Below are 72,089 nucleotides of genomic sequence, written 5' to 3'. Positions count from 1 at the left end.
GCCCCCACATGATATGCCAGATGAGCGGGCACCGCGACCCGAGTCGGATGTGCACCAAGGACATGCCTCACGAGGAGGTGGCCTTCATGGTGAACTACCTCTCGGACAGCAAGCTCCTAGAGGATTGGCGGTTCGGCAAGGAGCCGTACTCCCGTGCCAACCCCCCGCCCGTGGTGAGTTGCCCTTCCTTTCTTTCTTTGGATTGTCTTTTCTCTCGCCGAGTTTGTTTTGACCAGTCGGCTTTGGTCAGAATCCCCTCCTCCACCCGCCAGCCGGCACCTTGGCGCCGGCCCGCGAGTTCCTCGCTGACCGGGCGGAGAGCGACGTCGATGACCCCGATCTGGGAGCGGCGGCTCTTGAGGACGACGCCGAGGGAGAAGGAGGAACAGCAGGCGACTTCAGGCCTTCGGCCAGTTTCGCTGACTGGCCTGACGACGATGCCGAGGGGGAAGTCACCCCCACCATCGGCCAGGAGCCAGCCAGCCTGGTGCGGGCTCTTCTGCCGCGCCGGGTGCTCCAGGAGGCGGGAAGAAGCGCAGGGCCGTGCCGACCTTGTTCGGCAGTCGGCCGAAGAAACCCAAGGGTTCGGCTGCGGCGACCCAGCGGGACGAGGCGGCCGCGAAGGCCATCCGCTTCCGTAAGGAAGTGAAGAAGCCGCCATTGGTCTCCGCGTGAGTATCCTGTCTCAATGCTTTATTCTTTCTTTGTGACTTTGTCTGAGTTTTTGCTTGTCCCCCTTGCTTCAGGGCTCCCCTCACTCTTGAGAGGGTCACCGCCGCCTCCGTCATGGGGTCAGCGGAGACGTCCGCCACCACTCGGCGGATTGACCCCGCTGCTGACCTCCGGGAGGCGACGGAGCGGAATGCGCAGGAGAAGTGCAACGAAGAAGAGGTCGTCCGACTGGAGAAGGCGGAGGCCGACAGGGCGGAGGCCTCCGCCAAGAAAAAACTGGCGGAGGCCGAAGCCGCCGCCGCGACGAAGGGGCAGGCTGAGGAAGCCGCACGCCGCCAATCGGCGGTGTTCGTCACCCCGTTGAACTCTGCGTCGCCGCTTCTGGAGTTCTCGGGGCAGACTGGAGAAGCCGGCGGGGAGAACCCCGTCGTGGAGAGGGAAGGCGGCGACCCCTCTACGCCGGACGTGAACGTTCCGCCGCCGCCTCCGCCACCATATGAAGGCGTGCAAGGCAGCCAGCCAGCGGACCCTCAGGTGCCGCTGACCGAAGATGAGGCCGTGGCGAGGCTACTCCTCCAAGTCCGCTCGCCAACGCGCCGCCGTTTGGACAAGGCGACTTCAGCACCCCGCCCCCTGGAAGCCGGCACCACCAGCTCGGCGATCCCAGACGCCGAAGCGACGAGCGCCGCGCCCATTGGGTGGGTGCGAGGAGGCGGCATAGGGCCGCTAAACCAGGCGCTCTTGGATGTCCAGGCGAAGCTTCGTGTTGAGGGTGACGCTCTCCAGAGTTGCACCAAGGCGTTCCTGGCATCGCGGGCAGCCGTTCGGGTATGTTTTTTCCTTTGGTTTTTTGTTTTCTTGTTCTCTCTGTGGGGGCGTGCCAGCGCACCCACTGGGTGTAGTCCCCGAGTTTCGGGCTGGCTTCTGAGCAGGCAGTCCAGAACTCCAATTAATAAACTCTGGGTATTAACTTTTTGTCTAAAACGTTCGTCGCAGGATTACCACAACCTCCGCGTCACTGTCTTCAACCGTAATGTTGAAGAGCTGGGCAAGCGGACCGCCGATCTGTCGGAGAGCCGGAGTAAGTCCTTTTCCTTCTTCGCGGGGGCGCGCTGACGCACCCGCGGGCTGTAGTCCCCGAGATTCGGGCCGACTGCCGAGCAGTCGGGCCGGATCTCCCTGGCGACCTTCTTTTCCTGATGACTTAATGCCTTCTTTCTTTCTTCTTCTCAGGGGCCAACGCTGCTCTTCAATAGCAGCTGAGCGACGCCAACTCCACTTTGCGCGCCAAAGAGGAGGAGTGCAGCAAGCTCGCCACGGAGCGCGATCTGCTGGCCACTCAATTGGCAGAGGAGAAGGAGCTGCTTGTGAAGACACAGAGGGAGGCAGAGGAGACGGAAACCGCCCTCCTGGCCGAGTTCGCGAGCGAGCGCTCCTCCTGGTCTGACAAGGAGGCGATGCTGGCCTCCGGCTTCCACGAGATTGAAGACATCGTAGATGGTGAGTTTCTTTACTTTCTTTCTTCGAGCTGCCGATTTAAGTCGTGCCGACTCCTGGATTTTGACTTGCTTCTTTGTTTCTTCCTGTCTTTGCAGACTTCTTTCCTGGGCACTCGCAGGCCGCCATCCAAGCCATCGAGGCTGACCGAGAAGGTCGGAGGGCGGAGGGTGCAAAGATTGCTGCCGACGCCCCCCGAACTCTTGACGAGCACATCCTGAGCATCGAGGCTCGCCTTCGGCCGGCTCACCGGATGCTGCGCCGGCTTCAGCGTGTTGGTGCCCAGGCGATTGCCGCCCTGTGGCCGGACATGCAGGCTCCGCGCACCCCAGCCTGACGGCCGACTGGCTAGACGTCGCGGCTGGTCGTCTTGAGGCCTGGAAGGGCTCTTCGGCCTGAGCTGGAGCGCGCCGGGCCTTGGAGTTCGTCAAGGCATGGTATCCGAGGCTGGATCTAGACCGGCTGGCCACGCTTTGGTCGGAGGCCCAACCGGAGTTGGCGGCTGCGGAAGACGCCCTCGTCAAGCATGCTGCGGCGATCGCCGAGTACACTGATACCAGCATCTTCGTCCCCGAGCGGTATGAAGACGGCGAGGAGGTACTGCCAGAGTGGTTTGGGATGAACCCAGACTACGGCGAGGACTCGGCGGAGATGATTGGCTCCAGCGTCGAGGAGGAAGGCGAGGCGGAGGATGGAGGCGAGACGGAGGCACCAGAAGACGGAGCAGACGGCCAGCCTTAGCTCAACCGCGCCTCCAGCAACGAGCCGCGTGTGACCGGCCCGACTGCCGCCGGATGCGATCAAGCCGAGACTAGCCAGCCGGCCGCCCCGACGTCTAACGCTGTTGCCTCCTCCGACCCTCCGAATCCGTCTGCTGCTTCCTAAGCTGCCGCTTTATCTTTATTTTATCTGCTTCAGTAGTCTTTGAAGAACTTGTTAATTCGCACAATTCCACTCGCGGGGTGTATTTTGAACCTCTGCTCGAAAATTCGGCCAAGGGCCTATGTTATGAAAATATATTTATCCGGGTTCTATCTTTTCTTCCTCATTGCTCTTTTGGCTTTTTTCCTTTCCCGATTTCTCTTAGTTGCCTGCCTTGCCAATCGGATAGCCGCTCTGCGGACTGTCGCTAGATCAAGTGCTTGGCTACTTTGGGAAAGCAAGTACTTAGCCGTTTTTAAGAGTTTTTGAGCAAGTTGAATAGAAGGCGGCAATCCTACTATTCGAGAGTCGGTTTGTGAAAGAAGGCTGGAAGCCGTCTTGAGCTATGTTTTATGCTTTGAGTCCTTAACCATTTTTCATGCGAATGCCCCTTCTACTTTACCTCTTCCCACCATACAGTCGCTCTGCGAGTTGCGGCTTCTGACAGAAGACGGTTTAGGTGTTACACACTACTTGTCCGGCTGGAGGAAGCATTTCATAGTGCAAGGCGGCAAGTCCCCGGGCCGACTTGTCGAGCCCGGTGCCAAGTGGCATGACAAAGAGTAACATACTTGTAGGCATAATTTTTATCATACAGACAAAAGAGGGCACTCCCCGAGCTCGTCTCGGGGGGCCCGAAGTCTTGGTACTTTAATACAAAAGGTAGCGTGGTACATACTACATCAACTGTAAAATCTTCGAAGGAGATTTGCATTCCATGGCCGCTCTGTCTCCTTGCCGGAGTCATCCCTCTTGCGTGCTCGGGGCTTCTGAGCGTCAATCAGGTAGTAGGAGTCGTTGCCCAGTACTTTGCTGATGATGAAAGGGCCTTCCCAAGGCGCCGCCAGCTTGTGCTGGCCAGCTGTTCGCTGGATCAGCTGAAGCACAAGGTCGCCTTCTTGGAAAGATCTTGGCTTGACCTTCCTGTCGTGGTATCGGCGCAGGCTCTGCTGGTACATGCTGGACCGGCTGAGTGCCAACAGCCGGCCCTCTTCCAGCAGATCGACGCCATCTTGTCGTGCTTCTTCCGCTTCCTCCTTAGTGTACATGGTGACTCGTGGGGAGTCGAACTCTATGTCCGTTGGGATGATGGCTTCGGCATCGTAGACAAGGAAGAAAGGCGTGAAGCCGGTTGACTTGTTTGGAGTCGTGCGCAGACTCCAGAGGACGGCTGGTAGCTTATCGAGCCAGCAACCAGCCGAGCGCTCCAGAGGCTCGATCAGCCGAGGCTTGATGCCGGACAGGATGAGGCCGTTTGCTCGCTCCACCTGGCCATTTGACTGTGGATGGGCGATGGACGCTAGGTCCAGTCTGATGCCCTGTGTTGCGCAAAAACGGGCCAAGGCACCTTTGGCAAAAAAATTGACGTTGACGGTGATGATGTTGTGTGGTATGCCATACCGAATTATGATATCGGAGATGAAAGTCACGGCAGTCGGACCGTTCAGTTTCTTGATTGGCTTCGCTTCTATCCACTTGGTGAACTTGTCCACTGCGACAAGTAAGTAAGTTAAGCCACCTCGTGCTGTCTTGAATGGTCCCACCATGTCTAGACCCCAAACTGCGAAAGGCCAGGCAATGGGATGGTCTTGAGTGCAGAAGCCGGCTGGTGCGGCTTGGAGCTGAACTTCTGGCACCCTTTGCACTTTTGGACCAACTCCTTGGCCTCTTCCAAGGCAGTTGGCTAGAAGAAACCGTGTCGAAAGGCTTTGGCGACGAGTGCTCTTGAAGCTGCATGGTGGCCGCACTCGCCTTGATGGATGTCTTTGAGAATTGCTTGGCCTTGCTCTAGCTCTACGCAGCGCTGGTAGACACCGGTGACGCTGCGCCTGACCAGCTCTCTGTTAACTATGGTGTAGGCTGCCGCCCGGCGTTGTATTTGCCGAGCTGAGGTCTCATAAGTCGACAGCTCTTTGTTCACCAGGAATTTGAGAATGGGCTGGGCCCATGAGGGTGCTGCTATTTCTTCGACCTGCAGAACTGCGACTTGGATGAGGGCGGTTGGGCTGGGAGGCGGCGGGTTGGAGTCAACAACCGCTTGTTGCGTTAATGAAGTCCCTAGGCCGACTGGCGCGGCCCTTGGGCCGAGCTCTGGAGTCTTTGAGTCCGCCGCCGCAGTCCCCGGGCCGGGTTCGACTGTGGCGGCTTTGGAGTCAGCCGCCAAAATCCCTGTACCGGCTGCCGGAGCTCTGGAGTCGGATCCGACGTCTTCGGGTGGAGCCGGCACAAAAATGGAGTCTGATTCTGGTGAAGGCTTGACAGACGGCTTGAGGAGGCGTTGAAGGGCGACGCCAGATGGTATTGCTTGGCGGGTAGAGCCGATTCGTGCCAAGGCATCTGCTTGGTCGTTGTCGTTTCTTGGCACATGGAGGAACACGCACCCTTCGAAATACCCGCTGAGTTGCTGTACGAGGAAACTGTAACTCGCCATGTTTGCATCTTTCGCGTCCCAGTCGCCAGATGATTGCTGGACCACTAAGTCTGAGTCGCCATAACACAAGATCCGGCGGATGCCAAGTTCTTTGGCAAGCTGGAGCCCGTGAATGAGCGCTTCGTACTCGGCGACGTTGTTGGAGGCGGCAAAATGGATCTGTAGTGCTTATTTGAGCTTGTCGCCTTTAGGAGAGGTGAGCACGACGCCGGCTCCCAAGCCGGTGCGCATCTTGGAGCCGTCGAAATGCATCCGCCAATGGAGTCAGGCACTGGAGGTAGGTACTGGGTCTCGGCCCAGTCGACGAGGAAGTCGGCCGGTGCTTGTGACTTAATAGCGGTGCGGGGCTGATAGTGGATGTTGTAGGGAGCCAGCTCTATGGCCCACTTGGCCACTCGGCCAGAAGCATCTCGGCCACCAATGATCTCGGCAATTGGGCCCGTGCAGACCATCGTGATTGGATGCTCTTGAAAGTAAGGCTTCAATTTCTTGGCAGTAAAGTGCACGCCGTAGCACATCTTCTGGTAGTGGGGGTAGATCTGCTTGGAGGTCGACAGTACCTCGCTCAGGTAATACACCGGTCTCTGGATAGGTAGCGCCTTGCCTTCCTCCTTGCGTTTCACTACAATGACCGTGTTGACCAGTCGGCTGGTGGCGGCGATGTACAGGAGCATAGGTTCCTTTGGAGTCGGAGCCGCCAGGACCGGTGGAGTAGTCAGCATCTTCTTCAACTGGTGAAAAGCTTCGTCCGCCTTATGGTTCCACTCGAAAAAAGTGGTCTTCTTCATGAGTTGGTATAAGGGGAGAGCTTTCTCACCCAGCCGACTGATGAATCGGCTAATGGACGCCAAGCAGCCGGTGAACTTCTGCACATCCAACAGTCGGCTGGGTACCTCCATTCTCTCAATGGCCTTGATTTTTACTGGGTTGCATTCTACGCCGCGTTTAGAGACCAGGAAGCCAAGGAGCTGGCCGGCTGGTACTCCGAAGACACACTTCTCGGGGTTGAGCTTGATCTGGAATCGGCGCAGGTTTTCAAAAGTCTCCTTGAGGTCTTCCAGCAGTGTTCCATGCTTTTTCGTCTTCACCACTATGTCGTCCATGTAGACGTGGGCGTTCCTGCCGAGCTGCTTGAGGAGGCACTTCTGCATACAACGCTGAAAGGTGGCGCCGGCATTCCTTGAGCCGAACGTCATGGTGAGGTAGCAGAAGGCTCCAAACGGCGTGATGAAGGCGGTCTTCAGTCTGTCAGCCGGGTTCAGCTTGATCTGGTGATATCCTGACTATGCATCCAAAAAACTCAACAGCTCGCATCCGGCTGTGGAGTCTATCACTTGATCGATTCTTGGTAGAGCAAATGGGTCCTTGGGGCAGGCCTTGTTGAGGCTCGTGTAGTCAATACACATTCGCCACTGCTTGTTCTTCTTCAGTACCAGGACTGGATTTGCTAGCCATTCTGGAAAGAACACTTCCATAATGAAGCCGGCTACGAGGAGTCGGGCTATCTCTCCTCCGACAACTCTTCTCTTCTCTTCTGATAGGCGGCGCAGGGGCTGCCTGACCGGCTTTGCGTCAGATCGGACATGTAACTTGTGCTCGGCGAATTCTGCCGGTACACCTGGCATGTCTTTGGGGGACCATGCGAAGATGTCCCGATTCTCACGGAGGAAATCGACGAGCTTCCCTTCCTATTTGCTGTCGAGGTTTGCACCTACGACAGCGTACCTCTCTGGGTGCTCCGGGTCCAAGGGTATCTTCTTTGTCTCTTTGGCAGGTTTGAACGAACCTTCAGCCTCCGACTCCTTCGGGTTGGGCGATACCTCTGGCTGCTTGTCGGCCATTGCCACAACTCGCTCAAGGAGTCGCCTCTCGTCCGCGATCACCAGGGACTCGGCCAGGCGACTGCTTTCAGCCGCGCAGGCAGACGACTTCCGGTAGTCGCCGGCCACAGTCAGAATTCCCCTGGAACTGGGCATCTTCATCTTGAGGTAGGCGTAGTGGGGGACCGCCATGAACTTGGCCAAGGCGGGTCGGCCGAGCAACGCATGGTATGGGCTCTCGAGGTCCACCACCTCAAACCAAACAGACTCTCAGCGGAAGTGATCTTTGTCTCCAAAGAGAACGTCCATCAGGATTTTGCCGATTGGTGAGCAGGAAAGCCCAGGAACAATGCCGTGGAACACAGTTCGGCTGTTCTGAAGCTGTCTTTGCTTGATTCCTAACTTCTCCATGGTGTCCTTGTACAGGATACTGATGCTGCTCCCTCCGTCTATTAGAACTCGCGAGAAATGCGCGGCTCATCTGTCCATAGAAAAGGTGGCATCCAGGACCAAGCCATAGGAACCTGGACTCGACATCACTTCTGGGTGGTCAGCCCTGCTCCAGCTGATGGGCTTTTCGGACTAGTGCATGAACTCTGGCGTTTCTGATGCCACCGCATTCACCTCTTGTCGCTGCAGCCGCCTGCTGCGTCGATCATCAGCCATACTAGTAAACACCACGTAGGCTCCATGCTCTTCAGGGTATTCGTCTTGTACCGTGCCGACTAGCCTGACAGCCGGCTGCTGGGGCGGAGGCGGCTGCCCAGCAGACGGGGGAGGCAGGAGGCTGTCTCCCTTAGCCATCCTGGTGAGCCAGTGGCACTTCTGGGTGGTGTGATTTGACGGCTTCGCGCCGCTATGGAACTTGCAAGGTCCATCCAGGCTCTGCTCATAGGAGAAGGCCGGCAACCAATTTGGCTTGCCGCCTTTCTGCCGCTTGGGCGGAGGCTGCTCATCTGGCTGCTGGGCTTCAACGGTCGTGACCTGCCGGCTGCTGGAAGCCGGCTGCGGGGCCTTGCGCTTGTGGTCGCCCTGCTGTTGTCGCCGGTTGGCGTCTCCCGCTGGAGTTCTTGGAGCTTGCGGGGCCACTTTGCCAGTTGTGCTGATTTGAATCCCCGCCTTCATGGAGGAGTCGGCCGTGGCGTACTTGTCTGCTATGATCAGCAGCTCGTCGAGGGTTTCTGGCTCGTCGCAGAGGAGCTTGTGCTTGAGGAGGATGCCCTCTCTGCACCCGGCTGTGAAGTACTCGATGGCCTGCACCTCGTGCACGCCCTCGCAGGAGTTTCGCAGCTCGGGCCAATGCATGAGGTAATCGCGAGTCGACTCGTTGGGGCCTTGCACACACAAGGAGAGCTGACGAGGCTTGGGAGGACGCTTGTACGTGCTGGTGAAGTTGCAGACGAATGCTTCGGTGAAGTCGACCCAGCTGTTGATGCTGCGGGGCTTTAGGCTGTTCAGCCATGTCCGGGCCGTGCCCTCGAGCATGAGCGGAACGTACTTTATGGCGACACGCTTGTTGTCATTTGCTATGCTGACAGCCGTGGAGTAGTCGACTAGCCAGTCTTCCGGCTTCACGGAACCGGTATACTTGGGCGTGTCTCTTGGGAGCGTGAATCCTCTGGAAAAGGGCTCGTCTCGAATGCGGGGCCCGAAACAAGGCGGACCCAGGTCGTCTTCTTCTTCCAGCACCAGGGATCGGTGAAGCCGGTCGATCCGGTGGCGGACGTCATTCTCTCCAACTCCCTCTCGGCGGCCAAGGCAGTCGTCGAGAGTCGGATGATCAACAGGCGGCGGGGAGACTCGCCTCTCCTTGCGAGGAGGGGGAGGCGGACAGTCGTCCCGTCGTTCCACTGCTCTCGAGCGGCCGTCTCGGTCGCTCTCTATGGTGATGCGAGTCCGACTATGGCTGACAGTCGGCTCCTTGTCTCTTCTTCCTTGAGCGCCGCCAGTCGGCGTCCGAGACGTCGCGCCTTGATCTCGGTGAAGGTCGTCGTTTGGCCACTGCGGCGCCTTCGTGCGGCAGCTGGGCTCGTTCTGCGCGGCGGCCGCGTCGAGGAGCCGCTGGACTCACTCCATCATGAGGCGGCATTCTTCGCCCTTGAAATTGTCCGGCTCATCCGCCGCTGCCTGGGCGGCTCGGATATTCTCCGCTGGTGTGGCGTACACAGGGCGGCTTGCCCCAAACAGGTTGGCGATGGCTACGCCGCGCTGCTGGACCGTGCCAAGGCGGTTGGGCCCCACTGGGGCCGGCGAGCCGCCGCCGACGCGATCCATCTCCCGCTGGTAGGCTTCTGACAAGCGTCTCATGCTGGCCAACTTCTTCGCGCCTTCAACGAGCTGAAGGCGGTGCGCCTCCAGCGTCTCTGCGTCCGCGTCTTTCGGAATGGGCGTAGTTAGGTCTTGCAGCGCCGCGCCGAGTGAGTTGTGCGCTCCTCCGCCGGGGAGCTCGTCATGACTGATGACGAGCACCTCGGTGATGGTGCTTCCGTCGCTCTCCGCGCGAGGGAGAGGTTCGTTGTAGACCACCACATTAGTGGGGAACGCGTCGAGCGACGCGGTGTCGGAGTCGACCAGCATCGGGTCGGTGGAGCCCACAGACTCCAAGTCTACGGCAGGCTCACCAGAAACATGGAGTTGATCGAGGAGGCCCGCGAGGATACTCTCGGAGCCGCCCGTGCCTGCGTTGGGTGCAGGCTCGTCGGAGAGGCGAACCTCGCCGACAAGTTCGGCCAGGCAGCTGGCTGCGCAGGCAATCTCAATGCCGCGCAGCGCATCGACGAAAACTCCGTCGGGCGTGCCTGGCTGGCTACGCTCGCCAGGGAGGAAAAGGGTTCCCGTCCAGAACAGGTCTCCGGACGGCGGTGCACCATGCCCCATGGTGGGCGCCAAATGTCAGGGGTTTGGTGCGACATATGCCAACGGATGGCTTATCATGGTGGGGGTGAGTAGAACGTCGCCGGTGCCTGGAAACGGGATGAGGCGAAGACATGCACGCCGGCGAATCTTACCCAGCTTCAGGGCTCTCCGGGGAGATAATACCCCTATTGCTGCTCTGCGGGGTCTCCGCATGATCACTATGGCAAAGTGTTTACACGGTTGCTCCTTGAGCTGTTTTTTGGTGGTAGGAGAGGGCGAGGCTAGCTCTCTCCCTTCTATATGATCTGCTCTAGAGCTAATGGGTTCCAACCCTTCGCATGGGTGCCCTGGGGGGTTTATATAGGCCTACCCCCCAGGGGTACAATGGTAATCCGGCTAGACGCGGGCCCAGCTGTCAGTGCCTCTGGCCTCCATCTTCTCTGCCGACCGCTGGGGCCCGCCGACTTGCCTAGTACGGAGCCGACAGGCCGCGTCCACCGCGGGTGGGTCTTGCTGGCTGCTGATTACTGTAGCCGTGCTTCTGATGACGCGGGCTTGACCAGGAGGTCATGGCAACAGCCCCGCCGCCTGGCGGGCGATCACTATGGCTACTCTCTATCACATCTTGATTAATGGCGCGTGGGCCCTAGGGGAGGGCTCGGCCGACTCCCAGGGGCCGACTCCCGACGGACCTAACTGGTGGTCCTCTTGCCGTCTCCTGGGGTCTCACCGACTGGTGGGACCCGCTACCTCTGGGTCGTACAGACAAGTCGTCGTGGGTGCAGGATTCAGTCCTGCGGTGCTGATGTCAGGGCCGACATGGCTACAGTGCCACGCCGCACGGAGATCTTCCGGGGTACGGCGTGCTGTGGCCATGCCTGCCCTTGGTAAGGGGCAGGAGCGGGCTTCATTGTTGCCACTCCCCTGCCCCGTCCCACTTGATGAGGTCGTGAGGGGTGTTGGAGTCACAGGCTGACTCCCCAAAGCCGGCTTCTCTGGAAGTCGCCAATCAGGAGTCGGCTTTCCCTGAAGCCGTCCCTGGGACTCGGCCGTGAGTGGTCAGTCGGCCACCTTGCCGTTGACTTCTCGAAGGTGGCTCTTCGTCCTAGGGTCTTGAGGGGCGCAGCCTGCCCCGATGTCTTGAAAGGTTCTGGGGCTCGGGTTGGCCTACCCGTGGCCCATTACTCCGACATCTTTGCAATTGGGGTACAACCCTTTTTTGTGATCCTCTAACATGCGATCGAACTTCAGCTTCTCCTTTTGACTTTCGCATTGCGTCCTTGCATCGACAATGACCCGGCGGAGATCATCATCATCGGGCACATCGTCTGGTTCCTCTTGATATTCAGCAGCTTCACCCATTGCAGCATCATTGGGCACATCGTCTGGTTCCTCTTGATCTTCACCAGCTCCCCCCCCCCATTGCAGCATCACCGTATTCAGGGGGCACATAGTTGTCATCGTACTCTTCTTCTTCGCCGTCTTCCATCATAACCCCTATTTCTCCGTGCCTCGTCCAAACATATAGTGTGGCCTGAAACCCTTGTAAAGCGGGTGGGAGTGAAGGATTTTCCGGTTAGAGTAAGACCTGGTATTCCCACATTCAGTGCATGGACAACACATAAAACCATTCTGCTTGTTTGCCTCAGCCGCATCGAGAAACTCATGAACGCCCTTAATGTACTCGGAGGTGTGTCTGTCACCGTACATCCATTGCCGGTTCATCTGCGTGCATTATATATAATTAAGTGTCCAAATTAATAGAAGTTCATCATCACATTAAAACCAAAGTACATACATAGTTCTCATCTAACAACATATAGCTCTCCAGAGCATCTAATTAATTAAACCATACATTGAAACTATGTAAAACATTTCAATGCGAAAACAAATGCGATCATAATGGCAACCAAGGTAACAATTGATCCAACGGCATAATGATACCAAGCCTCGGTATGAATGGCATATTTTCTAATCTTTCTAATCTTCAAGCGCATTGCATCCATCTTGATCTTGTGATCACCGACGACATCCGCAACATGCAACTCCAATATCATCTTCTCCTCCTCAATTTTTTTATTTTTTCCTTCAACAAATTGTTTTCTTCTTCAACTAAATTTAACATCTCGACAATAGGGTCGGTTGGAATTTCCGATTCACATACATCCTACATAAATAAAATCTATGTCACATTGGTCGGCATAATTTTCATAAACAATAAATGAACCAATAGTTGTAAAGATAATATATATACCATATCCGAATCATAGACAGGACGAGGGCCGACGGGGGCGGATACCAAAACCATCGCACTATATAAGATGCAATAATAAAAGTAAGAAAATAATACATGTATCTATGTAAACATACAAGTAAGAATATTTTTTCCTTTCAGAAAGAAGATAAGAACAAGAGGCTCACCATGGTGGTGCCGGCGATGAGCTCGGCGCGGGTGATCGACGGCGGTGAAGACGGGGACGGGGCGTGACAGACCGCTAAACCTAGACAAATATTGAGGAAAATGGAGCTTGGAGAGGAGAAAGCTTAAGTAGTGTGGCTCGGGCATTCCATCGAACACCTTGTGTGCATAGGAGGTGAGCTAGAGCACCACCAAGCCCTCTCCCCCTCGGCCAGAAAAAAACAGAGCAGTGTGCTCTACTCTTACGCGAGGGGGTATATATAGGCACCTCATTGGTCCTGGTTGGTGGCATGAACCGGGAATAAAGGGGAGCCTTTGGTCCCGGTTCAAGCCACCAACCGGGACCAATGGTGGTGGGCCTGGAGCGAGGCCCATTGGTCCCGGTTCGTCCCACCAACCGGGACCAAAAGGTCCAGACGAACCGGGACCAATGGCCCGCGTGGCCCGGCCGGCCCCCTGGGCTCACGAACCGGGTCCAATGCCCCCATTGGTCCCGGTTCTGGACTGAACCGGGACTAATGGGCTGACCCGGCCTGGACCTTTGCCCCCTTTTCTACTTGTGTCTCCATGTGACTAACACCCAAAGGGTTTACTAGATTCAATAATCTAGTTCACATCGCTATGTGATTAACACCCAAAGAGTGCTCATGTTTTGCTTGTGAGAGAAATTTAGTCAATGGGTCTGCCACATTCAGAGCCATATGTATTTTGCAAATTTTCTATGTCTACAATGCTTTGCACAGAGCTACTCTAGCTAATTGCTCCAACTTTCAATATGTATCTAGATCGAGACTTAGAGTCATCCAGATCAGTGTCAAAGCTTTCATCGACGTAACTCTTTACGACGAACTCTTTGTCACCTCCATAACCGAGAAACATTTCCTTATTCCACTAAGGATATTTTTGACCACTGTCCAGTGATCCAGTCCTTTGATTCTTCATCCAGTATTTTTGACCACTGTCCAGTGGATTCTTCTTGCAGTATTTTAAACATATTCCAAAAATAATCTCCGTTGACTTTCAGGTCATTCCGAGAACTTTTATTTCTGCACAAAAATAACACCATGGCAATTCTGCTGAAAACATCATCAGTCCGGGTTAGTTCCATTCAAATCATGCAAGTTAGAGTCCAAAACAAGGGAAAAGTGTTTGGAAAAGTAGATACGATGGAGACGTATCAACTCCCCCAAGCTTAAACCTTTGCTTGTCCTCAAGCAATTCAGTTGATAAACTGAAAGTGATAAAGAAAAACTTTTACAAACTCTGTTTGCTCTTCTTGTTGCAAATATGTAAAGCCAGTATTCAAGTTTTCAGCAAAGATTATGAACTAACCATATTCACAATGACATTTAGGTCTCATGTTTACTCATATCAATGGCATAATCAACTAGCGAGCAATAATAATAAATCTCGGATGACAACACTTTCTCAAAACAATCATAATATGATATAACAAGATGGTATCTTGCTAGCCCTTTCTGAGACCGCAAAACATAAATGCAGAGCACCTTTAAAGATCAAGGACTGACTGGACATTGTAATTCATGGTAAAAGAGATCCATTCAAGTCATACTCTATATAAATTAATAGTAATGGATGCAAATGACAGCGGTGCTCTCCAACTGGTGCTTTTTAATAAGAGGGTGATGACTCAGCATAAAAGTAAATTGATAGGACCTTCGCAGAGGGAAGCAGAGATTTGTAGAGGTGCCAGAGCTCGGTTTTGCAATAGATATGAATAATATTTTGAGCGGTATACTTTAATTGTCAACATAACAACCGAGAGATCTCGATATCTTCCATGCTACACACATTATACGCGGTTCCCAAGTAGAATGGTAAATTTTATACTCCCCCACCAACAACAAGCATCAATCCAGGGCTTGCCCGAAACAACGGGTGCCTCCAACTAACAACAATCCTGGGGGAGTTTTCTTTGCAATTATTTTGATTTGATTTGAGCATGGGACCGGGCATCCCGATGACCAGCCATTTTCTTGTGAGTGAGGAGCGGAGTCCACTCCTCTTGAGAATAACCCGCCTTGCATGGAGGATACAGATAGCCCTAGTTGATACATGAGCTATTCGAGCATACAAAACAGAATGTTTATTTGAAGGTTTAGAGTTTGGCACATACAAATTTACTTGGAACGGCAGGTAGATACCGTAAATAGGAAGGTATGGTGGACTCATATGGAATAACTTTTGGGGTTTATGGAATTGGATGCACAAGCAGTATTCCCGCTTAGTACAAGTGAAGGCTAGAAAAAGACTGGGAAGCGACCAGCTAGAGAGCGACAACAGTCATGAACATGCATTAAAATTAATCAACACCAAATGCAAGCATGAGTAGGATATAATTCAACATGAACAAAAATATCATAGAGGCTATGTTGATTTTGTTTCAACTACATGCGTGAACATGTGCCAAGTCAAGCCACTCGAATCGTTCAAAGGAGGATACCACCCTATCATGCCACATCACAATCATTTTAATAGCATGTTGGCACGCAAGGTAAACCATTATAAAGTCCTAGAAAATTAAGCATGGCATAAGCAACTATAATCTATAATTGTCATAATAGGCTGAATCAGGAATGATGAACTAATCACATTTACAAAAACAAGAGAGGTCGAGTTCATACCAGCTTTTCTCATCTCAATCAGTTCATCATATATCATCATCATTACCTTTCACTTGCACGACCGAATAGTGTGGATAATAATAATAGTGCACGTGCATTGGACTAAGCTGGAATCTGCAAGCATTCAATTCAAGGGAGAAGACAAGGTAATATGGGCTCTTTGTTAGATCAACAAGAATGCATATAAGATGCACTCAACAATTTCATCATGGTCTTCTCCTCTCGACCCCAAAGAAAAGGAAAGAAATAAAACTATTTACACGGGAAAGCTCCCAACAAGCAAAAGAAGAACAAGAAATCTTTTTGGGTTTTCTTTTTAATTACTACAACTACATGCATGGAAAGTAAACTAGCTAAAAGCTACAACTAAATTTTTTTGGTTTTTATTAAGGTTTATCAGGCACACAAGAAGAAAGCATAAAAAGAAAATTAACTAGCATGGATGATACAATGAAAAAGTATGAACACCGACAACTGGAATGAGTGTGTGAACATAAATGTAATTTCGGTGAGAAATACATACTCCCCCAAGCTTAGGCTTTTGGCCTAAGTTGGTCTATGCCCATGGATCAAAGTGGCCCTCTCCGGTGTATGGAGGAGTGTCCTATGGGTGCCACTGGTTGGCGATCTCCTCCGGATCCCACTAGTAAACTGATTTTCGATAAGGGTCCATGGGTGGTTCTGGCTCAGGCTCTGGAGCTGGTGTCACGCTCAAATATGCATAAACGTCCTCTGGCAAAACAAGGTACTTGCCTGAAAATATGTTAAACAAAGAGGGAGCAGGCAAGGTAATCGTCTCAACGTGATTCTTACCAAATATCAGTGTATAGTTAAGCATCTTCTTCTTATTCTTAACAATAAAATCATGTGCTACCATGCTCTTATAATCTAGAAAAATATGAGGCAGCAACTTTTTCTCTTTCTCATAATGCCTAATAGGTATGTTAAAATGTGCAGCTAGGCGCGAGGCGAAGATACCTCCCAAGACGGGACCCTTCGTACGGTTAAGATTTAACCGCTTGGTAACAATAGCACCTAGACTAAAAGTGTTATCACGAAACAAGGCATGGCACAGCATAACAATATCAGGGGCACTAAGGTTTCCACAATTCCCGCGACCAATTAAGCATCTACTAGTAAATATTGCAAAGTAATGTAGAACAGGAAAATGTATTTTAGTGATTCTCACATCGGAAACTTTCCTCGTTTCCCCTACAGCAATCATATCAATAAATCCCTCCACATCATTACGATGTGGTTCCTCTATGCTGCCTTCAAAGTGACATCTCCTTATGCTCATCATATAAATAAAATTCCACCGAAGGTGTTGATCTTCTAGCATGGAAATTAAAATTTTGCACAAAAATATTGGTGAGTAAGAGATACTGTTCACGCTAGTCGTGGAGGAAGGCGGTGAGGCCTGCATTCTCAGCCAAATGATAAAAATCTTCATAAATCTCGGCTTCTCTCAAGAACTCATCACAAGGCCATTCACACGGCCGAACCTCCGCAATATGAGGGAGATTATACTTGGGCTTCTTGTTCTCTTCACTTTGTTTATCCTTCGAGCTTCGGCTCGATGAGCCCCTCAATAATCTCTTCATCATTTTCTGAAAATTTCTGAATTTTTTAGTAATTTACAATAAAAGTGAACCAAACTCAACAAAATTGATAGCAACTACTCCCACAAGTGCCTAGAGACTCTTTCATGAATTAAAACTACTTTTGACCATATAAATTTGACATGCAAGCTCAAGAGCAGGGTCACCAAAGCAGCAAAAAATTGCAATAAATAAAGCACTAGAACAAAAACTAATTCGACCATTGGAGGAGTCACATACCAAAGAACAATCCCCCAAAGAATTTGTGTGAATGGAGCTTTGAGCAAGGAGATCGAAAATGGCAGCAAGATGAGCTAGAACACGGGTTTGAGCTGGCTAGTGATTTTTTTGGGAGGAAGAAGGAGTGTGTGGTGGCTGGAATAAGTGGAGGGGGCCGACAGGGGCCCACGGGGCAGGGGGCACGCCTAGGGGGTGGGCGCGCCCTGGACCCTCATGGCCAGGTGCTGGCTCCCCCTGATGTGTTCTTAGTGCCACATATTCTCAAATATTCTAGAAAAAAATCATATTAAATTTTCAGGGCCTTTGGAGAGCTTTTATTTTTGAGGTATTTTTATTGCATGGATAATTCAGAAAAGAGACAGAAAATACTATTATTGCTCTATTTATTCTAAATTACAGAAAGTAAAAGGAGGGTACAGAGGGTTGTGCTTTCTAACTTCATCCATCTCATGCTCATCAAAAGGAATCCTCTAACAAGGTTGATCAAGTCTTGTTAACAAACTCTTTCCGAATAACATGAAACCGGAGAATTTTTGAATAACACTAGGTTACCTCAATGGGGATATGCATGTCCCCAACAATAAGAATATCATATTTCTTCTTGACAGTAGGAAGAGAAAATTCAAAACCTCCAATAGTAATAGTTGAAATTTTCCCAATAGAATTGATACTGTGGACTTGAGGTTGTTTCCTCGGAACGTGTACCGTATGCTCATTACCATTAACATGAAAAGTGACATTGCCTTTGTTGCAATCAATAACATCCCCTGCAGTATTCAAAAAGGGTCTACCAAGAATAATAGACATAGTATTTTCCTCAGGAATATCAAGAATAACAAAGTCCGTTAAAATAGTAACGTTTGCAACCACAACATGCACATCCTCACAAATACCGACAGGTATAACAGTTGATTTATCAGCCATTTGCAAAGATATTTCAGTAGGTGTCAACTTATTCAAATCAAGTCTACGATATAAAGAGAGAGGCATAACACTATCATCGACTCCAAGATCACATAAAGCAGTTCTAACATAGATTCTTTTAGTGGAGCATGGTATAGTTGGTACTCCTGGATCTCCAAGTTTCTTTGGTATTCCATCCTTAAAGGTGTAATTAGCAAGCATGGTGGAAATTTCAGCTTCTGGTATCTTTCTCTTATTTGTAACAATATCTTTCATATACTTGGCATAAGGATTCATTCTAAGCATATCAGTCAAACGCATACGCAAAAAGATAGGTCTAATCATTTCAGCAAAGCGCTCAAAATCCTCATCATCCTTTTTCTTGGATGGTTTAGGAGGAAAAGGCATGGGTTTCTGAACCCATGGTTCTCTTTCTTTACCATGCTTCCTAGCAACAAAGTCTCTCTTATCATAATGTTGATTCTTTGATTGTGGGTTATCAAGATCAACAGCAGGTTCAATCTCTCCATCATTATCATTACTAGGTTGAGCATCAACAAGAGCATCATCATTCACATTATCACTAGGTTCATGTTCATTACCAGATTGTGTTTCAGCATCAAAAATAGAAATATCATTGGGATTCTCAGGTGTGTCAACAACAGGTTCACTAGAAGCATGCAAAGTCTTATCATTTTTCTTTTTCTTCCTTTTAGAAGAACTAGGTGCATCAATATTAATTCTCTGAGAATCTTGCTCAATTCTCTTAGGGTGGCCTTCAGGATACAAAGGTTCCTGAGTCATATTGCCCCCTCTAGTCATAACTCTAGCAGCATTATCATTTTTCTTACTATTTAATTCATTGAGCAAATCATTCTGAGCCTTAAGTACTTGTTCTACTGGAGTGGTAACCATAGAAGCACGTTTACTAATAAGTTTAAGTTCACCTTTAATACTAGACATATAATCACACAAGTGTTCAATCATATAAGCATTATGTTTCAATTGTCTACCAACATAAGCATTGAAGTCTTCTTGTTTAACCATAAAATTATCAAACTCATCTAAGCATTGACTATCAAACTTAGTAGGCGAGATTTCAGCTTTATCATATCTATAGAGAGAATTTACCTTTAATACCAGTGTCGGGATATCAAGACCATGTATTTCTTCAACATGCGGCAAATTAAAACCATGTATTTCTTCAATAGGTGGTAAATTCTTAATATCTTTAGCTTTAATACCTTTTTCTTTCATAGATTTCTTTGCCTCTTGCATATCTTCAGGACTGAGAAATAGAATACCCCTTTTCTTCGGAGTTGTCTTAGGAGTTGGTTCTGGAAGTGTCCAATTATTCTCATTAGTCAACATATATTATTCAATAGCAATTCAGCTTGATCAACAGTTCTTTCCCTGAAAACACAACCAGCACAACTATCCAGGTAGTCTCTGGAAGCATCTGTTAGTCCACTATAAAAGATATCAATTATTTCATTTTTCTTAAGAGGATGATCAGGCAAAGCATTAAGTAATCGTAGAAGCCTCCCCCAAGCTTGTGGGAGACTCTCTTCTTCAATTTGCACAAAACTATATATTTCCCTTAAGGCAGCTTGTTTCTTATGAGCGGGGAAATATTTAGTAGATAAGTAATAAATCATATCATGGGGACTACGCACACAACCAGGATCAAGAGAATTAAACCATTTTTTAGCATCACACTTTAATGAGAACGGAAACAACTTAAGGATAAAGTAATAGCGAGTTTTCTCATCATTAGTGAACAGGGTGGCTATATCATTTAATTTAGTAAGATGTGCCACAACAGTTTCAGATTCATAACCATAGAAAGGATCAGATTCAACCAAAGTAATTAACTCAGGATCGACAGAGAAATTATAATCCTTATCAGTAATAAAGATAGGTGAAGTAGCAAAGGCAGGGTCATATTTCATTCTAGCATTCAAAGACTTTTCTTTAAGCTTAGCTAATAATTTCTTAAGATCAGATCTATCATTGCAAGCTAAGAAGTCTCTAGCGGTTTCTTCATCCATAACATAACCCTCGGGAACAAGAGGCAATTCATATCTAGGGGGAGAATCTTCATCATCACTTTCATCAATATTATCAGTTTCAATAATTTCATTCTCTCTAGCCCTAGCAAGTTGTTCATCAAGAAATTCACCTAGTGCCACAGTAGTATCAAGGATAGAAGTAGTTTCATCATAAGTATCATGCAAAGTAGAAGTGGCATCATCAATAACATCCGACCTATCAGAATCAATAGCATGTGTAGGTGTCACAAGTTTACTTAAAACAGAAGGTGAATCTAGTGCAGAGCTAGATGGCAGTTCCTTACCTCCCCTCGTAGTTGAGGGAAAAATCTTGGTTCTTTGATCTTTCAAGTTCTTCATAGTGATCAACAGATATAAATACCAAGTGACTCAAAGAATAGAGCTATGCTCCCCGGCAACGGCGCCAGAAAATAGTCTTGATAACCCACAAGTATAGGGGATCGCAACAGATTTTGAGGGTAGAGTATTCAACCCAAATTTATTGATTCGACACAAGGGGAGCCAAAGAATATTCTCAAGTATTAGCAGCTGAGTTGTCAATTCAACCACACCTGGAAACTTAATATCTGCGGCAAAGTATTTAGTAGCAAAGTAATATGATAGTAGTGGTAACGGTGGCAAAAGTAACGGTAGTAGTTTTGGTTTTATAGTGATTATAACAATAGCAACGGAAAAGTAAATAAGCGAAGAAAAATATATGAAAAGCTCGTAGGCATTGGATCGGTGATGGATAATTATGTCGGATGCGATTCCTCATGTAAAAGTAACAACCTAGGGTGACACGGAACTAGCTCCAGTTCATCATGTAATGTAGGCATGTATTCTGAATATAGTCATACCTACTTATGGAAAAGAACTTGAATGACATCTTTTGTCCTACCCTCCCGTGGCAGCGGGGTCCTATTGGAAACTAAGGGATATTAAGGCCTCCTTTTAATAGAGTACCAGACCAAAGCATTAACACATAATGAATACATGAACTCCTCAATCTACGGTCATCACCGGTAAGTATCCCGATTATTGTCACTTCGGGGTTAACGGGTCATAACACATAATAGGTGACTATAGACTTGCAAGATAGGATCAAGAACTCTCATATATTGATGAAAACATAATAGGTTCAGATCTGAAATCATGGCACTCGGTCCCTAGTGTATTACCGAGAGGGCCCAGAGATACCTCTCCGACGATCGGAGTGACAAATCCTAATCTCGAAATACGTCAACCCAACATGTACCTTTGGAGACACCTGTAGAGCACCTTTATAATCACCCAGTTACGTTGTGACGTTTGGTAGCACACAAAGTGTTCCTACAGCACACGGGAGTTACATAATCTCATAGTTATAGGAACATGTATAAGTCATGAAGAAAGCAATAGCAACATACTAAATGATCGGGTGCTAAGCTAATGGAATGGGTCATGTTAATCAGATCATTCAACTAATGATGTGATCCCGTTAATCAAATGACAACTCTTTGTCCATGGTTAGGAAACATAACCATCTCTGATTAACGAGCTAGTCAAGTACAGGCATACTAGTGACACTCTGTTTGTCTATGTATTCGCACATGTATTATGTTTCCGGTTAATACAATTCTAGCATGAATAATAAACCTTTATCATGATATAAGGAAATAAATAATAACTTTATTATTGCCTCTAGGGCATATTTCCTTCAGTCTCCCACTTGCACTAGAGTCAATAATCTAGATTACACCGTAATGATTCTAACACCCATGGAGCTTTGGTGCTGATCATGTTTTGCTCGTGGAAGAGGCTTAGTCAACGGGTCTGCTACATTCAACTCCGTATGTATCTTGCAAATTTCTATGTCTCCCACCTAGACTAGATCCCGAATGGAATTGGAGCGTCTCTTGATGTGCTTGGTTCTCTTGTGAAACCTGGATTCCTTTGCCAAGGCAATTGCACCAGTATTGTCACAAAAGATCTTCATTGGACCCGATGCACTAGGTATGACACCTAGATCGGATATGAACTCCTTCATCTAGACTCCTTCATTTGCTGCTTCCGAAGCAGCTATGCTCCTCTTCACATGTAGATCCCGCCACAACGCTTTGTTTAGAACTGCACCAACTGACAGCTCCACCGTTTAATGTAAACACGTATCCGGTTTGCAATTTAGAATCATCCGGATCAGTGTCAAAGCTTGCATCAACGTAACCATTTACGATGACCTCTTTGTCACATCCATATACGAGAAACATAACCTTAGTCCTTTTCAGGTATTTCAGGATGTTCTTGACCGCTGTCCAGTGATCCACTCCTGGATTACTTTGGTACCTCCCTGCTAGACTTATAGCAAGGCACACATCAGGTCTGGTACACAGCATTGCATACATGATAGAGCATATGGCTGAAGCATAGGGAACATCTTTCATTTTCTCTCTATCTTCTGCAGTGGTCGGGCATTGAGTCTGACTCAACTTCACACCTTGTAACACAGGCAAGAACCCTTTCTTTGCTTGATCCATTTTGAACTTCTTCAAAATCTTGTCAAGGTATGTGCTTTGTGAAAGGCCAATTAAGCGTCTTGATCTATCTCTATAGATCTTTATGCCTAATATGTAAGCAGCTTCACTGAGGTCTTTCATTGAAAAACTCTTATTCAGGTATCCCTTTATGCTATCCAGAAATTCTATATCATTTCCAATCAGTAATATGTCATCCACATATAATATCAGAAATGCTACAGAGCTCCCACTCACATTCTTGTAAATACAGGCTTCTCCGAAAGTCTGTATAAAACCAAATGCTTTGATCACACTATCAAAGCGTTTATTCCAACTCCGAGAGGCTTGCACCAGTCCATAAATGGATCGCTGGAGCTTGCACACTTTGTTAGCTCCTTTTGGATCGACAAAACCTTCCGGTTGCATCATATACAACTCTTTTTCCAGAAATCCATTCAGGAATGCAGTTTTGACATCCATCTGCCAAATTTCATAAAAATGCGGCAATTGCTAACATGATTCGGATAGACTTAAGCATCCCTACGGGTGAGAAGGTCTCATCATAGTCAACCCCTTGAACTTGTCGAAAACCTTTTGCGACAAGTCGAGCTTTGTAGACAGTAATATTACCGTCAGTGTCAGTCTTCTTCTTGAAGATCCATTTATTCTCAATTGCTTGCCGATCATCGGGCAAGTCAACCAAAGTCCATACTCTGTTCTCATACATGGATCCCATCTCGGATTTCATGGCTTTAAGCCATTTTGCGGAATCTGGGCTCACCATCGCTTCTTCATAGTTCGTAGGTTCATCATGATCCAGCAGCATGATTTCCAGAATAGGATTACCGTACCACTCTGGCGCGGATCTTACTCTGGTTGATCTACGAGGTTCAGTAGTATCTTGTTCTGAAGTTTCATGATCATTATCATTAGCTTCCTCACTAATTGGTGTAGGTGTCGCAGAAACAGTTTTCTATGATGTACTACTTTCCAATAAGGGAGCAGGTACAGTTACCTCGTCAAGTTCTACTTTCCTCCCACTCACTTCTTTCGAGAGAAATTCCTTCTCTAGAAAGGATCCATTCTTAGCAACGAATGTCTTGCCTTCGGATCTGTGATAGAAGGTGTACCCAACAGTCTCCTTTGGGTATCCTATGAAGACACATTTCTCCGATTTGGGTTCGAGCTTATCAGGTTGAAGCTTTTTCACATAAGCATCGCAGCCCCAAACTTTAAGAAACGATAACTTTGGTTTCTTGCTAAACCATAGTTCATAAGGCGTCGTCTCAACGGATTTTGATGGTGCCCTATTTAACGTGAATGCGGCCATCTCTAAAGCATAACCCCAAAACGATAGCGGTAAATCAGTAAGAGACATCATAGATCGCACCATATCTAGTAAAGTATGATTACGACGTTCGGACACACCATTACGCTGAGGTGTTCCAGGTGGCGTGAGTTGCGAAACTATTCCTCATTGCTTTAAATGTACACCAAACTCGTAACTCAAATATTCTCCTCCACGATCAGATCGTAGAAACTTTATTTTCTTGTTACGATGATTTTCAACTTCACTCTGAAATTCTTTGAACTTTTCAAATGTTTCAGACTTATGTTTCATTAAGTAGATATACCCATATCTGCTTAAGTCATCTATGAAGGTGAGAAAATAACGATATCCGCCACGAGCCTCAATATTCATCGGACCACATACATCTGTATGTATGATTTCCAACAAATCTGTTGCTCTCTCCATAGTGCCGGAGAACGGTGTTTTAGTCATCTTGCCCATGAGGCACGGTTCGCAAGTACCGAGTGATTCATAATCGAGTGGTTCCAAAAGCCCATCAGTATGGAGTTTCTTCATGCGCTTTATACCGATATGACCTAAACGGCAGTGCCACAAATAAGTTGCACTATCATTATCAACTCTGCATCTTTTGGCTTCAACATTATGAATATGTGTGTTACTACTATCGAGATTCATCAAATATAGACCACTCTTCAAAAGTGCATGACCATAAAAGATATTACTCATATAAATAGAACAACCATTATTCTCTGATTTAAATGAATAACTGTCTCGCGTTAAACAAGATCCAGATATAATGTTCATGCTCAACGCTGGCACCAAATAACAATTATTTAGGTCTAATACTAATCCCGAAGGTAGATGTAGAGGTAGCATGCCGACCGCGATCACATCGACTTTGGAACCATTTCCCACGCGCATCGTCACCTCGTCCTTTGCCAGTGTTCGCTTAATCCGTAGTCCCTGTTTCGAGTTGCAAATATTAGCAACAGAACCAGTATCAAATACCCAGGTGCTACTGCGAGCTCTAGTAAGGTACACATCAATAACATGTATATCACATATACCTTTGTTCACCTTGCCATCCTTCTTATCCGCCAAATACTTGGGGCAGTTCCGCTTCTAGTGACTAGTCTGCTTGCAGTAGAAGCACTCAGTTTCAGGCTTAGGTCCAGACTTGGGTTTCTTCTCTTGAGCAGCAACTTGCTTGCTGTTCTTCTTGAAGTTCCCCTTCTTCTTCCCTTTGCCCTTTTTCTTGAAACTAGTGGTCTTGTTGACCATCAACACTTGATGCTCCTTTTTGATTTCTACCTCCGCAGCTTTCAGCATTGCGAAGAGCTCGGGAATAGTCTTATTCATCCCTTGCATATTATAGTTCATCACGAAGCTCTTGTAGCTTGGTGGCAGTGATTGGAGAATTCTGTCAATGGCGCAATCATCTGGAAGATTAACTCCCATCTGAATCAAGTGATTATTATACCCAGACATTTTGAGTATATGCTCACTGACAGAACTGTTCTCCTCCATCTTGCAGCTATAGAACTTATTGGAGACTTCATATCTCTCAATCCGGGCATTTGCTTGAAATATTAACTTCAACTCCTGGAACATCTCATATGCTCCATGACGTTCAAAACGTCGTTGAAGTCCCGATTCTCTGTCGTAAAGCATGGCACACTGAACTATCGAGTAGTCATCAGCTTTGCTCTGCCAGACGTTCATAACATCTGGTGTTGCTCCAGCAGCAGGCCTGGCACCCAGTGGTTCTTCCAGGACGTAATTCTTCTGTGCAGCAATGAGGATAATCCTCAAGTTACGGACCCAGTACGTGTAATTGCTACCATCATCTTTCAACTTTGCTTTCTCAAGGGACGCATTAAAATTCAACGGAGCAACAGCACGGGCCATCTATCTACAATCAAACATACATAAGCAAGATACTATCAGGTACTAAGTTCATGATAAATTTAAGTTCAATTAATCATATTACTTAAGAACTCCCACTTAGATAGACATCCCTCTAATCTTCTAAGTGATCACGTGATCCAAATCAACTAAACCATAACCTATCATCACGTGAAATGGAGTAGTTTTCAATGGTGAACATCACTATGTTGATCATATCTACTATATGATTCACGCTCGATCTTTCGAGCTCAGTGTTCCGAGGCCATATCTGCATATGCTAGGCTCGTCAAGTTTAACCTGAGTATTCTGCGTGTGCAAAACTGTCTTGCACCCATTGTAGATGGACGTAGATCTTATCACACCCGATCATCACGTGGTGTCTGGGCACGACGAACTTTGGCAACGGTGCATACTCAGGGAGAACACTTTTATCTTGATAATTTAGTGAGAGATCATCTTATAATGCTACCGTCAATCAAAGCAAGATAAGATGCATAAAAGATAAACATCACATGCAATCAATATAAGTGATATGATATGGCCATCATCATCTTGTGCTTGTGATCTCCATCTCCGAAGCACCTGTCATGATCACCATCGTCACCGGCGCGACACCTTGATCTCCATCGTAGCATCGTTGTCGTCTCGCCAATCTTATGCTTCCACAACTATCGCTACCGCTTAGTGATAAAGTAAAGCATTACAGCGCGATTGCATTGCATACAATAAAGCGACAACCATATGGCTCCTGCCAGTTGCCGATAACTCGGTTACAAAACATGATCATCTCATACAATAAAATTTAGCATCATGTCTTGACCATATCACATCACAACATGCCCTGCAAAAACAAGTTAGACGTCCTCTACTTTGTTGTTGCAAGTTTTACGTGGCTGCTACGTGCTTAAGCAAGAACCAATCTTACCTACGCATCAAAACCACAACGATAGTTTGTCAAGTTGGTGCTATTTTAACCTTTGCAAGGACCGGGCGTGGCCACACTCGGTTCAACTAAAGTTGGAGAAACTGTCACCCGCAAGCCACCTATGTGCAAAGCACGTCGGGAGAATCGGTCTCGCGTAAGCGTACGCGTAATGTCGGTCCGGGCCGCTTCATCCAACAATACCGCCGAACCAAAGTATGACATGCTGGTAAGCAGTATGACTTATATCGCCCACAACTCACTTGTGTTCTACTCGTGCATATAACATCAACACATAAAACCTAGGCTCGGATGCCACTGTTGGGGAACGTAGTAATTTCAAAAAAATTCCTACGCACACGCTAGATCATGGTGATGCATAGCAACGAGAGGGGAGAGTGTGATCTACGTACCCTTGTAGATCAACAACGGAAGCGTTTGGTTGATGTAGTCGTACGTCTCCACGGCCCGACCGATCAAGCACCGAAACTACGGCACCTCCGAGTTCTAGCACACGTTCAGCTCGATGACGATCCCCGGACTCCAATCCAGCAAAGTGTCGGGGAAGAGTTCCGTCAGCACGACGGTGTGGTGACGATCTTGATGTACTACTGTCGCAGGGCTTCGCCTAAGCACCGCTACAATATTATCGAGGACTATGGTGGCAGGGGGCGCCGCACACGGCTAAGAATATGATCACGTGGATCAACTTGTGTTCCTCTGGGGTGCCCCTGCCTCGGTATATAAAGGCTCAAGGGGGGCGGTGCGGCCGGCCTAGGAGAGGCCCTCCCCAATCCTAGTTGGAATAGGATTCGCGGAGGGGGGAAAAGAGGAAAGGGGGCCGGCCCCCTCTCCTTGTCCTATTCGGACCAAGGGAGGGGAGGGGCGCGCGGCCCATCTCTGGCTGCCTCTTTTCTTTTCCACTAAGGCCCACTAAGGGCCATATATCTCCCGGGGGGTTCCGGTAACCTCCCGGTACTCCGGTAAAATCATGATTTCACCTGGAACACTTCCGATATCCAAACATAGGCTTCCAATATATCAATCTTTATGTATCGACCATTTCGAGACTCCTCGTCATGTCTGTGATCACATCCGGGACTCCGAACAACCTTCGGTACATCAAAACGTATAAACTCATAATATAACTGTCATCGAAACCTTAAGCGTGCGGACCCTACGGGTTCGAGAACAATGAAGACATGACCGAGACACGTCTCCGGTCAATAACCAATAGCGGGACCTGGATGCCCATATTGGCTCCTACATATTCTACGAAGATCTTTATCGGTCAGACCGCAAAACAACATACGTTGTTCCCTTTGTCATCGGTATGTTACTTGCCCGAGATTTGATCGTCGGTATCCAATACCTAGTTCAATATCGTTACCGGCAAGTCTCTTTACTCGTTCCGTAATACGTCATCCCGCAACTCACTCATTAGTTGCAATGCTTGCAAGGCTTAAGTGATGTGCATTACCGAGAGGGCCCAGAGATACCTCTCCGACGATCGGAGTGACAAATCCTAATCTCGAAATACGTCAACCCAACATGTACCTTTGGAGACACCTGTAGAGCACCTTTATAATCACCCAATTACGTTGTGATGTTTGGTAGCACACAAAGTGTTCCTCCGGCACACGGGGGTTACATAATCTCATAGTTATAGGAACATGTATAAGTCATGAAGAAAGAAATAGCAACATACTAAACGATCGGGTGCTAAGCTAATGGAATGGGTCATGTCAATCAGATCATTCAACTAATGATGTGATCCCGTTAATCAAATGACAACTCTTTGTCCATGGTTAGGAAACATAACCATCTTTGATTAACGAGCTAGTCAAGTAGAGCCATACTAGTGACACTCTGTTTGTCTATGTATTCACACATGTATTATGTTTCCGGTTAATACAATTCTAGCATGAATAATAAACCTTTATCATGATATAAGGAAATAAATAATAACTTTATTATTACCTCTGGGGCATATTTCCTTCACCCCACCCTCATGGATAGGGTGTGCCCCCTGACGTGGACAGGGTGTGGGCCCCCTGACGTGGATTCTTCTTCCAGTATTTTTAATATATTCCAAAAATAATCTTCGTTGATTTTCAGGTCATTGTGAGAACTTTTATTTCTGCACAAAAAAACACCATGGCAATTCTGCTGAAAACAGCGTCAGTCCGGGTTAGTTCCATTCAAATCATGCAAGTTAGAGTCCAAAACAAGGGCAAAAGTGTTTGGAAAAGTAGATACGACGGAGACGTATCACTCTCCGACAATCGGAGTGACAAATCCTAATCTTGATCTATGCCAACTCAACAGACACCATCGGAGACACATGTAGATCACCTTTATAATCACCCAGTTATGTTGTGACGTTTGGTAGCACACAAAGTGTTCCTCCGGTATTCGGGAGTTGCATGATCTCATAGTTATAGGAACATCTATAAGTTATGGAGAAAGCAATAGCAACAAACTAAATGATCATCGTGCTAAGCTAACGGATGGGTCAAGTTAATCGCATCATTCTCTAATTATGTGATCCCGTCTATCAAATGACAAATCTTTGTCTATGGCTAGGAAACTTAACCATCTTTGATTAACGAGCTAGTCAAGTAGAGGCATACTAGTGACACTCTGTTTGTCTATGTATTCACACATGTACTAAGTTTCCGGTTAATACGATTCTAGCATGAATAATAAACATTTATCATGAAATAAGGAAATAAATAATAACTTTATTATTGCCTCTAGCGCATATTTCCTTCAGTCTCCCACTTGCACTAGAGTCAATAATCTAGTTCACATCATCATGTGATTTAACACCAAAGGGTTCACTAGAGTCAATAATCTAGTTCGCATCGCTATGTGATTAACACCCAAAGAGTGCTCATGTTTTGCTTGTGAGAGAAATTTAGTCAACGGGTATGCCACATTCAGAGCCGTGTGTATTTTGCAAATTTCTATGTCTACAATGCTTTGCATGGAGCTACTCTAGCTAATTGCTCCAACTTTCAATATGTATCTAGATCGAGACTTAAAGTCATCTAGATCAGTGTCAAAGCTTGCATCGACGTAACTCTTTACGACGAACTCTTTGTCACCAACATAACTGATGACCCACAAGTATAGGGGATCTATCGTAGTCCTTTCGATAAGTAAGAGTGTCGAACCCAACGAGGAGCAGAAGGAAATGATAAGCGGTTTTCAGCAAGGTATTCTCTGCAAGCACTGAAATAAGTGGTAACAGATAGTTTTGTGATAGGATAAATTGTAACGAGCAACAAGTAACAAAAGTAAATAAAGTGCAGCAAGATGGCCCAATCCTTTTTGTAGCAAAGGACAAGCCGGAACAAACTATTATAATAGGAGAAGCGCTCCCGAGGACACATGGGAATATCATCAAGCAAGTTTTCATCACGTTCATATGATTCGCGTTCGATACCTTGATAATTTGATATGTGGGTGGACCGGTGCTTGGGTGTTGTTCTTACTTGAACAAGCATCCCACTTATGATTAACCTCTATTGCAAGCATCCGCAACTACAACAAAAGTATTAAGGTAAACCTAACCATAGCATGAAACATGTGGATCCAAATCAGCCCCTTACGAAGCAACGCATAAACTAGGGTTTAAGCTTCTGTCACTCTAGCAACCCATTATCTACTTATTACTTCCCAATGCCTTCCTCTAGGCCCAAATAATGGTGAAGTGTTATGTAGTCGACATTCACATAACACCACTAGAGGCTAGACAACATACATCTTATCAAAATATCAAACGAATACCAAATTCAAATGACTACTAATAGCAAGACTTCTCCCTTGTCCTCAAGAACAAACATAATTACTCATAAAGCATATTCATGTTCATAATCAGAGGGGTAATAATATGCATGTAAGATCTGGACATATGATCTTCCACCAAATAAACCAACTAGCATCAACTACAAGGAGTAATCAACACTACTAGCAACTTACTAGCACCAATCCCGAACTTTGAGACAAGAATTGGATACAAGAGATGAACTAGGGTTTGGAGATGAGATGGTGCTGGTGAAGATGTTGATGGAGGTTGCCCTCTCCCGATGAGAGGAGCGTTGGTGATGACGATGGTGATGATTTCCCCCTCCCGAAGGGAAGTATCCCTGGCAGAACAGCTCTGCCGGAGCTCTAGATTGGTTCCGCCAAGGTTCCGCCTCATGGCGGCAGAGTCTCGTCCCGAAAAGTTCCTTCTGATTTTTGTCTCATCGAAAGACTTCATATAGGAGAAGATGGACGTCAGAGAGCCACCAGGGGGCCCATGAGGTAGGGGCGCGCCCTAGGGGGGGGTGCCCCCCACCCTCGTGAGCAAGGTGTGGGCCCCCTGGCCTTCATCTTTGGCGAGGATTTTTCTTTATTTATTTTTAGATGATCCGTGGAGTTTTAGGACTTTCAGAGTTGCGCAGAATAGGTCTCTAATATTTGCTCCTTTTCCAGCCCAGAATTCCAGCTGCCGGCATTCTCCCTCCTTATGTAAAACTTGTAAAATAAGAGAGAATAGCCATAAGTATTGTGACATAAAGTGAAATAACAGTCCATAATGCAATAAATATCGATATAAAAGCATGATGCAAAATGGACGTATCAACTCCCCCAAGCTTAGACCTCGCTTGTCCTCAAGCAAAAAGCCGATAACAATAAATATGTCCTCATGTTTAGAGGTAGAGGCGTCGATAAAAATAAAAATATGGACATGAAGGCATCATGATTATTCTCATAACAGCAACATCTATAGCTTTTTTTCATATGATTACTTATGTTCAAGTGACGATCTATTCACAATGCAAAAGTATAAATCATAAACCTTATTGGGCTCCGACAAACTATAATCTCAGTCATTGAAGCAATTGCAATTTATCATAACATCGGAAAGAGTCTATGTCAGAGCTAAAAAGCAAGTCCACATACTCAACTATCATTTAGTCCTCCATAATTGCTAACACTCACGCAATACTTGTGGTTACGAGTTTTAATCGGACACAGAGAAAGATAGGGGCTTATAGTTTTGCCCCACAACCTTTTACCTCAAGGGTAATGTCAACAATAATGGTTCATGCTCCCCTACATCCAATTAGATATATATATATATCATGTTCTTTCCAACATGCTGAGCTTGCCAAAGGATAAAATGAAAAAGAAAAGGTGAAGATCACCATGACTCTTGCATAAGGTAGAAGATAATAATAAAGGATAGGCCCTTCGCAGAGGGAAGCAGAGGTTGCCATGCACTTTTATGGTTGGATGCATAAAATCTCAATGCGAAAGAACGTCACTTTATATTGCCCCTTGTGATATGAACCTTTATTATGCAGTTCGTCGCTTTTTTTACTTCCACATCACAAGATCGTATAAAGCTTATTTCTCCCACACCAATCAATCATACATATTTAGAGCAATTTTTATTCCTTTGCACCGATGACAACTTACTTGAAGGATCTTACTCAATCCATAGGTAGATATGGTGGACTCTCATGGCAAAACTGGTTTAAGGGTATTTGGAAGCACAAGTAGAATTTCTACTTGGTGCTGAGAATTTGGCTAGCATGAGGGGGAAAGGCAAGCTCAACAAGTTAGAGGATACATGACAACATACTTTATCTCAGATATAAGAAATACATAACTCATTACGTTGTCTTCCTTGTCCAACATCAACTATTTAGCATGTCATATTTTAATGAGTGCTCCCAATCATAAAAGATGTCAATGATAATATATCTATATGTGAAAACCTCTCTTTCCTTATTACTTCCTATTAATTGCAACAATGACCAAAGCTATGTTTGCCAACTCCCAACAACTTTTAATCATCATACTCTTTCTATGTGAAGTCATTACTCTCAGTAAGATCAATATGAACTTTTTGTTTCTTTTTATTCTTTTTCTCTATTCTTTTATTCACCCAAGATCATGGCAAAATAATCAAGCCCTTGACTCAACACTAATATTTATTATATATAGCTCACGGACTCGATTACATAGAGAGATCTTAAAGCAAAACTCAAAACTAGATCATGCCATAAACTTTATTCTACTAGATCAGGATACTACTAATAGGATCGAACTAAGAAAACGGTAAAGATAGGAGTTGTGATTGTGACGATACCGGGGCACCTCCCCCAAGCTTGGCAGTTGCCAAGGGGAGTGCCCATACCCATGTGATTATATCTCCTTTGTCGGTGAAGAAGGTGGAGGTGTTGTTGGCTTAGTTGATGGCTTAGGCTTCTCCCTTAATTTGCGCTTGAGGACGGCATTTTGATCCCTCAGATCATCAATCTCCCACTCTAGGGTTAATATATTTTTGCATAGGTCCTGCTTATTTTCCTGCAAGAGACGAAAAGGGATAAACTCGAACTTAGGTTTCTTTACCCTATCAGGGAGACTTGACTTTTTGAACTCCACGTGCATGTCCCCGGGTCAAGGTAATGGTGCTTCATCTTCATCTGAGCTCGTCTCCTCCTTCCCCTTGGATTCATAGTCCTCTTCTTCCTCCGTGGTCTATCCATCGTGTTCCACATCTCCATAGACCTTGGGATTTGCTAAGTAATCATCCACATAGCTTTCTCCTTCCGAATCCTGGGAAGACATGATGATTTGATCTGCAACGGGACAGCTCGGAACGAAAACAGAGGATATTTGCGTGATACGGGAGTAAAACCTTCGGGAGATTATATAATGAATTTTTACCGAGTAAAATACGTAACATGCAAGAAAACGGAGTCCGGAAGGCACACGAGGTGCTCACGAGGTAGGGGGCGCGCCCAGAGGGGTAGGGCGCGCCCACCACCCTCGTGGGGCCCTCGTGTCCTTCTCGGACTGCTACTTATTTGTCTATTTTTCTAAATATTCCAAAACGGAGAAATACTGCCTTAAAAATTGTTTTGGAGTCGGTTTACTTACCGTACCACATACCTATTCCTTTTCGGAGTCTGAAACGTTCCGGAAAGTGTCCCTTATGTATTCCTCCGGGGTTACGGTTTCAATAATATTGGTTTCAACATTTATGGGATTACCTGAGATATAATGTTTAATTCTTGGACCGTTTACCACCTTCGGATTTGTGCCCTCGAAGTTGTTGATCTTTATGGCACCGGAACGATAGACCTCTTCGATAACATAGGGGCCTTCCCATTTAGAGAGAAGTTTTCCTGCAAAAAATCATAAACGAGAATTGTATAGCAATACATAATCACCTACATTAAACTCATGCTTTTGTATCCTTTTGTCATGCCATCTTTTAACTTTTTCTTTAAACAACTTGGCATTTTCATAAGCTTGGGTTCTCCATTCATCAAGTGAGCTAATATCAAATAACCTATTCTCACCAGCAAGTTTAAAATCATAGTTAAGCTCTTTAATAGCCCAATATGCCTTATGTTCTAGTTCGAGAGGTAAGTGACATGGTTTTCCATAAACCATTTTATATGGAGACATACCCATAGGATTTTTATATGCAGTTCTATAAGCCCATAATGCATCATCAAGTTTCTTGGACCAATTCTTTCTAGACCTATTAACAGTCTTTTGAAAAATTAATTTGAGCTCTCTATTGCTCAACTCTACTTGACCACTAGACTGAGGGTGATAAGGAGATGCAATTCTATGATTAACATCATATTTAGCAAGCATTTTACGGAAAGCACCATGAATAAAGTGTGAACCACCATCAGTCATTAAATATCTAGGAACTCCAAACCTCGGGAAAATAACTTCCTTAAGCATTTTAATAGAAGTATTATGATCAGCACTACTAGTTGGAATAGCTTCTACCCACTTAGTAACGTAATCAACAGCAACTAAAATATGTGTGTATCCATTAGAGGTAGGAAAAGGTCCCATATAATCAAAGCCCCAAACATCAAATGGTTCAATAACAAGAGAATAATTCATAGGCATTTCTTGATGTCTACTAATATTACCAATTCTTTGACATTCATCACAAGACAAGACAAACTTACGGGCATCCTTGAAGAGAGTAGGCCAATAAAAACCAGATTGCAATACCTTATGTGCAGTGCTATCTCCAGTGTGGTGTCCTCCATAAGCCTCGGAATGACACTTGTGTAGGATCTGCTCCTGTTCATGCTCAGGTGCACAACGTCTAATAACACCATCTACTCCTTTATAAAGATGTGGGTCATCCCAAAAGTAATGTCTTAAATCATAGAAAAACTTTTTCTTTTGCTGGTATGTGAAGCTAGGTGGTATAAACTTAGCAACAATATAATTAGCATAATCAGCATACCATGGAGTACTACGAGAAGTACTTATAACATTTAATTGTTCATCAAGAAAGCTATCATTAATAGGTAGTGGGTCATCAAGAATATTTTCTAACCTAGACAAGTTGTCTGCAACAGGGTTCTCAGCTCCCTTTCTATCAACAATATGCAAATCAAATTCTTGTAGCAAGAGAACCCATCTAATAAGTCTAGGTTTATCATCTTTCTTTTCCATAAGGTATTTAATAGCAGCATGATCAGTTTGAATAGTTACTTTAGAATCAACAATATAAGATCTGAACTTATCACAAGCAAATACAACTGCTAAAAGCTCTTTTCAGTAGTAGCATAATGTCTTTGAGCATTGTCTAGAGTCTTACTAGCATAATGAATAACATTAATTTCTTATCAACTCTTTGCCCTAGAACAGCACCTACAGCATAATCACTAGCATCACACATAATTTCAAAGGGTAAATTCCAATTAGGTGGTTGAACAACAGGTGCAGAGACTATGCTTTCTTAAGTATTTCAAATGCTTCTACACAATCATCATCAAAGACAAATGGTGTATCTTTTTGCAGTAAATTAGTCAGAGTCCGGGAAATTTTTGAGAAGTCCTTAATGAACCTCCTGTAAAATCCGGCGTGACCAAGGAAACTTCTTATACCTTTGATGTCCTTGGGACATGGCATCTTTTCAATAGCATCAACCTTGGCTTTATCAACTTCAATACCTCTTTCAGAAACTTTATGCCCCAAGACAATACCTTCATTAACCATAAAGTGGCACTTTTCCCAATTCAAGACAAGATTAGTTTCTTCACATCTCTGCAAAACTCGATCAAGATTGCTCAAGCAATCATCAAAAGAGGAACCATAGACGGAAAAGTCGTCCATGAAAACCTCACAAATCTTTTCACAAAAGTCAGAGAATATAGCCAGCATGCATCTTTGAAAGGTAGCAGGTGCATTACATAAACCAAAAGGCATACGTCTATAAGAAAAAGTACCAAAAGGGCATGTAAAAGTAGTCTTTGATTGATCTCTAGCCGACATAGGTATTTCAGAGAAACCAGAATAACCATCTAGAAAGCAATAGTGTGTATGTTTGCATAATCTTTCTAGCATTTGATCAATAAAAGGTAAGGGGTAATGATCTTTATTAGTAGCTTTGTTTAATTTGCGGAAATCAATTGCCATCCTATAACCTATGATAATTCTTTGTGGAATCAATTCATCTTTATCATTAGGAACAACACTAATACCTCCCTTCTTAGGGACACAATGGACAAGACTTACCCACTCACTATCAGCAACGGGATAGATTATACCTGCCTCAAGAAGCTTTAGTATTTCTTTTCTTACCACTTCTTTCATTTTAGGATTCAGACGTCGTTGAGGATCACGAACTGGTTTGGCATCTGCTTCCAAATTTATTTTATGTTGACATAGAGTGGGACTAATGCCTTAAGATCATTAAGAGTATATCCAATAGCAGCACGATGCTTCTTTAGAGTTTTCAATAATCTTTCTTCTTCATGCTCTGAAAGGTTAGCACTAATAATAACAGGATATATCTTCTTTTCATCGAGATAAGCATATTTAAGTTTATCAGGAAAAGGTTTAAGATCAAACACGGGATCACCCTTGGGTGGAGGAGGATCCCCTAAAATTTCAATAGGCAAATTGTGTTGCAGAATAGGTTCCTGTTTAAAGAATACCTCATCTATTTCCCTTCTTTCATTCATGAACATATCATTCTCATGGTCTAGCAAATAGTGTTCTAAAGGATCACTAGGAGGTACGGCAATAGAAGCAAGACCAATAATTTCATCCTTACTAGGTAATTCTTCCTCATGATGTTTTTTACTAAATTTAGAGAAATTAAACTAATGAACCATATCATCCAAGCCAACAGTAACAACATTCTTTATGCAATCTATGGTAGCATTGACAGTATTTAAGAAGGGTCTACCAAATATAATGGGACAAAAACTATCTTGTGGGGAACCAAGAACAAGAAAATCAGTAGGATATTTAGTTTTCCCACACAAGACTTCAACATCTCTAACAATTCCCATTGGTGAAATAGTATCTCTATTAGCAAGTTTAATAGTAACATCAATTTCTTCTAACTCAACAGGTGCAATGTCATGCATAATTTCTTGGTATAAGTCAATAGGTATTGCACTAGCACTAGCACCCATATCACATAAGCCATGATAACAATGATCTCCTATTTTAACAGAAATAACATGCACGCCTACCACAGGTCTATGTTTATCTTTATCACAAGGTTTAGCAATTCTAGCAGTTTCACCTTCGAACTGAATAACATGCCCATCTATATTATCAGACAAGAGATCTTTAACAATAGCAATATTAGGTTCTACTTTAACTTGCCCAGGAGGTGTATAAGTTCTAATATTGCTTTTACGAACAACAGTTGAAGCTTTAGCATGATCCTTTATTCTAACAAGGAAAGGTGGTTTCTCAACATAAGAAGTAGGAACAATAGGATCATTATAAGTGACAGTCTTTTCTTCAACTTTAATAGGTGCAGCTACTTTTACTTCTATGGGAGGATGATATTTAAACCACTTCTCTTTAGGAAGATCAACATAAATAGCAAAAGATTCACAGAAAGAAGCTACTATCTCATAGTCAAGTCCATATTTAGTGCTAAACTTACAGAAAATATCGGTGTCCATAAAAGATTTAACACAATCAAACTTAGGTGTCATACCTGACTCCTTACCTTCGTCGAGGTCCCAATCTTCAGAGTTGCGTTTAATTCTATCCAATAAATTCCATCTGAATTCAATAGTCTTCATCATAAAAGAGCCAGCACAAGAAGTATCGAGCATGGTGCGATTGTTATCAGAAAGCCGAACATATAAATTTTGAATAATCATTTCTCTTGAGAGCTCATGATTGGGGCATGAATATAACATTGATTTAAGCCTCCCCCAAGCTGAGCGATGCTTTCTCCTTCGTGAGGCCAGAAATTATATATATAATTGTGATCACAATGAACAAGATGCATAGGGTAATACTTTTGATGAAATTCCAACTTCAATCTTTTATAGTCCCATGATCTCATATCATCACATAGCCTATACCATATCAATGTGTCTCCCTTCAATAGCCTATACCAACTTCAATCTTTTATAGTCCCATGACCTTCTTCTTATCAACATCATCGAGTATACCTGCAAGCTTAAATAATCCACAAACTTCATCCACATATATTAAGTGCTCATCAGGATGCTTCGTTCCATCACCTGTAAAAGGGTTAGCTAGCAGTTTTTCCATCATACCCGAAGGAAATTCAAAAGGAGTTTCATTTTCAATAGGTTCAGTAGGTTGAGGAGCAACTCTTTGCTCTACTGGACAGGGTGAAGATACCCCGAACAAGCCCCTCAGAGAATTACTTTCCATAGTAGCAAGTGACAGTAAATTTCAGCACACTATATAAATTTTTCCTTACCAAATTCCACCTACCAAAGGTGCTACACTCCACGGCAACGACGACAGAAAAGAGTCTTCATGACCCACAAGTATAGGGGATCTATCGTAGTTCTTTCGATAAGTAAGAGTGTCGAACCCAACGAGGAGCAGAAGGAAATGATAAGCGGTTTTCAGCAAGGTATTCTCTGCAAGTACTGAAATAAGTGGTAACAGCTAGTTTTGTGATAGGATAAATTGTAACAAGCAACAAGTAACAAAAGTAAATAAAGTGCAGCAAGATGGCCTAATCCTTTTTGTAGAAAAGGACAAGCCGGAACAAACTCTTATAATAGGAAAAGCACTCCCGAGGACACATGGGAATATCGTCAAGCTAGTTTTCATCACGTTCATATGATTCGCGTTCGATACCTTGATAATTTGATATGTGGGTGGACCGGTGCTTGGGTGCTGTTCTTACTTGAACAAGCATCCCACTTATGATTAACCTCTATTGCAAGCATCTGCAACAACAACAAAAGTATTAAGGTAAACCTAACCATAGCATGAAACATGTGGATCCAAATCAGCCCCTTACGAAGCAACGCATAAACTAGGGTTTAAGCTTCTGTCACTCTAGCAACCCATCATCTACTTATTACTTCCCAATGCCTTCCTCTAGGCCCAAATAATGGTGAAGTGTTATGTAGTCGACGTTCACATAACACCACTAGAGGCTAGACAACATACATCTTATCAAAATATCAAACGAATACCAAATTCACATGACTACTAATAGCAAGACTTCTCCCTTGTCCTCAGGAACAAACGTAATTACTCACAAAGCATATTCATGTTCATAATCAGAGGGGTAATAGTATGCATATAGAATCTGAACATATGATATTCCACCAAATAAACCAACTAGCATCAACTACAAGGAGTAATCAACACTACTAGCAACCTACTAGCACCAATCCCGGACTTTGAGACAAGAATTGAATACAAGAGATGAACTAGGGTTTGGAGATGAGATGGTGCTGGTGAAGATGTTGATGGAGGTTGCCCTCTCCCGATGAGAGGAGCATTGGTGATGACGATGGTGATGATTTCCCCCTCCCGAAGGGAAGTATCCCCGGTAGAACAGCTCTGCCGGAGCTCTAGATCGGTTCCGCCAAGGTTCCGCCTCGTGGCGGCGGAGTCTCGTCCCGAAAAGTTCCTTTTGATTTTTTTTCTCATCGAAAGACTTCATATAGGAGAAGATGGACGTCGGAGAGCCACCAGAGGGCCCACGAGGTAGGGGGCGCGCCCTAGGGGGGGCGCCACCCACCCTAGTGAGCAGGGTGTGGGCCCCCTGGCCTTCATCTTTGGCGAGGATTTTTCTTTATTTATTTTAAGATGTTCCGTGGAGTTTCAGGACTTTTGGAGTTGCGCGGAATAGGTCTCTAATATTTGCTCCTTTTCTAGCCCAGAATTCCAGCTGCCGGCATTCTCCCTCCTTATGTAAACCTTGTAAAATAAGAGAGAATAGCCATAAGTATTGTGACATAAAGTGAAATAACAGTCCATAATGCAATAAATATCGATATAAAAGCATGATGCAAAATGGACGTATCAATAACCGAGAAACATTTCCTTATTCCACTAAGGATATTTTTGGCCGTTTTCCAGTGATCCACTCCTAAATCACTATTGCACCCTCTTGCCAAACTTATGGTGAGGTACACAATAGGTATGGTACACATCATAGCATACTTCATAGAACCTATGACTGAGGCATAGGGAATGACTTTTCATTCTCTTTCTATTTTCTTCCGTGGTCGGGTTTTGAGTCTTTACTCAACTTCACACCTTGCAACACAGGCAAGAACTTCTTCTTTGATTGTTCCATTTTGAACTACTTCAAAATCTTGTCAAGGTATGTACTCATTGAAAAATATATCAAGCGTCTTGATCTATCTCTATAGATCTTGATGCTCAATATGTAAGTAGCTTCACCGAGGTCTTTCTTTGAAAAACTTCTTTCGGACACTCCTTTATGCTTTCCAGAAAATTCTACATTATTTTCGATCAACAATATGTCATTCACATATACTTATCAGAAATGTTGTAGTACTCACACTCACTTTCTTGTAAATACAGGCTTCACCGCAAGTCTGTATAAAACCATATGCTTTGATCACTTTATCAATGCATATATTCCAACTCCGAGATGCTTGCACCAGTCCATAGATGGATCGCTGGAGCTTGCTCACTTTGTTAGCACATTTAGGATCGACAAAACCTTTTGGTTGCATCATATACAACTCTTCTTTAAGAAATCCGTTAAGGAATGCAGTTTTGACATCCATTAGCCAGATTTCGTAAACTGTGGCAATTTGCTAACATGATTTGGACAGACTTAAGCATCGCTACGAGTGAGAATATCTCATCGTAGTCAACACCTTGAACTTTGTCAAAAACCCTTTTCGACAAGTCTAGCTTTGTAGATAGTAAGACTACTATCAGCGTCCGTCTTCCTCTTGAAGATCCATTTATTTTCTATGGCTTGCCGATCATCGGGCAAGTCAAACAAAGTCCACACTTTGTTCTCATTCATGGATCTCATCTCAGATTTCATGGCCTCAAGCCATTTCGCGGAATCCGTGCTCGTCATCGCTTCCTCATAGTTCGTAGGTTCATTATGGTCAAGTAACATGAACTCCAGAATAGGATTATGATACGTCGCTAACGTATCTATAATTTATGAAGTATTCATGCTATTATATTATCTGTTTCGGATGTTTATGGGCTTTACTAAACACTTTTATATTATTTTTGGGACTAACCTATTAACCCGAGGCCCAGCTCAAATTGTTGTTTTCTTGCCTATTTCAGTGTTTCGAAGAAAAGGAAAATCAAACGGAGTCCAAACGGAATGAAACCTTTGGGAGATTTATTTTTGGAACGGAGGCAATCCAGGAGACTTGGAGTAGACGTCAGGGAAGCTTCGAGGAAGCCATGAGGCAGGGAGGTGCGCCCTATACCCCCTGGGCGCGCCCCTACCCTTGTGGGCCCCTCGTGGCTCCCCTGACCGACTTCTTTCTCCTATATATGTCCATATGCCCTAAAAACATCGAGGAGCAGAATAGATCAGGAGTTCCGCCGCCAGAAGCCTACGTAGCCACCGAAAACCAATCTAGACCCGTTCCGGCACCCTGCCGGAGGGGGGAATCCCTCTCCGGTGGCCATCTTCATCATCCCGACGCTCTCCATGACGAGGAGGGAGTAGTTCACCCTCGGGGCTGAGGGTATGTACCAGTAGCTATGTGTTTGATCTCTCTCTCATGTTCTTGAGGTGGTACAATCTTGATGTATCGCGAGCTTTGCTATTATAGTTGGATCTTATGATGTTTCTCCCCCTTTACTCTCTTGTAGTGGATTGAGTTTTCCCTTTGAAGTTATCTTATCGGATTGAGTCTTTAAGGATCTAAGAACACTTGATGTATGTCTTGCATGTGCTTATCATCACGATCAAGATCGTACCACCTCAAGTGGTACGATCTTGAGTCACGTGATCCACTTGATGTATGTTTGGTGATCAACTTGCGGGTTCCGCTCGTGAACTTGTGCATAGGGGTTGGCACACGTTTTCGTCTTGACTCTCTGGTAGAAACTTTGGGGCACTCTTTGAAGTTCTTTGTGTTGGCTGAATAGATGAATATGAGATTGTGTGATGCATATCGTATAATCATACCCACAGATACTTGAGGTGACATTGGAGTATCTAGGTGACATTAGGGTTTTGGTTGATTTGTGTCTTAAGGTGTTATTCTAGTACGAACTCTATGAATAGATTGATCAAAAAGAATAACTTTGAGGTGGTTTCGTTCCATACAATAATCTCTTCGGTTGTTCTCCGCTATTAGTGACTTTGGAGTGACTCTTTGTTGCATGTTGAGGGATAGTTATATGATCCAATTATGTTATTATTGTTGAGAGAACTTACACTAGTGAAAGTATGAACCCTAGGCCTTGTTTCAACGCATTGCAATACTGTTTACGCTCACTTTTAGCATTAGTTACCTTGCTATTTTTATATTTTCAGATTACAAAAACATATATCTACCATCCATATTGCACTTGTATCACCATCTCTTCACCGAACTAGTGCACCTATACAATTTACCATTGTATTGGGTGTGTTGGGGACACAAGAGATTGTTTGTTATTTGGTTGCAGGGTTGTTTGAGAGAGACCCTCTTCATCCTACGCCTCCCACGGATTGATTAACCTTAGGTCACCCACTTGAGGGAAATTTGCTACTGTCCTACAAACATCTGCACTTGGAGGCCCAACAACGTCTACAAGAAGAAGGTTGTGTAGTAGACATCAGATTACCGTACCACTCTAGTGCGGAATGTACTCTGGTTGACCTACGAGGTTCGGTAGTAACTTGATCCGAAGCTTCATGATCATCATCATTAACTTCCTCACTAATTGGTGTAAGCATCACTTGAACTGATTTGAGTGAAGAATTACTTTGCAATTCGGGAGAAGGTACAATTACCTCATCAAGTTCTACTTTCCTCCCACTCACTTCTTTTGAGAGAAACTCCTTCTCTAGAAAGGATCCATTCTTAGCAACTAATATCTTGCCTTCAGATCTGTGATAGAAGGTGTACCCAACAATTTATTTTGGGTTCCTATGAAGACGCACTACTCCGATTATGGTTCGAGCTTATCAGGTTGAAACTTTTTCACATAAGCATCGCAACCCCAAACTTTAAGAAACGACAGCTTAGGATTCTAGCCAAACCATAGTTCATACGGTGTCATCTGAACGGATTAGATGGTGCCCAATTTAACGTGAATGTAGCTGTCACTAATGTATAACCCCAAAATGATAGTGGTAAATCGGTAAGAGACATCATAGATTGCACTATATCTAATATGGTTATGACGTTCGGACACACCATTATGCTGTGGTGTTCCAGGTGGCATGAGTTTGTGAAACTATTCCACATTGTTTTAATTGAAGACCAAACTCGTAATTCAAATATTCGTCTCCGTGATCAGATCGTAGAAACTTTATTTTCTTGTTACGATGATTTTCCACTTCACTCTGAAATTCTTTGAACTTTTCAAATGTTTCAGACTTATGTTTCATCAAGTCGATATACCCATATCTGCTCAAATCATCTGTGAAGGTCAAAAAATAACGATACCTGCCGCGAGCCTCAACACTCATCGGACCACATACATCAGTATGTATTATTTCCAATAAGTCAGCTGCTCGCTCCATTGTTCCGGAGAACGGAGTCTTAGTCATCTTGCCCATGAGGCATGGTTCGCAAGCATCAAGTGATCCATAATCAAGTGATTCCAAAAGCCCATCAACATGGAGTTTCTTCATGCGCTTTACACCAATATGACCTAAACGGCAGTGCCACAAATAAGTTGCACTATCATTATTAACTTTGTATCTTTTGGTTTCAATATAATGAATATGTGTATCACTACGATTGAGATTCAATAAACCATTTATATTGAGTGTATGACCATAGAAGGTTTTATTCATGTAAATAGAACAACAATTATTCTTTGACTTAAATGAATAACCGTATTGCAATAAACATGATCCAATCATATTCATGCTCAACACAAACACTAAATAACATTTATTTTCGGTTCAATACTAATCCCGAAGGTAAAGGGAGTGTGCGATGGTGATCTTATCAAGTTTGGAATCACTTCCAACACACATCATCACCTCGCCCTTAACTAGTCTATGTTTATTTTGCAACTCCCGTTTCGAGTTACTACTCTTAGCAACTAAACCAGTATCAAATACCGAGGGGTTGCTATAAACACTAGTAAAGTACACATCAATAACATGCATATCATATATACTTTCTTCACTTTGCCATCCTTCTTATCCGCCAAATATTTGGGGTAGTTCCGTTTCTAGTGACCATTCCCTTTGTAGTAGAAGCACTCAGTTTCAGGCTTAGGTCTAGCTTTGGGTTTCTTCACGGGAGTGGCAACTTGCTTGCCTTTCTTCTTTGAAGTTCCTCTTTCTTTCCCTTTACCTTTTTCTTGAAACTAGTGGTCTTGTTAACCATCAACACTTTATGCTATTTCTTGATTTCTACCTTCACCGATTTCAGCATCGCGAAAAGCTTGGGAATTACTTTCGTCATCCCTTGCATATTATAGTTCATCACTAAGTTCTAGTAACTTGGTGATAGTGACTAGAGAACTTTATCAACTACTATCTTATCCGGAAGATTAACTCCCACTTGATTCAAGCAATTGTAGTACCCAGACAATCTGAGCACATGCTCACTGGTTGAGCTATTCTCCTCCACCTTATAGACAAAGTACCGTCAGAGGTCTCATACCTCTCAACACGGGCATGAGTATGAAATACCAATTTCAACTCTTAGAACATCTTATATGTTCCGTGGCATTCAAAATGTTTTTGAAGTCCCGGTTCTAAGCTTTAAAGCATGGTGCACTAAATTATTAAGTAGTCATCATACCAAGCTTTGTCAAATGTTCATAAGTGTGCATCTGCTCCTGCAATAGGTATGTCACCTAGCGGTGCATCAAGGACATAATTCTTTTGTGTAGCAATGAGGATAATCCTCAGATCACGGACCCAGTCCGCACCATTGCTACTATCATCTTTCAACTTATTTTTCTCTAGGAACATATCAAAAAATAAACAGGGAGCTACATCGCAAGCTATTGATCTACAACATAGATATGCAAAAACTATCAGGACTAAGTTCATGATAAATTAAAGTTCAATTAATCATATTACTTAAGAACTCCCACTTAGATGGACATCCCTCTAGCCATCTAAATGATAACATGATCCAAATCAACTAAACCATGTCCGATCATCACGTGAGATGGAGTAGTTTTCAATGGTGAACATCACTATGTTGATCATATCTACTATATGATTCACGCTTGACCTTTCGGTCTCAAGTGTTCCGAGGCCATATCTGCATATGCTAGGCTCGTCAAATTTAACCTGGGTATTCTGCGTGTGCAAAACTGGCTTGCACCCGTTGTATGTGAACGTAGATCTTATCACACCTGATCATCACGTGGTGTCTTGGCACGACAAACTGTCGCAACGCTGCATACTCAGAGAGAACACTTATTGTAGGGCAACATAGTAATTTCAAAAAAATTCCTATGAACACAGGATCATGGTGATGCAAAGCAAAAGAGAGGGGAGACTGTGTCCACGTACCCTCGTAGACCGAAAGCGGAAGCGTTAGCACAACGCGGTTGATGTAGTCGTAAGTCTTCACGATCCGACCGATCCAAGTACCGAACGCACGGCACCTACGATTTCAGCACACCTTCATCTTGATGACGTCCCACGAACTCTGATCCAGCAGAGCTTCACGGGAGAGTTTCGTCAGCACGACGGCATGATGACGGTGATGATGATGCTACCGATGCAGGGCTTCGCCTAAGCACCGCTACGATATAATCGAGGTGGATTATGGTGGAGGGGGGCACCGCACATGGCTGGGAGAGATCAATAGATCAACTTGTGTGTCTAGAGGTGCCCCCTGACCCCGTATATAAAGGAGCAAGGGGGAGGCCGGCCGGCCCCTGTAGGTGCGCCAGGAGGAGGAGTCCTCCTCCTAGTAGGAGTAGGACTCCCCTCTTTCCAACTCCTACTAGGAGGGGGAAAGGAAGGGGGAGAGGGAGAAGGAAAGGGGGGCACCGCCCCCCCTCTCCTAGTCCAATTCGGACCAGAGGGGGAGGGGCACGCGGCCTGCCCTAGGCCAGCCCTCTCTCTCTCCACTAAGGCCCATAAGGCCCACTATTTCTCCCGAGGGGGTTCCGGTAACCCTCCGGCACTCCGGTTTTCTCCGAAACCACCCGGAACACTTCCGGTGTCCGAATATAGTCGTCCAATATATCGATCTTTAGGTCTCGACCATTTCGAGACTCCTTGTCATGTCCGTGATCATATCCGGAACTCCAAACTACCTTCGGTACATCAAAACACAAAAACTCATAATCCCGATCTTCACCGAACTTTAAGCGTGCGGACCCTACGGGGTTCGAGAACTATGTAGACATGACTAAGACATGTCTTCGGTCAATAACCAATAGCAGAACCTGGATGCTCATATTGTCTCCCACATATTCTACGAAGATCTTTATCGGTCAAACCGCATAACAACATATGTTGTTCCCTTTGTCATCGGTATGTTACTTGCTCGAGATTCGATCGCCGGTATCTCAATACCTAGTTCAATCGCATTACCGGCAAGTCTCTTTACTCGTTCTGTAATACATCATTCCGCAACTAACTCATTAGTTACAATGCTTGCAGTGCTTATAGCGATGTGCATTACCGAGTGGGCCTAGAGATACCTCTCCGACAATCGGAATGACAAATCCTAATCTTGATCTATGCCAACTCAACAAGTACCATCGAAGACACCTGTAGAGCACCTTTATAATCACCTAGTTACGTTGTGACGTTTGGTAGCACCCAAAGTGTTCCTCCGTATTCGGGAGTTGCATAATCTCATAGTCAAAGGAACATGTATAAGTCATGAAGAAAGCAATATCAACAAACTAAACGATCATCGTGCTAAGATAACGGATGGGTCAAGTCAATCACATCATTCCCTAATGATGTGATCCCGTTAATCAAATGACAACTCTTGTCTATGGCTAGGAAACTTAACCATCTTTGATTCAACGAGCTAGTCAAGTAGAGGCATACTAGTGACACTTTGTTTGTCTATGTACTCACACATGTACTAAGTTTTCGGTTAATACAATTCTAGCATGAATAATAAACATTTATCATGATATAAGTAAATATAAATAACAACTTTATTATTGCCTCTAGGGCATATTTCCTTCAGTCTCCCACTTGCACTGGAGTCAATAATCTAGTTCACATCGTCATGTGATTTAACACTAATAGTTCACATCTTTATGTGATTAGTTCGCATCTCCATGTGACTAACACCTAAAGGGTTTACTAGAGTCGATAATCTAGTTCACATCGCTATGTGATTAACACCCAAAGAGTGATCATGTTTTGCTTGTGAGAGAAATTTAGTCAACGGATCTGCCACATTCAGAGCCGTATGTATTTTGAAAATTTTCTATGTCTACAATGCTTTGCACGGAGCAACTCTAGCTAATTGATCCCACTTTCAATATGTGTCTAGATTGAGACTTAGAGTCATCCAGATCGGTGTCAAAGCTTGCATCGATGTAACTCTTTACGACGAACTCTTTGTCACCTTCATAACTGAGAAACATTTCCTTATTCCACTAAGGACATTTTTGACCGCTATCTAGTGATCCACTCCTGGATCACTATTGTACTCTCTTGCCAAACTTATGGTGAGGTACACAATAGGTCTGGTACACAGCATAGCATACTTTGTAGAACCTATGAATGAGGCATAGGGAATGACTTTTCATTCTCTTTCTATTTTCTGCCGTGGTCGGGTTTTGAGTCTTTACTCAACTTCACACCTTGCAACACATGCAAGAACTCCTTCTTTGACTGTTCCATTTTGAACTACTTCAAAATCTTGTCAAGGTATGTACTCATTGAAAATATATCAAGCGTCTTGATCTATCTCTATAGATCTTGATGCTCAATATGTAAGTAGCTTCACCGAGGTCTTTCTTTGAAAAACTCCTTCCAAACATTCCTTTATGATTTCCAGAAAATTCTACATTATTTCCGATCAAAAATATGTCATTCACATATACTTATCAGAAATGTTGTAGTGCTCCCACTCACTTTCTTGTAAATACAGGCTTCACCGCAAGTCTGTATAAAACCATATGCTTTGATCACTTTATCAAAGCATATATTCTAACTCCGAGATGCTTACACCGTATGAACTATGGTTTGGCAAGAAACCAAGGCTGTCATTTCTTAAAGTTTGGGGTTACAATGCTTATGTGAAAAAGTTTCAAACTGATAAGCTCGAACCCAAATTGGAGTAGTGCGTCTTCATAGGATACCCAAAAGAAACTGTTGGGTACACCTTCTATCACAAATCCGAAGGCAAGATATTTTGTTGCTAAAAGTGGATCCTTTCTAGAGAAGAAGTTTCTCTCAAAAGAAGTGAGTGGGAGGATGTAGAACTTGGTAAGGTAATTGTACCTTCTCCCGAATTGGAAAGTAGTTCATCACAGAAATCAGTTCTAGTGATCTCTACACCAATTAGTGAGGAAGCTAATGATGATGTTCATGAAACTTCAGATCGAGTTACTACCGAACCTCATAGGACAACCAAAGTATGGTCCGCACCAGAGTGGTACGGTAATCCTTTCTGGAAGTCATGTTACTTGACCATGAAGAACCTACGAACTATGAGGAAGCGATGATGAGCCCAGATTCCGCAAAATGGCTTGAGGCCATGAAATCTGAGATGGGATCCATGTATGAGAACAAAGTTTGGACTTTGATTAACTTACCCGATGATCGGTGAGTCATTGAGAATATATGGATCTTCAAGAGGAAGATGGACGCTCATAGTAGTGTTACTATCTACAAAGCTCGAATTGTCGAAAAAGGTTTTTGACAAGATAAAGGCGTTGACTACGATGTGATTTTCTCACTCATATCAATGCTTAAGTCTGTTCGAATCATATTAGCAATTGCCGCATTTTATGAGCTTATCAGGATGAAACTTTTTCACATAAGCATTGTAACCCCAAACTTTAAGAAATGACAGCCTTCGTTTCTTGCCAAACCATAGTTCATACGGTGTCATCTCAACGGATTTAGATGGTGCCCTATTTACCGTGAATGCAACTGTCTCTAATGCATAACCCCAAAACAATAGCGGTAAATCAGTAAGAGACATCATAGATCGCACCATATCTAGTAAAGTGCGATTACGACGTTCGGACACACCATTACACTATGGTGTTCCAGGTGGCGTGAGTTGCGAAATTATTCTGCATTGTTTCAAATGAAGACCAAACTCGTAACTCAAATATTCTCCTCCACGATTAGATCGTAGAAACTTTATTTTCTTGTTATGATGATTTTCCACTTCACTCTAAAATTCTTTGAACTTTTCAAATGTTTCAGACTTATGTTTCATCAAGTAGATATACCCATATTTGCTCAAATCATCTGTGAAGGTCAGAAAATAACAATACCCGCCGCGAGCCTCAACACTCATCGGACCGCATACATCAGTATGTATTATTTCCAATAAGTCAGTTGCTCATTCCATTGTTCCGGAGAACAGAGTCTTAGTCATCTTGCCCATGAGGCATGGTTCGCAAACATCAATTGATTTCAAAATCCCAGCTGCATGGAGTTTCTTCATGCGCTTTACACCAATATGACCTAAACGGCAGTGCCATAAATAAGTTGCACTATCATCATTAACTTTGCATCTTTTGGCTTCAATATTATAAATATGTGTATCACTATGATCGAGATTCAATAAACCATTCACCTTGGTTGTATGACTAGAGAAGGTTTTATTCATGTAAACAGAATAACTATTATTCTTTGACTTAAATGAATAACTGTATTGCAATAAACATGATCCAATCATATTATGCTCAACGCAAACACCAAATAACATTTATTTTAGTTTCAACACTAATCCCGAAGGTAAAGGGAGTGTGCAATGGTGATCTTATCAACCTTGGGATTACCTTCAACACAGATCGTCACCTCGCCCTCAACTAGTCTTTATTTATTTTGCAACTCTCGTTTCGAGTTGCTACTTTTAGCAACTGAACTAGTATCAAATACCGAGGGGTTTGCTATAAACACTAGTGGAGTACACATCAATAACATGTATATCATATATACCTTTGTTCATTTTGCCATCCTTCTTATCCGCCAAGTATCTAGGGCAGTTCCACTTTTAGTGACCATTTCCTTTGAAGTAGAAGCACTCAGTTTCAGGCTTGGGTCTAGCTTTGGGCTTCTTCATTGGAGTGGAAACTTGCTTGCCATTATTCTTGAATTTCCCTTTCTTTCCCTTGCCCTTTTACTTGAAACTAGTGGTCTTGTCAACCATCAACGCTTGATGCTTTTCTTTATTTCTACCTTCGCTGATTTCAGCATCGCCAAGAGCTCGGGAATCGTTTTCGTCATCCCTTACATATTATAGTTCATCACGAAGTTCCAGTAACTTGGCGATGGTGACTAGAGAACTTTGTCAATCACTATCTTATCTAGAAGATTAACTCCCACTTGATTCAAGCGATTGTAGTACTCAGACATTCTGAGCACATGCTCATTGGTTGAGCTATTCTCCACCATCTTGTAGGCAAAACACTTGTCAGAGGTCTCATACCTCTCGACTCGGGCATGAGTCTGAAATACAAATTTCAGCTCTAGGAACATCTTATATGCTCCGTGGCGTTCAAAACGTCTTTGAAGTCCTGGTTCTAAGCCGTAAAGCATGGTCCACTAAACTACCAAGTAGTCATCATACCGAGCTTTGCCAAACGTTCAAAGCGTCTGCATCTGCTCTTGCAATAGGTCTGTCACCTAGTGGTGCATCAAGGACATAATTCTTCTGTGCAGCAATGAGGATAATCCTCAGATCATGGATCCAATCCGCATCATTGCTACTATTATCTTTCAACATAGTTTTCTCTAGGAACATATCAAATAAAACGGGGAAGCTACACGCGAGCAATTGATCTACAACATAGTTATGCAAATAGTATCAAGACTAAGTTCATGATGAATTAAAGTTCAATTTAATCAAATTACTTAAGAACTCCCACTTAGATGACATCCCTCTTATCATCTAAGTGATCACGTGATCCATATCAACTAAACCATGTCCGATCATCATGTGAGATGGAGTAGTTTTCAATGGTGAACATCACTATGTTGATCATATCTACTATATATATGATTCATGCTCGACCTTTTGGTCTCTAGTGTTCCGAAGCCATATCTGCATATGCTAGGCTCGTCAAGTTTAACCCGAGTATTTCTGCGTGTGCAAAACTGGCTTGCGCCCATTGTATGTGAACGTAGAGCTTATCACACCTGATCATCATGTGGTGTCTCGGCACGACGAACTTTCGCAATGGTGCATACTCAGGGAGAACACTTGTACCTTGAAATTTAGTGAGAGATCATCTTATAATGCTACCGTCGATCTAAGAAAAATAAGATGCATAAAAGATAAACATCATGCAACCAATATAAGTGGTATGATATGGCCATCATCATCTTGTGCTTGTGATCTCCATCTCTGAAGCACTGTCATGATCACCATCATCATCGGCGTGACACCTTGATCTCCGTCGTAGCATCATTGCCGTCTCGCCAACTATTGCTTCTATGACTATCGCTACCGCTTAGTGATAAAGTAAAGCAATTACAGGGCGATTGCATTGCATACAATAAAGCGGCAACCATATGGCTCATGCCAGTGGCCGATAACTTGGTTACAAAACATGATCATCTCATACAACAAACACCACATCATGTCTTGACCATATCATATCACAACATGCCCTGCAAAAACAAGTTAGATGTCCTCTACTTTGTTGTTGCAAGTTTTATGTGGCTTCTATGGACTCAGCAAGAACCATTCTTACCTACGCATCAAAACCACAATGATAGTTTGTCAAGTTAGTGTTGTTTTAACCTTCTCAAGGACCGGGCGTAGCCACACTTGATTCAACTAAAGTTGGAGAAACTGACACCCGCCAGCAACCTGTGTGCAAAGCACGTCGGTAGAACCAGTCTCGCGTAAGCGTACGCGTAATGTCGGTCCGGGCCACTTCATCCAACAATACCGCCGAACCAAAGTGTAACATGCTGGTAAGCAGTATGACTTGTATCGTCCACAACTCACTTGTGTTTTACTTGTGCATATAACATCTACGCATAAACCTGGCTCGGATGCCACTGTAGGGGAACGTAGTAATTTCAAAAAAAATTCCTACACACACACACAGGATCATGGTGATGCAAAGCAACGAGAGGGGAGAGTGTGTCCACGTACCCTCGTAGACCGAAAGCGGAAGCGTTAGCACAACGCGGTTGATGTAGTCGTACGTCTTCATGATCCAACCGATCCAAGTACCGAACGCACGTCACCTCCGAGTTCAGCACACCTTCAGCTCGATGACGTCCCACGAACTCCGATCCAGCAGAGCTTCACGGGAGAGTTTCGTCAGCATGATGGTGTGATGATGATGATGATGATGATGATGATGATGCTACCGACGCAGGGCTTCGCCTAAGCACCGCTACGATATAATCGAGGTGGATTATGGTGGAGGGGGGGCACCGCACACGGCTGGGAGAGATAAATAGATCAACTTGTGTGTCTAGAGGTGCCCCCTACCCTCGTATATAAAGGAGCAAGGGGGGAGGCCGACCGGCTGCTACCTCTTGAGCACTGCATTGGTTTTCCCTTGAAGAGGAAAGGGTGATGCAGTAAAGCAGCGTAAGTATTTCCCTCAGTGTTTGAGAACCAAGGTATCAATCCAGTAGGAGACCACGCGCGAGTCACCTCGTACCTACACAAACAAATAAGAACCTCGCAACCAACGCGATAAAGGGGTTGTCAATCCACTTGCAAGAGTGAGATCTGATAGAGATGATAATAATAAGATAAATATTTTTGGTATTTTTATGATATAGATTGAAAGTAAATAAAGAAAAATAAACGGCGCTAGAAATAGCTTGTTGACGGGAGATTAATATGATGGAATATAGACCCAGGGGCCATAGGTTTCACTAGTGGCTTCTCTCAAGATAGCATAAGTATTACGGTGGGTGAACAAATTACTGTCGATCAATTGATAGAAAAGCGAATAATTATGAGAATATCTAGACATGATCATGTATATAGGCATCACGTCCGCGACAAGTAGACCGAAACGATTCTGCATCTACTACTATTACTCCACACATCGACCGCTATCCAGCATGCATTTAGAGTATTAAGTTCATAAGAACAGAGTAACGCCTTAAGCAAGATGACATGATGTAGAGGGATAAACTCATGCAATATGATGTAAACCCCATCCTTTTATCCTCCATGGCAACAATACAATATGTGTCGGTTCCCTTTCTGTCACTGGGATCGAGCACCGCAAGATTGAACCCAAAGCTAAGCACTTCTCCCATTGCAAGAAAGATCAATCTAGTAGGCCAAACCAAACTGATAATTCGAAGAGACTTGCAAAGATAAACCAATCATACATAAAAGAATTCAGAGGATATTCAAATATTGTTCATAGATAATCTAGATCATAAACCCACAATTCATCGGATCTCGACAAACACACCACAAAAGAAGATTACATCGAATAGATCTCCAAGAGAATCGAGGAGAACTTTGTATTGAGATCCAAAGAGAGAGAAGAAGTCATCTAGCTACTAGCTATGGACCCGAAGGTCTGAAGTAAACTACTCGCACATCACCGGAGAAGCCATGGAGTTGATGTAGAGGCCCTCCGTGATCAATGCCCCCTCCGGCGGAGCTCCGAAAAAGGCCCCAAGCTGGGATCTCTTGGGTACAGAAGGTTGCGGCGGTGGAATTAGGTTTTCGTGGTGCTCCTGGATGTTTTCGGGGTACGTGGATATATATGGGAGGAAGAAGTAGGTCGGTGGAGCAACGAGGGGGCCACAAGGGTGGAGGGCGTGCCCAGGGGGGGTAGACGCGCCCCCTGCCTCGTGGCCGCCTCGTTGATTGCTTGATGTCCACTCCAAGTCCCCTGGATCACATTTGTTGAGAAAATCACGTTCCCGAAGGTTTCATTCCGTTTGGACTCCGCTTGATATTTCTTTTCGCCGAAACATTGAAATAGGCAAAAAAACAGCAATTTGGGCTGGGCCTCCGGTTAATAGGTTAGTCCCAAAAATAATATAAAAGTGTATAAATAAGCCCATTAACATCCAAAATAGATAATATAATAGCATGGAGCAATCAAAAATTTTAGATACGTTGCAGACGTATCAAGCATCCCCAAGCTTAATTCATGATCGTCCTCGAATAGGTAAATGATAAAAACAGAATTTTTGATGTGGAATGCTTCCTAACATATTTCTCAATGTAATTTTTATTTATTGTGCCATGAATGTTCAGATCCTAAAGATTCAAGATAAAAGTTTAATATTTACATAGAAACAATAATACTTCAAGCATACTAACTAAGCAATTATGTCTTCTCAAAATAACATGGCCAAAGAAAGTTATCCCTACAAAATCATATAGTCTGGCTATGCTCTATATTCATCACACAAAATATTAAATCATGCACAACCCCGATGACAAGCCAAGCAATTGTTTCATACTTTTGATGTTCCCAAACTTTTTCAATCTTCACGCAATATATGAGCGTGAGCCATGGATATAGCACTATCGTGGAATAGGATGGTGGTTGTGGAGAAGACAAAAAGGAGAAGATAGTATCACATCAACTAGGCATATCGACGGGCTATGGAGATGCCCATTAATAGATATAGATGTGAGTGAGTAGGGATTGCCATGCAACGGATGCACTAGAGCTATAAGTGTATAAAAGCTCAACAAAAGAAACTAAGTGGGTGTGCATCCAACTAGCTTGCCCACGAAGACCTAGGGCAATTTGAGGAAGCCCATCGTTGGAATATACAAGCCAAGTTCTATAATGTAAAATTCCCACTAGTATATGAAAGTGACAACATAGGAGACTCTCTATCATGAAGATCTTGGTGCTACTTTGAAGCACAAGTGTGGTAAAAGGATAGTAACATTGTCCCTTCTCTCTTTTTCTCTCATTTTTTCCTTTTTTCTCTTTTTTTATTTGGGCTTTTTTTCTTTTGGCCTCTTTTCTCTTTTTTTCGTCCGGAGTCTCATCCCGACTTGTGGGGGAATCATAGTCTCCATCATCCTTTCCTCACTGGGACAATGCTCTAATAATGATGATCGTCACACTTCTTTTTACGTACAACTCAAGAATTACAACTCAATACTTAGAACAAAATATGACTCTATGGGAGTGCTTCCGGCGGTGTACCAGGATGTGCAATGATGCATGAGTGACATGTATGAAAGAATTATCAACGGTGGCTTTGCCACAAATACGATGTCAAATACATGATCATGCAAGCAATATGACAATGATGAAGCGTGTCATACTAACGGAATGGTGGAAAGTTGCATAGCAATATATCTCGGAATGGCTATGGAAATGCCATAATAGGTAGGTATGGTGGCTGTTTTGAGGAAGGTATAAGGTGGGTTTATGGTACCGACGTAAGTTGCATGGTACTAGAGAGGCTAGCAATGGTCGAAGGGTGAGGGTGCGTATAATCCATGGACTCAACATTAGTCATAAAGAACTCACATACTTATTGCAAAAATTTATTAGTTATCAAAACAAAGTACTACGCGCATGCTCCTAGGGGGATAGATTGGTAGGAAAAGACCATCGCTTGTCCCCGACCGCCACTCATAAGGAAGGCAATCAATAAATAAATCATGTTCCGACTTCATCACATAACAGTTCACCATACGTGCATGCTATGGGAATCACAAACTTCAACACAAGTATTTCTCAAATTCACAACTACTCAACTAGCATGACTCTAATATCACCATCTCCCTATCTCAAAACAATCATGAAATATCAAACTTCTCATAGTATTCAATGCACTTTTTGTATGATAGTTTTTATTATTCCTAAAAGCAAATTGCCATGTTGTTCTAAAGGACTCTCAAAATAATATAAGTGAAGCATGAGAGATTAATTATTTCTATAAAATAAAACCACCACCGTGCTCTGAAAGATATAAGTGAAGCACTAGAGCAAAAACTATATAGCTCAAAGGATATAAGTGAAGCACATAGAGTATTCTAATAAATTTCAATTCATGTGTGTCTATCTCAAAAGGTGTGTACAGAAAGGATGATTGTGGTAAACTAAAAAGCAAAGACTCAAATCATACAAGACGCTCCAAGCAAAACACATATCATGTGGCGAATAAAAATATAGCTTCAAGTAAAGTTACCGATAGACGAAGACGAAAGAGGGGATGCCTTCCGGGGCATCCCCAAGCTTAGGCTTTTTTGTGTCCTTGTATTTTAACTTGGGGTGCCATGGGAATCCCCAATCTTAGGCTCTTGCCACTCCTTGTTCCATAATCCATCAAATCTTTACCCAAAACTTGAAAACTTCACAACACAAAACTTAAATAGAAAATCTCATGAGCTCCGTTAGCGAAAGAAAACAAAACACCACTTCAAGGTACTGTAATGAACTCATTATTTATATATATATTGGTGTTAAACCTAATGCATTCCAACTTCTATATGGTTTATAAACTCTATTACTAGCCATAGATTCATCAAAATAAGCAAACAACACGCGAAAATAAGAATCTGTCAAAAACAGAACAATCTGTAATAATCTGTAGGTAACGCAAACTTCTGGAAACCCAAAAATTCTAAAATAAATTGATGGACGTGATTAATTTATCTATTAATTATCTTAAAAAATAATTAACTAAATAGCACTCTCCAATAAAAAATGGCAGCAATTCTCGTGAGCGCTAAAGTTTCTGTTTCTTACAGCAAGATCAACAAGACTTTCCCCAAGTCTTCCCAACGATTCTACTTGGCACAAACACTAATTAAACACAAAAAACACAACCAAAACAGAGGCTAGATAAATTATTTATTACTAAACATGAGCAAAAAGCAAAGAATAAAAATAAGATTGGGTTGCCTCCCAACAAGCGCTATCGTTTAACGCCCCTGGCAAGGCATAAAAGCAAGGGTAGATCTAGGTATTGCCATCTTTGGTAGGCAATCCATAAGTGGCTCTCATAATAGATTCATACGGTAATTTAATTTTCTTTCTAGGAAAGTGTTCCATGCCCTTCCTTAATGGAAATTGGAATTTAATATTCCCTTCCTTCATATCAATGATTGCACCAATCGTTCTAAGGAAAGGTCTACCAAGAATAATAGGACATGAAGGATTGCAATCTATATCAAGAACAATGAAATCTACAGGCACATAATTCCTATTTGCAACAATAAGAACATCATTAATCTTTCCCATAGGTTTCTTAATAGTGGAATCGCAAGGTGCAAGTTTAGAGAACAATCGTCAAATTCACGGAAACCTAGCAAATCACACAATTTTTTTGGAATCGTGGAAACACTAGCACCCAAATCACACAAAGCATAGCACTCATGATCGTTAATTTTAATTTTTATTGTAGGTTCCCACTCATCACAAAGTTTTCTAGGGATAGAAACTTCCAACTCAAGTTTGTCTTCATAAGATTGCATCAAAGCATCAACGATATGTTTAGTAAAAGCATTATTTTGACTATAAGCATGAGGAGAATTTAGCACGGATTGCAACAAGGAAATACAATCTATAAAAGAGCAATTATCATAATTAAATTCCTTGAAATCCAAGATAGTGGGTTCATTGCTATCTAAAGTTTTAACTTCTTCAATCCCACTTTTAACAATTTTTGCATCAAGATCTAAAAACTCCGAATTTTTGGGACGCCTTCTAACTAAAGTTGACTCATCTCCAGTCCCATCATTATCAAGATTCATGTTGAAAAATATAGATTTAATAGGGGACACATCAATCACTTTTAGATCTTCATCCTTATTATCATGAAAACTAGAAGAACATGCTTTCACAAAGCAATCTTTTTTAGCATGCATCCTAGCGGTTCTTTATTTGCACTCATCAATGGAAATTCTCATTGCTTTGAGAGACTCATTGATATCATGTTTAGGTGGAATAGATCTAAGTTTCAAAGAATCAACATCAGGAGAAATTCTATCCACGTTCCTATCCAACTCATCAATCTTAAGCAATTTTTCTTCAATCAAAGCATTAAAACTCTTTTGCGAACTAATAAATTATTTAATATTAGATTCAAAAACAGAGGGCATCTTATTATAATTTCCATAAGAATTGTTGTAGGAATTACCATAATTATTAGAGGAATTACTAGAAAACGGCATAGGATTAAAATTACCTCTATACGTGTTGTTACCAAAATTGTTCCTACCAACAAAATTCACATCTATAGATTCATTATTATTCTCAATCAAAGTAGACAAAGGCATATCATTAGGATCAGTAGGAGCACTCTTATTAGCAAACAATTTCATAAGTTCATCCATCTTTCCACTCAAAACATTAATCTCTTCAATTGCATGAACTTTTTTACTAGTAGATCTTTCTGTGTGCCATTGAGAATGATTAACCATAATATTATCTAGGAGTTTGGATAGCTTCTCCTAAAGTGATTTCCATAAAATTGCCTCCCACGGCCGAATCTAAAAGATTTCTAGAAGCAAAGTTCAAGTCGGCATAAAGATTTTGTATAATCATCCAAATATTCAAACCATGTGTAGGGCAATTATGTATCATTAATTTCATCCTCTCCCAAGCTTGTGCAACATGCTCATGATCAAGTTGCTTAAAATTCGTAATATCGTTTCTAAGAGAGATGATCTTAGCGGGAGGAAAATACTTAGAGATAAAAGCATATTTGCACTTATTGCATGAATCAATACTATTTTTAGGCAAAGACGAAAACCAAGCTTTAGCATGATCTCTAAGCGAAAACGGAAATAGCTTAAGTTTAACAATATCATTATCCACATGTTTCTTATTTTGTATATCACACAAATCAACAAAGTTGTTTAGATGGGTAGCGGCATCTTCACTAGGAAGGCCAGAAAACGGATCTTTCATGACAAGATTCAGCAAGGCAGTATTAATCTCACAAGATTCAGCATCGATAAGAGAGTAATCGGAGTGCTAATAAAATCATTATTGTTGGTATTGGTAAATTCACACAATTTAGTATTATCTTGAGCCATCGTGACAAGCAAGCAATCCAACACACAAGCAAACAAGAAACAGGCAAAAGAGGCAAATTGGGAAAAGAGAAGGGGAACAGAAAGAGAGGGCGAATAAAACGGCAAGGGTGAAGTAGGGGAGATGAAAACGAGAGGCAAATGGCAAATAATGTAATGTGAAGGATAAGAGTTGTGATGGGTACTTGGTATGTCTTGACTTGGCATAGATCTCCCCGGCAACGGCGCCAGAAATCCTTCTTGCTACCTCTTGAGCACTGAGTTGGTTTTCCCTTGAAGAGGAAAGGATGATGCAGTAAAGCAGCGTAAGTATTTCCCTTAGTTTTTTTGAGAACCAAGGTATCAATCCAGTAGGAGACCACGCGTGAGTCACCTCGTACCTACACAAACAAATAAGAACCTCGCAACCAACACGATAAAGGGGTTGTTAATCCCTTCATGGCTACTTGTAAGAGTGAGATCTAATACAGATGATAATAATAAGATAAATATTTTTGGTATTTTTATGATATAGATTGAAAGTAAATAAAGCAAAATAAATGGCGCTAGAAATAGCTTGTTGACGGGAGATTAATATGATGTAAGATAGACCCGGGGGGCATAGGTTTCACTAGTAGCTTCTCTCAAGATAGCATAAGTATTACGGTGGGTGAACAAATTATTGTCAAGCAATTGATAGAAAAGCGAATAATTATGAGAATATCTAGGCATGATCATGTATATAGGCATCACGTCCGCGACAAGTAGACCGAAACGATTCTGCATCTACTACTATTACTCCACACATCGACCGCTATCCAGCATGCATCTAGAGTATTAAGTTCATAAGAACAGAGTAACGCCTTAAGAAAGATGACATGATGTAGAGGGATAAACTCATGCAATATGATGTAAACCCCATCTTTTTATCCTCGATGGCAACAATACAATACGTGTCGGTTCCCTTTCTGTCACTGGGATCGAGCACCGCAAGATTGAACCCAAAGCTAAGCACTTCTCCCATTGCAAGAAAGATCAATCTAGTAGGACAAACCAAACTGATAATTCAAAGAGACTTGCAAAGATAAACCAATCATACATAAAAGAATTCAGAGGATATTCAAATATTGTTTATAGATAATCTGGATCATAAACCCACAATTCATCGGATCTCGACAAACACACCGCAAAAGAAGATTACATCGAATAGATCTCCAAGAGAATCAAGGAGAACTTGGTATTGGGATCCAAAGAGAGAGAAGAAACCATCTAGCTACTAGCTATGGAACCAAAGGTCTGAAGTAAACTACTCACACATCACTGATACGTCTCCAACGTATCTATAATTTTTGATTGCTCCATGCTACTTTATCTACTGTTTTGGACTATATTGGGCTTTATTTTCCATTTTTTATATTATTTTTGGGATTAACCTATTAACCGGAGGCCCAGCCCAGAATTGCTGTTTTTTTGCCTATTTCAGTATTTCGAAGAAAAGGAAAATCAAACGGAGTCCAATTGACCTGAAACTTCACGGAACTCATTTTGGAAGGAAAGAAGCCCAGAAGACTTGGAGTGCACGTCGGGGGATCTGCGAGGAGGTCACGAGGCAGGGGGGCGCGCCCATCCCCCCTGGGCGCGCCCTCCACCCTCGTGAGCCCCTCGTGGCCCCCCTGACATACTTCTTCCACCTATATATCTCCATATACCTTAAAAACATCCGTGAGCACAATAGATCGGGAGTTCCGCCGCCAGAAGCCCCCATAGCCACCGAAAACCAATCTAGACCCGTTCTGGCACCCTGCCGGAGGGGGCAATCCTTCTCTGGTGGCCATCTTCTGAAGGAAATATGCCCTAGAGGCAATAATAAAGTTATTATTTATTTCCTTCTATCATGATAAATGTTTATTATTCATGCTAGAATTGTATTAACCGGAAACATAATACATGTGTGAATACATAGACAAACAGAGTGTCACTAGTATGCCTCTACTTGACTAGCTCGTTAATCAAAGATGGTTATGTTTCCTAACCATGAACAAAGAGTTGTTATTTGATTAACGAGGTCACATCATTAGTTGAATGATCTGATTGACATGAACCATTCCATCAGCTTAGCACTCGATCGTTTAGTATGTTGCTATTGCTTTCTTCATGACTTATACATGTTCCTATGACTATGAGATTATGCAACTCCCGTTTGCCGGAGGAACACTTTGTGTGCTACCAAACGTCACAACGTAACTGGGTGATTATAAAGGAGCTCTACAGGTGTCTCCAATGGTAGATGTTGGGTTGGCGTATTTCGAGATTAGGATTTGTCACTCCGATTGTCGGAGAGGTATCTCTGGGCCCTCTCGGTAATGCACATCACATAAGCCTTGCAAGCATTACAACTAATGAGTTAGTTGCGGGATGATGTATTACGAAATGAGTAAAGAGACTTGCCAGTAACGAGATTGAACTAGGTATTGGATACCGACGATCGAATCTCGGGCAAGTAACATACCGATGAAAAAGGGAACAACGTATGTTGTTATGCAGTCTGACCGATAAAGATCTTCGTAGAATATGTAGGAGCCAATATGGGCATCCAGGTCCCGCTATTGGTTATTGATCGGAGATGTGTCTCGGTCATGTCTACATTGTTCTCGAACCGTAGGGTCCGCACGCTTAACGTTACGATGACAGTTATTATGAGTTTATGCATTTTGATGTACCTAAGGTTGTTTGGAGTCCCGGATGTGATCACGGACATGACGAGGAGTCTCGAAATGGTCGAGACATAAAGATTGATATATTGGAAGCCTATGTTTGGATATCGGAAGTGTTCCGGGTGAAATCGGGATTTTACCGGAAGTACCGGGAGGTTACCGGAACCCCCCGGGAACCATATGGGCCTTAGTGGGCTTTAGTGGAAAGGTGAAAGGGGCAGCCCAAGGTGGCTGCGCGCCTCCCCCCTTCCCCTAGTCCTATTAGGACTAGGAGAGGTGGCCGGCCCCCCCTTCTCTCTCTCCCCACTTGAGGGTTCCTATTCCAACTAGGATTGGGGGGGAGTCCTACTCCCGGTAGGAGTAGGACTCCTCCTGGCGCGCCCCAAGGCTGGCCGCACCTCTCCCCCTTTCTCCTTTATATACAGGGGCAGGGGGCACCTCTAGACACACAATTGATCCCCGTGATCGTTCCATAGCCGTGTGCGGTGCCCCCTGCCACCATATTCCACCTCGATCATATTGTAGCGGTGCTTAGGCGAAGCCCTGCGATGGTAGAACATCAAGATCGTCACCACGCCGTCATGCTGACGGAACTCTTCCCCGATGCTTTGCTGGATCGGAGCCCGGGGATCGTCATCGAGTTGTACGTGTGCTAATAACTCGGAGGTGCCGGAGTAATGGTGCTTGGATCGGTCGGATCGGGAAAACGTACGACTACTTCCTCTACGTTGTGTGATCGCTTCCGCAGTCGGCCTGCATTGGTATGTAGACAACACTCTCCCCTCTCGTTGCCATGCATCACCATGATCTTGCGTGTGCGTAGGAATTTTTTTGAAATTACTACGTTCCCCAACATCTTCATCATCCCGGTGCTCTCCATGACGAGGAGGGAGTAGTTCTCCCTCGAGGCTGAGGGTATGTACCAGTAGCTATGTGTTTGATCTCTCTCTCTCTCGTGTTCTTGAGGTGATACGATCTTGATGTATCGCGAGCTTTGCTATTATATTTGGATCATATGATGTTTCTCCCCCCCCCCCTCTACTCTCTTGTAATGAATTGAGTTTCCCCTTTGAAGTTATCTTATCGGATTGAGTCTTTAAAGATTTGAGAACACTTGATGTATGTCTTGCCGTGGATATCTGTGGTGACAATGGGATATCACGTGATTCACTTGATGTATGTTTTGGTGATCAACTTGCGGGTTCCACCCATGAACCTATGCATAGGGGTTGGCACACGTTTTCATCGTGATTCTCCGGTAGAACTTTGGGGCACTCTTTGAGGTCCTTTGTGTTGGTTGAATAGATGAATCTGAGATTGTGTGACGCATATCGTATAATCATACCCACGGATACTTGAGGTGACATTAGAGTATCTAGGTGACATTAGGGTTTTGGTTGATGTGTGTCTTAAGGTGTTATTCTAGTACGAACTCTAGGGCTGTTTGTGACACTTATAGGAATAGCCCAACGGATTGATTGGAAAGAATAACTTTGAGGTGGTTTCGTACCCTACCATAATCTCTTCGTTCGTTCTCCGCTATTAGTGACTTTGGACCGACTCTTTGTTGCATGTTGAGGGATAGTTATGTGATCCAATTGTGTTAGTATTGTTGAGGGAACTTGCACTAGCGAAAGTATGAACCCTAGGCCTTATTTCCTAGCATTGCAATACCGTTTACGCTCACTTTTATCATTAGTTACCTTGTTGTTTTTATAATTTCAGATTACAAATACCTTTATCTACTATCCATATACCACTTGTATCAACATCTCTTCGCCGAACTAGTGCACCTATACAATTTACCATTGTATTGGGTGTGTTGGGGACACAAGAGACTCTTTGTTATTTGGTTGCAGGGTTGCTTGAGAGAGACCATCTTCATCCTACGCCTCCTACGGATTGATAAATCTTAGGTCATCCACTTGAGGGAAATTTGCTACTGTCCTACAAACCTCTACACTTGGAGGCCCAACAACGTCTACAAGAAGAAGGTTGTGTAGTAGACATCAATCACCGGAGAGGCCATGGAGTTGATGTAGAGGCCCTCCGTGATCAATGCCCCCTCCGGCGGAGCTCCGAAAAAGGCCCCAAGATGGGATCTCTTGGGTACAGAAGGTCACGGCGGTGGAATTAGGTTTTTGTGGTGCTCCTGGATGTTTGCGGGGTACGTGGATATATATATATATATATAGGAGGAAGAAGTAGATCGGTGGAGCAACGAGGGGCCCATGGGGGTGGAGGGCGCGCCCAGGGGGTAGGCGCGCCCCCCTGCCTCGTGGCCGCCTCGTTGATTGCTTAACGTCCACTCCAAGTCCCCTAGATCACGTTCGTTGAGAAAATCACGTTCCCGAAGGTTTCATTCCGTTTGGACTCCGTTTGATATTCCTTTTCGGCGAAACTCTGAAAGAGGCAAAAAAACAGCAATTTGGGCTGGGCCTCCGGTTAATAGGCTAGTCCCAAAAATAATAGAAAAGTGTAGAAATAAGCCCATTAACATCCAAAATAGATAATATAATAGCATGGAGCAATTAAAAATTATAGATACGTTGGAGACGTATCACCGGCCCGTGTAGGCGCGCTAGGAGGAGGAGTCCTCCTCCTAGTAGGAGTAGGACTCCCCTCTTTCCTACTCCTACTAGGAGGGGAAAGGAAGGGGGAGAGGGAGAAGGAAAGGGGGGCGCCCCCCCCCCTCTCCTAGTCCAATTCGGACCAAAGGGGGAGGGGCGCGCGGCCTGCCCTAGGCCAACCCTCTCTCTCTCTCCATTAAGGCCCATAAGGCCCACTATTTCTCCGGGGGGTTCCGGTAAGCCTCTGGCACTCCGATTTTCTCCAAAACCACCCAGAACACTTCCGGTGTCTGAATATAGTCGTCCAATATATAGATCTTTACGTCTCAACCATTTTGATACTCCTCGTCATGTCCGTGATCATATCGGGGACTCCGAACTACCTTCGGTACATCAAAACACAAAAACTCGTAATACCAATCGTCACTGAACTTTAAGCGTGCAGACCCTACGGGTTCGAGAACTATGTAGAAATGACCGAGACATGTCTCTGGTCAATAACCAATAGCTGAACCTGGATGCTCATATTGGCTCCCACATATTCTACGAAGATCTTTATCGGTCAAACCGCATAACAACATACGTTGTTCCCTTTGTCATCGGTATGTTACTTGCCCGAGATTCGATCGTCGGTATCTCAATACCTAGTTCAATCTCGTTACCGGCAAGTGTCTTTACTCATTTTGTAATACATCATTCCGCAACTAACTCATTACACTACTAGGGAAAAGCTTATAGGCAGACGCTTACTAGTAGCGCGGGTTTTTACCCCTCGCTACTACTAAGTTGATACTAGTAGCGCGGGTTTTTAACCCGCGCTACTACTAAGCGGTCTCTACCGTGCCCTCCCGGAACATGCCATAGTAGTAGCTAGGGGTACACACCCGCGCTACTACTAAGTTGATAGTAGTAGCGCGGTTTTATACCCCTCGCTACTACTAAGTACGAGGTAGGTGAAATCCCCATATCCTCGGCCAAATCCCTCCTCTCTCCCTCACTTTCCCCCTCTCTCACTTTCCTCCTCTCTCCCTCGTACTCCAGCGGTGGCTGCCGCTGGTACACTCTGCTTTCTTCCCCCTTCCTCTCTGAGATCCCTCCGGTGGGCGGTCGCCCAAGCTCCTCTCCGCCGCCAAGATGTGGAGGCGCGACCTCGGCATCCTCCTCCTCGCCGCCTTCACCGTCTTCTTCTCGCTCCAAGTCAGCCCTCCTCCTCCTCCCCCCTCTCCGATTCGATCCGGAACCCTAGTTGACCCATCCCCCTCCTCCTTCGGCAGCATGAGGGTGACTTCTCGTTCCGGGAGGCGTGGTACCACCTGTTGGACGACGGGTTCCCGATCAAGCATGAGGTGGACCGCCTCCCGCCGCCGCTCTCGTCGCCGACCTCAACGGCGAGGGTCGCCACGAGGTGCTGCTCCCCACGCACGATGCCAAGATCCAGGTCCTCCAGCTCCCGGCCCACGTAGGGCTGGCCTTCACAGCCATCCTCGGCGGCTTCCACGAGGCGCGCGTCATGGCCGAGATCTCCCTGCATGATTGATAGCACGCACGGGGTCGAGATTTATTTTTTTGGTTTTTCAAATTAATAGTAGTAGCATGGGTCATAGACACGCGCTACAGATAGTTAGTAGTAGCGCATGTCGAACCCGCGCTACTACTAACACACGTACTAGTAGCGCGGGATGCACCGCGCTACTACTACTATTTAGTTGTAGCGCCGTAGTAGTAGCGCAGGCACCCGCGCTACTACTAGGCTTTTTCCTAGTAGTGTTAGTTACAATGCTTGCAAGGCTTATAGTGCTGTGCATTACTGAGTGGGCCCAGAGATACCTCTCCGATAATCGGAATGACAAATCCTAATCTTGATCTATGCCAACTCAACAAGTACCATTGGAGACACCTGTAGAGCACCTTTATAATCACCCAGTTACGTTGTGACGTTTGGTAGCACACAAAGTGTTCCTCCGGTATTCAGGAGTTGCATAATCTCATAGTCATAGGAACATGTATAAGTCATGAAGAAAGCAACAGCAACAAACTAAACGATCATCGTGCTAAGCTAACGGATGGGTCAAGTCAATCACATCATTCCCTAATGATGTGATCCCGTTAATCAAATGACAACTCATGTCTATGGCTAGGAAACTTAACCATCTTTGATTCAACGAGCTAGTCAAGTAGAAGCATACTAGTGACACTTTGTTTCTCTATGTATTCACACATGTACTAAGTTTCCGGTTAATACAATTCTAGCATGAATAATAAACATTTATCATGATATAAGGAAATATAAATAACAACTTTATTATTGCCTCTAGGGCATATTTCCTTCACTTATACCTTCATATTTAGTGAGAGATCATCTTAAAATGCTACCGCCAAACTAAGCAAAATAAGATGCATAAAGGATAAACATCACATGCAATCAAAAATATGTGACATGATATGGTCATCATCATCTTGTGCCTTTGATCTCCATCTCCAAAGTACCGTCATAATCTCCATCGTCACCGGCATGACACCATGATATCCATCATCTTGACCTCTATCAACGTGTCGTCACATGGTCGTCTCATCAACTATTGCTTTTGCAACTATTGCTATCGCATAGCGATAAAGTAAAGCAATTATATGGTGCTTGCATCTTATGCAATAAAGAGACAACCATAAGGCTACTGCCAGTTGCCGATAACTTTAACAAAATATGATCATCTCATATAACAATTTATATATCATCACGTCTTGACCATATCACATCACAACATGCCCTGCAAAAACAAGTTAGACGTCCTCTACTTTGTTGTTGCAAGTTTTACGTGGTTTCTACGGGCTTTGCAAGAATCGTTCTTACCTATGCATTAAAAACCACAATGTAGTATAGTGATTGCTTTTTGATCTTCAGAAAGAACCATGTTCATTGAATCCGATTCAACTAAAGTTGGAGAAACTGACACCCACCAGCCACTTGTGTGCGAAGCACGTCGGTAGAATCAGTCTCGCGTAAGCGTACATGTAATGTCGGTCTGAGCCGCTTCATCCAACAATACCGCTGAATCAAGAATCAACTAGTGACGGCAAGCAATGTGTATATACCCACGTGCACTACAACACCTTTGTGTTCTACTCGTGCATATAACATCTACGCATAAACCTGGCCCTGATGCCACTGTTAGGGAACGCAGTAATTTTAAAAAAATTCCTACGCACACGCAAGATCTATCATGGTGAAGCATAGTAACGAGAGGGAAGAGTGTAGTCCACGTACCCTCGTAGACCGTAAGCGGAAGCGTTATGACAACGTGGTTGATGTAGTCGTACATCTTCACGATCGACCGATCCTAGTACCGAAAGTACGGCACCTCCGCGATCTGCACACGTTCGGCTCGGTGATGTCCCACGAACTCATGATCTAGCAGAGTGTCGAGGGAGAGCTTCGTCAGCACGACGGCGTGATGACGGTGATGATGAAGCTACCGGCGCAGGGCTTCGCCTAAGCACTACGACGATATGACCGAGGTGGATTATGGTGGAGGGGGGCCCCGCGCATGGCTGAAAACAATCAACTTGTGTGTTCTAGGGTGCCCCCTGCCCCCGTATATGAAGGATGGAGGGAGGAGGAGGCCGGCCCTCATAGTGCGAGCCCAAAGTGTGGAGTTCTACTAGGACTCCCTAGTCCTAGTAGGATTCCACACCTCCCACATGGAATAGGAAAAAGGGAAGGGAGAAGGAGAAGGAAGGAACGGAGCGCCCCCTTTCCCTAGTCCAATTCGGATCAGTCCATGGGGAAGGGGCACGGCCACCCTTGAGGCCTTTCTCTCCTTTCCCGTATGGCCCATTAAGGCCGAATACGAATTCCCGTAACTCTCCGGTACTCCGGAAAATACCCGAATCACTCGAAACCTTTCCGATGTCCGAATATAGCCTTCCAATATATCGATCTTTACGTCTCAACCATTTCGAGACTCCTCGTCATGTATCCGATCTCATCCGGGACTCCGAACAAACTTAGGTCATCAAATCACATAACTCATAATACAAATCGTCACAGAATGTTAAGCGTGCGGACCCTACGGGTTCGAGAACTATGTAGACATGACCGAAACTCATCTCCGGTCAATAACCAATAACGGAACCTAGATGCTCATATTGGTTCCTACAAATTCTACGAAGATCTTTATCGGTCAAACTGCATAACAACATGCGTTGTTCCCTTTGTCATCGGTATGTTACTTGCCCGAGATTCGATCGTCGGTATCTCAATACCTAGTTCAATCTCATTACTGGCAAGTCTCTTTACTCGCTCCGTAATGCAACATCCCATAACTAACTCATTAGTCACATTGCTTGGAAGGCTTATAATGATGTGCATTACCGAGAGGGCCCAGAGATACCTCTCCGACAATCGGAGTGACAAATCCTAATATCAATCTATGCCAACTCAACAAACACCATTGGAGACATCTGTAGAGCACCTTTATAATCACCCAGTTACGTTGTGATGTTTGGTAGCACACAAAGTGTTCCTCCGATATTCGGGAGTTGCATGATCTCATAGTCATAGGAACATGTATAAGTTATGGAGAAATCAATAGCAACAAACTAAACGATCATCGTGCTAAGCTAACGGATGGGTCAAGTCAATCACATCATTCTCTAATGATGTGATCCCGTCTATCAAATGACAACTCTTTGTCTATGGCTAGGAAACTTAACCATCTTTGATTAACGAGCTAGTCAAGTAGAGGCAAACTAGTGACACTCTGTTTGTCTATGTATTCACACATGTACTAAGTTTCCGGTTAATACAATTCTAGCATGAATAATAAACATTTATCATGAAATAAGGAAATAAATAATAACTTTATTATTGCCTCTAGGGCATATTTCCTTCAATGACAAGTGTCAAACTGCATGTGTGTCATTTATCGCAACATGAGAGTTCTTTTTTATGGATTCCTTTATCCGAAATGGTTTATCTTTTTATCCTAGTTTGGTTTTTTTATCTCCAAAACTAGATCTCATGTTGATAGTTTTGAATGAACTTTTCTCACTAAAAGAACCAGACGAAAAAATCCAAACTAGGAGCATGTTATTTTTCATTTCCGAGAGGCACAACGGTGCTTCTCGTATAAACAAATATGTACCTCCATGAGAAGTAAATTTATGCCATTCACAGAAGAAAGAACACATTTTCCCTTTTCGAGAGGTTCCTCTCCCGAAAGCAAATTTGTGCCTCCACGAGAAGTCAATATGTGTCTCTCGTGGAAGGAAACAAAAAACACATTTTTTTTCTTTTCTAGAGGCACGACCGTGCCTCTCGAGGAAACAAATCCATGCCTTCACGAAAAGTAAATATGTGCCTCTCGTGGAAGTAAATCCGTGCCTCCCCGAGAAGTAAATATGTGCCTTTCGCGGAAGGAAACAAAAAACACATTGTTTCCCATTCCAAGAGACACGACCGTGCTTCTCGAGAAAGAAAATCCGTGCCTCCACGATAAGTAAATCTGTGCCTCTCACAAAAAGGAAAAAGAATATGTTTTTTCTCTTTTCGAGAGGCACGAACATGGCACTCGAGTAATCAAATCCGTGCATCCACGAGAAGTAAATTTGTACCTCTCGTGGAAGGAAAGGCAAAAAACGTGTTTTTGCCTTTCCGAGAGGTTGTGCCTCTCTAGGAAGCAAATTCATGTCTCCGTGAGAAGTAAATTTGTGCCTCTCGTGGAAGAAAAAAAACAAGAAAATACATATTTTTTTCTGAGAGGCACGACTGTACCTCTCGCGGAAGCAAATCCATGCCTCCACAAGAAGTAAATCTATGCCTCTCATGGAAGGAAAAAAACTTTCTGAAAGGCACGACCATTCCTCACTAGTAGAAAAACCGACTTTTAGTACCGGTTCATAAGGACCTTTAGTACCGGTTCTGGAACCGGCACTAAAGAGTGGGGACTAAAGGTCCCCTCCCTTTAGTCCCTGTTCAACACGAACCGGGACCAAAGGCCCACCACGTGGCACGAGGCGCGCTGTGGTCTGGGGGACCTTTAGTCCCGGTTGGTAAGGATTTTTTTTATTTTTATTTTTGAAATAAAGCAAAAATAGCCAGCTTACTGGGCCGACACGGCCTGCATACGACTAGAAACCCAATCTCTAGTTGGGCCAGGATGCAGGCCCGTATGGCCCAGTAGGCCCCACAGGGCAGAAGACTTGCAATAGGCCCACAAAGGCCTGCTTAGAGAGGAGCTCGACACGGTAGCCGTGGCGGGGCTTATAAACCGGTGCGAGCTCCTCTCAACTAGCGAGGTGGGACTAAACATTATGCACTGCGGGTGGCAGCGCACTACCTTTAGTACTGGTTGGTGGCTCCAACCGGTACTAAATGGGGTCTTTAGTACCGGTTGGAGCCACCAACCCGTACTAAAGGTCACCACCTCTTTAGTACCGGTTCATGGCACGAACCGGTACTAATGAGTACCGCCCGCCTAGCCGTTGGAACCGGTATTAATGGTCACATTAGTGCCGGTTCAATTACAAACCGGAACTAATGAGTTTCACATTAGACCCTTTTTCTACTAGTGGTTGGTGGCTCCAACCGGTACTAAAGACCCCCCCTTTAGTACAGGTTGGAGCCACCAACCCAAGCTAAAGGCCACCACCTCTTTAGTACCGGTTCGTGGCACGAACCGGTACTAATGAGCGCCGCCTGCCTAGCCGTTGGAACCGGTATTAATGGTCACATTAGTGCCGGTTCAATTACAAACCGGGACTAATGAGTTTCACATTATACCCTTTTTTTACTAGTGCCTCCCGAGTAAGCAAATCCGTGCCTCCACGAGAATTAAATCTGTGCCTCTTGTGAAAGGAAAAAAGCGTCTTTTCCCTTTCCGAGAGGCACGACCATGCCTCTCGATGAAGCAAATCCGTGCCCCACGAGAAGTAAATATGTGTCTCTCACGAAAAGAAAAGAGTTAATTACGCTTTGGTACATAAACTTGCACGTCATGTACAAATTCATACATAAACTTGAAAAATGATACAAATCGGTCTAACAACTTGTGTTTCGGGTACATTTACCAACATTTCTGTCATTGGCCGTTAGTCGTCCATTAAACTGTGCATGTAAGCTGGCCCACACTGCATAGATGTGTGTGGATCCCACCTGTCAGTGGCATAGAAACAAACAGAGATATATATAAAAGTAGCCCCTCCACAGCAGAATTCGAACTAGCAACTTCTCCAAGCAAACATCAAAGATTAGCCACTGCACCACCGGCCATTCTTTGTATCTGGTAATGGATTTGAATTCAAAATATGTATTGCACGGGATTTGCTGCTTGCGAGCGTCTCTCATCACCCCTTTTTTCCCCTGGTCCAGTGAGTACCCAAAAATTCGGTGAGCAAAGAATGTTTTTGATATTGGTCAAATAAAATTATTATTTTTGAATATAAAAGATCAGGTATTGTCAAATAGAGCTCGTATGCATATATTTTTCACATGACAGTTTTTTTCCAAGTGAAAAGGTGCGCGAACCAGCTTGCAAAACTGGGCCATTTTAGTGTTATATT

The sequence above is a fragment of the Triticum dicoccoides genome, chromosome 3A (genome assembly GCF_002162155.2).
Source record: "Triticum dicoccoides isolate Atlit2015 ecotype Zavitan chromosome 3A, WEW_v2.0, whole genome shotgun sequence".
NCBI lineage: Eukaryota > Viridiplantae > Streptophyta > Magnoliopsida > Poales > Poaceae > Triticum > Triticum dicoccoides.
This window is presented reverse-complemented; position numbering follows the sequence as displayed.